This window comes from Mixophyes fleayi, chromosome 1 (genome assembly GCF_038048845.1).
Source record: "Mixophyes fleayi isolate aMixFle1 chromosome 1, aMixFle1.hap1, whole genome shotgun sequence".
In the NCBI taxonomy this organism is placed as follows: Eukaryota; Metazoa; Chordata; class Amphibia; order Anura; family Limnodynastidae; genus Mixophyes; species Mixophyes fleayi.
Window position 1 is genome coordinate 33,495,180 of NC_134402.1, and position 59,187 is coordinate 33,554,366.

Here is a 59,187-nt window from a genome sequence, read left to right on the forward strand (position 1 = left end):
GCAGATTACCAGTGACCCGCTGCATTATACAGTATGGACAACACCCCGACCCCTCCACTTTTGAAGACACTCTTGGCCATTTTTTGGGAATACTGTGATCATGCATATCGCAGTTTAATGGAAGAATCTCCTTAGTTAGGAATGTATCCAGGCCCAACGTTTACCGCCTCATACCAGGGGCTTTGTGAGATGTATTACACAGGTCTTATTTCCCTTTATTCTTATTTTATGTATATGATTTAATTATACGTAGCTTTTGTGTAATCACTTTATCTGCCGTTCGTTTAGTTTTCCAAATCCTGCAACAGATATACAAAAAACTTTTACGAAGACCTCTTCCACTATGCTGACATGTCTTGAACCCACGAGCCATTCATTCATATCTTCTACAGCTGACATTTATGCTGTAGGATATAGATGCAAATATAATGGTAGATAGGGCTATAGCACTGAACAAAGAATGTGGCTTTATATTGATAGGGTAATCGTCTTTCAAGTATCCAGGTGGTGATAATATAAAGTTTATTGCAATAATGTCTCTTAATTAAGCGCAGAGTGACGTGTACTTGGCCTATCATAGACCACAAATGTTGCATGGCATTGAAGTATAGCTAGATATGTGCATAAATTATAGTATGATGTTAATATACTAAAACCCTTACATCTAATGTAGAGAGAGAGATTGTTTTTTATACTAGTACAGAACAATACCTTCTGTGTCTCCTAACTAGCAATATAGTTTGAAGGTTAGAGAGACAATGGTAGCTATTTAAATATCACTTTTCTGGTTCCTGCTTCCTATTCTACTACTTCATGGCTCTTTACTTTTGCTATCTAAAGCAGACCGGTCACCTACAGACATTTTGTGGTGTGGTCTAAAATTCACCCCACCCTTGGTGTCAGCCATGTGATCTACCTTTGTGTCATTTGCAAAGACATATTTTACCTTCAGTACCAATAGTAACATTGGCAATAGAGATATTGAAGTGGGCAAGTCCAAGCTTAGATGCTTGGGGCGCTCCCCTGGTAACCTCTGAGTACCCTCTATCCCTCAACCAGTATTGTAACCATATCCAGCTTCCAATGTATCAGTCTGATGTGGGACAGTGTACAAGGTCCTCAGATGACCCCCATGTGAGGCTGCTTGTTCCTTACTGACAGCCGCTAGTGCACACAGTGCAGGGTATGGTTCCAGGAGACTTGCAGCATCGTTTACATTCAGCTTGTCTGTGCCAGCAGACACGGCATTGGAGCACCAGCAGGGGGGGGGGGGGGTAATTCTGTGGGGTCCTCGAGGGGAGAGAGTTATTTGTTGGAAATTAAGCACTAACTATTAAAATATGTGGAAAATTGGACGTTACAAATGTGAGCAGTGTGAGGTAGTGGGAAGCACTGTTATGTGTGATGTACACAACCTATAATGTTTATTTCTTAATCTATACCGATTTCTTGTCCACAGTGGAGGCAGTAATTTTTCCAGTTAAACTAATAATAATTGCATGGTTACCACGAGAATTAGTAAGCTGCTGAACATTGTCTGTGAGTGGGTGATATATCCACTTTATCCCTAATGAACCCTCCCCACTGGCAGCGTGCCCACTGGGACTGTCACCATGAGTAGTTACAGAACTATATTTTTGTTCAATAAATCCTTAAATTGTTAATGAAACCTTGCGCATGGTCTACGGTTTACATTATTTTGTGCAATTGCTACTGCCTTGGATTTTTAGTACTATATTCTCAGACCGAACATTTTATAAATATATAGAAGGTCCTGTGCATATTGGTGTTAATATCAGCGGTTAGTTAGCTAATACAGAACCCTGTACTTTGCCCTCACCGCTAGCAGAGCAGTCAGTGCACATTATTATATTGTACTTAAGTAGCGCTCCTATAGAATCCGTTATATTGTACTGAGCATTAACGCTCCGAAACACTGCAGGTAACGCAGACATTGACGCACAGCAAACAGTTGTTTGTACATGTCCGTTGGATTCCTAGTATAACTTAGTATTCCTAATGTCCATGTCCTGGTGATCATGAAATCAGGGTTCTCTTTTACATTGTAATCTCCGAGAAGCACACAGGGTTTATGACCTAATAAAGACGTTCATTCACAGACTATGGATTGCAGGGTATTTATAGGTTAAGCTGCCTGATGTCCCCACATTCTTCTCTGTATTTACCAGACACACAGTTGAGCCCTCAAGGACATGACTTCTGTGGTTGTCTTTTCTGCACCCTGGGCCTAGTGGTGGCTGGAAATGTGTGGAAGCCTTGATGTACTTGCAGAGTTAGTGACTGTTAAATGGAAAGATTGGATCTCAAATTTTAAAGAACGTAAATGTGTAAAATGTTACTGTTTTGGATATGCCTGGAATTGTTGGCATGCTGACCTCTTCACGGCCTTTCTGTTTATAACTATTGTGCAAAAGGATCTACAATTTTGATGCAGCTGTCAGCGGACGTACTGTGCCCACGTGTCCTCTAACTGCTGCTTACAGAGAGCTGGGGAGACCTCATTCATTAGGGAGCAGAACCAGATATAATTGTACTATTTACACAACTTGTGTCTGGATTGTAATCTTGGTTTGGGCTGCATGCTCTCAGATCAGGGCCCTCGGCATTTTGTTTCACTTGGTTATTGATTGCAGACATTACAATCTCTGCACCTTTTCTGCTGCCTTATGCTTGAGAATACATTATCCTCTTCCCAGCAGCACTTAGTAAGGATTAACTGTATTCTAGGGATCTGCAGTAAAAACACATATCCTGGCTATTGTAGTCAATAGGAGAAGGGAGAAGGATCTGAGATATCTAATTACTATCTGAAGCTGAACTGATGCTGGTCAGCTGAAATGAAATGGCTCCGATCTTCAATATAGGCATATTTTACCAGTCCGTGATCTGCACATCTTATACGTTTAGAAAAGCAGAATTTTGCTTGCTCAGCCTTCTCAATTAACCACCTCCCATAGATGTTTAACCCTAAATGGACAGGGGTTATTCCCGTTTTTAATTTCAGGGTAATGGAAGTGGAAAACGTTACAGCTGCTACCGAACAACCATGTGACAAATCTGTAACATGACGGGGCTAACACGACGCCTGTGTTTGATTGCTATATGGGCGAACTTGCGCTTATGTATAATTTTTGTGTGTGTTTTTTTTCTATTAAATACATTTACTTTTGAACTGCAAAACATTGTGTGGACTTGATGTGCTCAAAACAAATCTCCTCTTTCTTTGTACCCCCCCCCCCATACTTTTTACAGGGAGAACTGATTACGGCTTCCAAGGCCATCATTGAGAAGGAGTACCAGCCACGCGTTATTATCAGCACAGCCGGCCCCAACCCCTTCAACAAGCTGACAGACCGAGAGCTGGATGAGTATCGCAAGGAAGTGGAGCGCAAGCAGAAGGATGCTGAAGGTGGGTGACTCCGCATGGTGTCCATCTGCCAGCACCATCGTTATGTAACGCCAGGTGGTTTTTCTGCAGTAGTGTTGTGTGCATCAGTGTTTTGCTGTTCTATCCATGTTCTAAAACATTCTGCTTACACACAGCAGACAGTTTCTTGTATACAGGATCCATGAAGGTAGAATATATTGTTTCCACTGCAGTTCTGGTTATAAAACGAACACTCCATTATACCGCTACAACTCGCCCACATCTGTTCTGGTGAGATCTGATTTACGTCAGAAAGCGGAGACTGAGTTGCTGTGACATGACTGCCCCTGTGCATGAATCGACCAATCCACACACTGCATTGCTGCAGAACGAGTTTGCTCAGCTGTCTGTCAGTTAGAGAAGCGCCTCAATCCTACCATGGCAGCCTTCTGCAGAGGCGTGACGAGGCATGGTGAACATATAGTGTGTAAACTCCCCCGGTTATGTAAAACAAAGACAGTTGTCAGCACTTGTCCTTGCCACTGCAAATCTGTGTCCTGTAGCAAATGAAAACATGAGATATTGGTTCATATTTTGATCAAAACATTTAAGCCTGCATCTCAGCATCAAGGGCACCTCGTTGTATGCAAGTCTTAAGCTGACATATATGCTTCAAACACCATTAAATTGCAGTCAAATGCACTTCCAGTTTGTCCTGTTTATCATGTTGTTGTTGTTGTTCCGCTCTGTAATACCAGTTGAATATATTAATGCCAGATAGGCTCTTATAGGTTTTTAGTGTTCAATCTAGTTTGGTAAAATTCTACAGGTTTCATAATGACAAACTGTTCTTTTAGATTGAGCGGCTGTAGAGGAAGCTATAGGTATAATTACACTTCCCGCAGAACACCATCTAATTGTTGTTCTGAAGGTCATTTCTTCAGTAGAATTAGCAGCCCTCACTCTATGGGACTGATTTAATTATTCACAAAGATCAAGCGTATATGTGGGTTGTTTATGATTAAAATATTCACTGATTTTTGCTAGATCATTGATGAGCAGCAAAACTAAGCGAACATTTTTGTGCCATAATTGCCGGTGTTCACAGAAACGGCTAATTGAACCTGACCTCGTGCGATTCAAAAATTTTCTTTGTAAATATATATATATATATATATATCTCTAAACTCTATGCTGGTACTTGTGTTGTCTTCACCATGTTGTGAGACCCAAGTGGCCATATTAGGTGATTAGATGAACAGATATAACTACCAGATCTGCATATGAGGGCAGATTTTGCACCAATTTTAATATTAAGTAGGGGATTTGAGCACATTTTTCAGCATGGTTCAGTATTGTTATTTTCTGTGTATATAACAAGACGTGGGATTTGTGAAATGTAGTATTTTGCTGGTTTGACATATGACTAATATGCCCTAATGAATTTATCAATCCCATGGAGTAGTCCATACCATTGCATCATGCAGTGGGAGTTTGCATCTACCATAGTTTCTGTATAACTTGGCAAGCCCTGCATCATGCAACCAGCAGACTTGTCCCACAGTGGAGGTTTGGCTGTGGTGGTACAGACCCTGAATGGAGACTATAATAAGATCTCCACTTTATAGAGGGTGAAATTACGTTTCCGGATGTTCCAGTGACCTCTGCAAGAGCAGAAGATGCAGCAGGTGATGTACAGGTTCTCCCAGCAGAAGTCTTGGAAGAGAACACCATGGTTTGTCAGGACCTATTGGTAGACCAGTTACCAGTGATAGAGGTGTCTACTCTAGAAGTGGAAAGAGTGGACGTTTCTCTGGAAGAGCCAAATAAACCGGAGTCTCCTCACAGAGAGTTTCACACAGCCGTCGTCCGAGCCCTTAACACCAACTCCAGTGTCTTGCCTAGTAATTCAGGTATCTACCAGGAGGCCATTCTTCTCTCTCCCCCTTTATTGCTGATCACCACTGGGAATCTGGTGTGGGCAATCTGGTGGTGGTGTGGATGGGAATCTCCAAGATCTCTTCACTGAATGTGTCCCAAATTTCAGATCTGCGCCATCACAAAGCTGTGGTATAAATGTGTGTTAATTTATCAAGTGTTACCTTGCACGTGTCAGTAAGTCTTTAAATCCTGGTGATGGGTAATTATTACAAGTAACTATTTTTTAATTTTTTTTACTTTTATTCTGCTCTTCATGACACAGAATTCTCCTGGTTAAATAACTTGCATTGCATTAAAAATTACATTTCTGTGTTTTGAAAACACCTGAATCTTTATTCCATAGAGACGACATGAGCTGTTGCTGCTGACATGTATTGTGCAACTTTGTTATTTTTATCTTGGAGATTTTTGAGCTTGGAAAGCAGCTATGGTCAATCTTTAATGTACCTATTTCTTTACTGTACTAATATATAGGCGATCGTGTTTTATTTTTGATGCACACCAGGTGACCACTTTTCTTTCATCTTCAGATCAGCCAGAAGAGTTGGCAGAACAGAAGGACACTATTCCTGACCACTCTTTAGCCCGTACACCTCCCAGTACCCCCAACAGACAAGAAGGTAAGTCTGGGGATGGTGTAATCTGATTATTCATCTGACAAGTTATAGAGGCCAATATTATACTGTATTATCAATGTGTTCCGTCTATGAAAGCAAAAATAACGACCAATAAATGGGAGGGGAATGGGGGGAGTCTGTAGGATTTATAATCGTTTTAACAGTACTTTAAAAGCGGGACAATTATGATTGGGAAACAGGCCCTATGATAGACTGTTTTCCCTTTCTGTAAAATACGTCTATAATGCAGTACTATAAATATACTTAGAAATGTACCTATAACTTAGAAATTATATTTGGCAATAAATCCTAAATAGAGCCTTGAAATAAGGATGTTTGCCTGGGGTTGATGGTACAAATTCATGAGCTGTGACATCACCATTGGCACGTTACTGTGACTATACTCACAGCCGTTTGTATAAAGCCCACAGCTTGTGATCCTTCTGGCCTCTAAAGATCACAGTGACAAAAGTGCTGACGCTGCCACACAATACAGGGCTACAACCACACAATACAGGGCTACAACCACACAATACAGGGGTACAACCACACAATACATGGCTACAACCGCCGCTGCGTTTATGCATAAAGCTGGTGTTGATTTAGTATTTATGAATGTCGCATTCCACCCAAAAACACTGCGTTCAGAATCTGTGAGAAGTCGGGCTGATGAGGGGCGTGTAAGGGGTGTTTCTGGGGCTCGTGTTTTTGTTTGTGAAGATGCTTGTGTGTTTGGAACCACATTTCTCTTTTAATGGGAAATGTGGTTCCCAGACATTCTGAAATGTTTGTGTGTAACAAGGAAACAGTGGTTCCCATTAACTGTCGATATACTAGCTCATAGCAACTTCATGGTACTTTGGTAAAATGGGACGTTCACAAACGCTAAGAGACACCAGCTAAAACTGCTACCCAGGTTCCCTAACTGTTTATATTACCTGCGAGAAAGACGCCAAACAACATGACTGGCACTGAGACTTCGGAAATAATGAACAGCGATTTTTAGGTCTTTGTGTCTCCCGATATAGACTCCTGATAGTCTTGTGTGTGTGCAATTACAGCCAACCCTCTTTCATATGCAATTGTGAATATCGTCACATAAAGAAACTTGCATGTTGGGTTTAGTGCATGCTAGTTAATAAAACTATGCCGTCACTTCTAATAAGATTATACAAAAGATAAGTTTAAGAAGGCAAAAAACAATTTGTTTACTAAAAAAACAAGGGTGGAAAAAACAAGCACAAGGGTGAATGATGAATAGTAATACATGAATCGAGGGCTGTCCTGTCTAGCACATCAGCACTGTGTTGTGTCCCCCTCCTTCATATTGAGCCCATATGTCCAAGTTATCTCCATCCACCGTTATCATCTCAAGATTGTTGCCAGCTATTCATTTGACTCTAATACCGCTTCGATGAATGCATTAGACTTTTTTTTTTCTACTTGTGCTTTTTTGTTTTGTTTTTTCTTGTGGCTGCCAAACAAACAGGAGATGGATATGCTAAAGAGTACCTGTTACCATAGTAAGTATCATCTCATTCTTTCAATTCTTTCCCTTTTTACTTTTTCTTCAAATCCTTGTGTGCATTGCTTCATTCTATCGCATCTTTGTTTTTACGTTTTATTAACGACCTGCCAGTACCCTGGTGTTCAGTCCTAGAGATACAAAGCTACCAGGATGGTGGAGAAACCTTTATCTAGTTAGTTTAATACATTTGTCTTTGGGAGTAGCCGCTAAGTGGACGTTCTGGAATGGTTTTCTGGAAACGTGCTCAGGGTTTATTGCTGAATTTACGGAACATGCTCCTTATTTTAAGCACAAGAAAATCTATAAATTGACCTTTTTTTGCCGCAATATCTTGCCCATCTTGTGATATAAATGTTGGATAGTGGATCCGGTTTGTTTTAATGTAGAATTGTATGATCTGGATTTATTTAAAGCTTTTGAGAACTTGATTTAATATTAATGATTCGGCTTATTATGGTGCCCCCTCCCCCTCTTTCTCCTATGACAAGCTCATGCTTTCTTCAGTGTGAACCTAGAATGAGCAGCTCTAGTACAATTTAGAGGAAGGGGATTTTGGGGAAAGGACAAGCAGACTGCACATAACATTAACAGTATGCGTATTCTAAAACACACAATGTGACGCAGCCGCCAGTAATCTGCATCTTATCAAAATGTGGTTCATCCCCTGTACACCCACTGTTTACCAATGCGTGTGCCACACCCAGTTCCCGTGTCCCCCACCCATCTAGACTGCCGATATGGCTACTGGGTGCATTGATTAGAAGCAGTGCGGTCATAGACTGAGCTGAAAGGGCCACTCAGCCACAACATTGACCTTTTCATATAAGAACCATGTAGGTAAAATACATTGGTCACTGTTATCCTGACATTCCGCTGCAGTGTTACTTAAATGTAAAGTATTCCCACCGTCCCCTGTTCTATTACATGTAACTGCAGCTCCTCCCACATCTACAAACAAGGTTCTATTGCTTCCTGAGCTGCTGTGACATCACTGGTCCCGCCCCTTTGTATAAATCATCCAATCCACATTGTGCATTTCTGCAGTGTAAGGCAGCCAAGCTGTCAGTCACTGCTTGCTTCAGTGTTTCCACAACCTATTAAGTATAAACCCTGGAATTATTTCCTGAAGTGTATTATTCAGCTCAGCGATACACAGTATTTGATATATAATAGCGTCATATACTGTCTGTACTGGTAAATAATTAGTGGCTGTTATGGAGGTCAAGGAGGAATAGCAATCGGTAGAACAGATTATACTGCTGGTTGCGCTCAACTGTGCTCAGTACATGGCCCTACAGTCCTTGTGTGAAGCTAACCAAGTAATAATGGTTTGTGTATTATTAGAGAACACATCACATTGGTAGAAGCTTCTTACAACTCTGGAGCTATGTCGGCCTTTTCTCCTGCCAGTTTCTAGACCCGATAACGCACAGTAACCCTCTGTTCTGTTCGAATGACGACATGTCTGAGGGATTTAGGTGCTGCAAAAAAATAACTGGAACTAACATGGTGGGAATGTGGTGCTTATGTTAATACTGAAAAACACTGTCCACTATTACCAAATCTGTCTCCATGTTTAAAACCGCATTTAATTCATAGTATACGTGATCTTATATGTAAGAGGTTCAATTAGTGATTATAGAAATATAAGCTTGTGCACTTGATTAGGTGACATCTGGTGACCTCAAGGAATTTGCATTCGCTTCCGCACTATTAAGTCTTGTACCTTGCGCATATACTCAGCCACTTCAATGCAATATTGTTTCTTTTACCTAATATGCCCACGTCGCCTACAAGCAGTAAAGACAGCCACTTGGTAGCCATTCATGATGACGCAGCTTCTCAATTCAGCCCCTTCAGCTAAAAACCATGTGTGCACATATATTTGGGGAGAAATTGATATAATTCAGTATTCAATTTGCTCCGTCCACATATGAATATGGCTGCTATGGTTTTTTTTTTTTTTTGAGAAATAAGTCATTTTAATTATGTATGAAATTGAAGAGGCTTTTAGAATTTGAACATATCATGTACCAATTATTTCATTTCCTAACAATTTGCTAATATTCAAACAGTAATTCCAAGCTACATCCTTTTATTTTATTTTTTCTGTTTTTGAAAGGTTTTAACTGCTTTTTAACCAACTTTGGGGTTGTTTTGCTTTCCCCCCCCCCTTTTGATATGAATATATTACACACTTTCAAATCTTTTAAGCCACTAAAATGGGTCTATATTCAATTCATTCTTCATGCATGTTTTTTAAGTAAAGGGAATCACCCTATTGGTAAAAGGCACATTGGAAATAATTCAAATTGATATACCAGAGACGTGCAAGTGTGTAATAGTATTCAGAGACTTGTGTCCCGCAGACTCTGATGTACACGGCATTAACGACTGTCTGTCCGTTCCCCAGAATCTCAGCAGGAGCAGACTTACAAAGATGACAGTGATGCTGCAACCTTCAAGCAGACTCTTCCAGACCTGACCCCGGATGAACCATCTGAAGCCCTCTGCTTCCCAGCGTCTGCAAAACCAAATGAAGAACAACCGGCTTCTGGTGATGAAGACCTCCCAAAGGCCCATACAGAAACCTCTCATGAAGAAATTAAAGGACTTGAACCACAGAACGTTGAGTCTCTTCCTGCCACGCCGGTAGCCCAGGATGCCGTGCAGGCGGATACGACTGCGGCAGACTCGGCACAACAACAGGCGGACGCTGCGCAGGCAGAGGTGGCACCGGCAGACGCGGCACAGGCAGACGCTGGCAGCGACGAGTCTCCTGGAAAATCCCCCTCCAAAAAGAAGAAGAAATTCCGTACCCCTTCCTTCCTGAAGAAGAACAAAAAGAAGAGCGAGTCGTAAAGCCCTGCAGGAACACTGTCATATTTCTAGAAGTCAGTTCATTAACCACTAGAATGTACCCAATCGTATTGTTTTTTGTCTTTTCATTATATAAAGGAATGCAAGAAAAACACAATAACTGAACCCGCTAGATGTAGCTTGATTGTGAAAGGTTAAACCAGGAAACTAACTTCCATGTAAGGTGCTAACCTGTGTGTTCAGCAGCTAACTCCAACACAAACTGTTCACTCACCACTTGTACATGTTCCTAAACATTATGTCCACTTTTACTTGGTTTCTATTTGGCTTGTGCAGCCAGGTTGTGCTGCTTAATGCACTCCGCATACACATGATGATCTCTTCCCTTAGCATGACTCTTGTGAATAACACGCCTGTGCTTTGCTGCGTGGGGATGACGTGTGCACGTCGCACATGGCTTTCTTTTAGTTACATGATCCTTTTATAGTTGGCGTCCCGGCAGGCTTGCGGTCACCCCATCTTGTGCGTACACTGAGCCGTTGCCAGTTATCCTTCCCTAGTTGGCCTGCGCACATTAACGAGCGCTTTCATGGAGTCCCCTCGGTTCTAGCTGAATAATCTAAGCAAATAATGGCTATTTGCTGGCATAATTGTGTTTTTTTATCATTAGGAACTGCTGCTGCCTTAATGACATGGAATGAACGCCCTGACCAATCGCTTTCCTGTCCATCTATCCATGTAGCCTTCTCATTCCTTCTCTTATAACAAGGATGGTTACGAACTCAATAGAAGGTGCATTCACTGCAACAACAACAAAATAATACAAATGTGCACGTCCTGTATAACTGGATTCCATCTGCTTTTTTTTTTTTTTGGCAACTCTACTATTTCCTGTCAGTCATTTATGTCCACCTTGCTGTGACTTTGAGTTCACTTCTGAACTGTTTTCCACTGAAATTACAATCTGGCTGTATGTTTGGAATGTGAATCGCTTTAAAAATCCCCAACAGTGGCTAATTTCACTGCCTGTCCTGTGTACTACAGTACAAACCTGCTTCTGTCACACTCCTCCTGCTCCAGCCACACCAGATGGAAGTAGAAAACGTACATTCCTTTGGAAATAAATCCGCTAGCGTAGGAAGATTACTGCAAGATGTCTTAAAAACCAAAAGCTGATGCACCTTCATTGTAACCGTTCACCACACTCCTGATTGTGTTCATACTTCTAACAATTGCGATGAATTTCCTTTACATGTGCTATATAACATGTAAAGTCATCTCGGCTGTTACGGCAGCCATTTTGTGGAACGGAGAAGCCATTTTGTGGGGAACACTTTGGTCCATAGGCTCCTAATGAATTCATATTGGTTTAGCCCACAAGATGGCCGTTCTCACTTTTGAGTAGGGAACCGGTACACTTCAATATTCAATTTCAGCCAGTTTCCAAACTAATTTGAAGCCTAGTCATTGTCGCTTGTTTTCAAGTAGCCAGTTTTAACATTTTGGTTTTGAAAATCTTGGAATATCTCTGGATAATGAGGAAATCTCTCCTTCATCACACAATCGTAATATGATTTATGATTTCCAAACCTTGAGTCTTCCATACTGAAAGTGTCGTCATCTCTATTTCACACAAAGCCCGTATCGTTCTGGTCCATTCTAACCTTACGCCCCAAAAAACACTTTGCTTGAAATCAACTGTGAATTAAAAGTATTACAGATATCATTTAATGTTGTGACAGTTTAATGTAAACCTATAAAAGTGCACTCTGATTATTTAGTAATGGACCATACAACCAAGAGGTGTCTGCCATTTAGAAATTCTCACATAAAGAAATAATTTGCCGCTACAGTCGGCTGGCAGTGAACGACGCGCCATTTTATCGCACCACACACTTCCTGGAATGAAGCGTTTTACTGAATAGACCGTAACAGGCTTTATTTTCCTGCCTGATACTTGCCCATTGAGTGTAACATGAAGGATTCTGCCCATTACTAAAACAGTCACTGCTTCAGTCACAGATTTTACTTCAAAATATTATATGAGGATACGGAATATTTTTTATTTATTTAGCTTTTTTTTTTTTTTTTTACATCGCATTTGAATGATGTTTATGACCTGGCAGCATAATAAGAGGTTGTGTTTCCTGCCGCATGTACGCAATGCTTTTTTAGTAGATAACAAGTGTATCTTTCAACTCCAGTTCTCATCTTGACACAACCTATTTTTATGTCTATTTTAAAAAATAAATAAATGACTAGTTATCCCATATTAGCCACGATAGGGCCTATTACTAACCACTAAAGCCCATTACTATTTGCATTAAATTGCTACCTGCCTTATAAAGTTCTAGTGCGAGATTTCATTTTGGTTGACGGATATTCTTCCTTTTTGCAATGATTTTAATCCCAGGTCTTTGTTTAGTACGGTAATGTATTGATACACATTTCAAAAGGTCATGTGTTTTATTTCTTTTCCCACCTCTTTCCTTGTACTATTATTTTACTCACAAATAAAATTGGTTAAACTGCACAACCAACAAAGAATGTGTCGATCTGTTCCAAAAGCAGAAAAATGTATCTTCTGATAAATTATATCCAAGTATGGAAAGCTCTGATAATCTTACTGTATATATTTAGGGGTATATTCAATCAGCTCCCGGGATCACGGCTATGCGCAGGTGCTTCCTTCCTGATACCGCTACACCGCAGATTTCCCTTCACACCCCATAGGATTGCGAAGGGAAATCTGTGATGTCTGTACCTTAATTGCACTTTATGTGCGCAGTCGCGGTTCAGGAAGCTAATTGAATATGCCCCTTAGTGCCCTAAAACAACTGTGAGCTGGAATATTGTGCTCTAAAGTTAGGTTCTGGAGGTCACTCAAGTGGTTGTGTACAGACATTGTAACACTATCACATTCCATTCACATTATGGGGGGTATTCAATTGTTAGCGAGATCCCCGGAAAAACGAGCGCTTAAAATATATTAGCGGTAATATGCGCGTAAATTACGTTAATACGGTAGTTTACTCGCTGAATTTCATCTCGCAGCTCAGGGAGCTGCGAGATGAAATTCAGCGAGTAATTACCTTATTAACGGTAATATTTTTCGAGCACTCGTTTTCCGGGGATCTCGCTAACAATTGAATTCCCCCCCTAAAACTACCACATTCCATCACTTACATTCTCCATACCTTCTCTTCTACATAACCACTGGTGTCACCTACAAACAAACCATCTGTTAGATGCCCTTACTGTGCTGAAAAACTAGGGTTCATTGAACCCTTTTGGCTAACACGGTACTTGCTGTGAATGCAGGGTAGTCCTTGAATGAAAGGCAGCCAAACAAGCAGTGTTGCTTTATGTCCATGTGTACAGATTGCTCGTTTGTTAAAGGGTTCAATGAAATGTAGTGGAAATTGTATTCAAGTACAAAAAAATGGTGTTGAGGTTGCAAATTTGGCATTGCACTTTTTTTTTTTTTTTTTTTTTTTTAAATCACAATAAATCTTTAACCCCACTTTTGAGAGTATACCTTGGAGTTCTATTCCCTGTTATGCGATAACACTGTGGCTTAAAGATTGATGCATTGCAAACCAAACCCGCACTTTGTTTCCTTGACAACCACAGTTGAGGAATTACAGTAACGGGAAGCTCTCAAACCAGTTCTCTCCTTACCAACAAACTTATCACAGATATTCTTATGACTGATACAAAAAAAAAGTTGTGTACAAAATAAAGCTTTATTGGTAACAAAACCCAAGTCATAACATTTCTCTATGGTTTACAGAATAGAAGACCTAACAGCGTAAAAAGTTTACACAATAAAAAATTCATATAAAAGATTGTAATAAGAAATACAAAAACTTTCGTAACAATGCAGTCAAGGTTTGAGCCTATAATGACAGGTTAAGATTATGATGATAGTCGCTGAGTAGTTAAGTCATCCGTTGTAATGCGACCTTTCAGTATTATAATACTGCTACAATACATCAGTGCAGTTTAAGATTCATGGAACTGGTCAACTATCTTGTAAAATAATAACAAAATGACGTACATTAGAGGAAACTAAAAAGCCTAAGAGGGCTCATCCAAAATATAATCCTACAATATATATAAAATAATATTAAGCACATTAAAGCATAAAAACAGTGTTTCTCCACAGCAGCCTTGAATCATTCCCTACAACCGTCACGGGCTGAGGATGATCAGTTATAGAGCTACAGCCAATGACGACGTCCTATGGTTATAAAGGAAAATGTCTGTTCTTTCTAATCTGTTAAAATATACTGCAGTCGGTTCTTTGAATTCGGCAATAATTATTCTGCCCCTTAATCCAAATATTAATGGGTTGCTAAACTACAAAGTTACCTTATATAAAAACAGGTTTCCAATAACATTCATAAATATATATACGTAGAAGTATGCAAAACAAAATATTTTAAGCAATTGAGGCACTGGGTGATTACCAATAAGTGATAAATTGTGAATAACAAACCAAATTAACAGATAATATAACACAGTCGGCTGCTTGTTATCTTTCAGCACCTGTCTGCAAGTGCAAAAACCAAGAATCCAAAATAGAAGAGAACAGAAGTGCCACATGTAGCGTAAAAAAACATTTTACATACGTGACTAATGTAAAAGGATTCATAAAAACATACAGGCATTTGGATGATTTTTTATGAATCTTTTTATTAAAATATTTGATGATTGACAGAATGAGTCATTTAAGTATTGAGAAAAAAGTAAGATGGTGCATCTATAGCTGAGAGTCTAATGAATGAACACACTACACTATTTGGTTCTCTTGGGTTTGTGTGCGACAAAAGGATTCATCACTGTGGTATGGGAAGTTGATATAGTGAAGAAATTAATAGGAAGTCTTCATTTATCAGATAAGTCCGCATTCACTTTGCACCATCTACGTAGAAGTTACCATCTATTGAGATGTTCAACATTTGTTATGCCACTGAACGTAAGCTATTGTTATCAGACATTTCAGATAAACATGAGGCCAATACGTCAACATCCCATTAAGGTGCAAATGTGCAATGTTGGTGGATATCCCTACCTTTACGTTTGCTGAATAATACAGACAGAGAGTCGTCTGATGTGCTTCTCATCTAATGTTTAATGACGTACTTGTACTTATTACTTTGTGTCCAGCTTACGTGCTCCCTCCCCGGCCATTGCTTGTAGAGCAGGAGGACAGAGGAGGGTGCTGGCAACAGCCCTGAACGTATATTTGTGAATTTTATTAGTATCTCTTATACATGATGTCTTTAGAGAGATCAAACATTCGCTCCGAGCGCTGACAGTTTTTCATATCAGGGTAAGGCAGTCTGTGGTCCTCCAGTTGGTGTGGTACCAGAAGTCCCAGCATATCCTGGTAGCCAGAAGTTGGCAAGACCTGCTGGGACTTATAGTTCCACACCAGCTGGAGAGCCGCAGGTTTGTCCGTTGGTCATTTTTTGCTGTGTTTTCGATCAACACAACATCTAACGCCCAGTGTTTTCCCGTCAGAACCTGGCTTCTCTCAGATAACACAATGTCCCCGTTAATGGAAACATAAATATAGAATCTCTCGAACAGTTTATGTTCTTCCTACATGAAACGTGTTATGGGAGGCTGTGCACTGGCTGGAATCCAACATCCACATGGAGAGCAATCAGAATAAATAGAGAAGGGATATCTGCTAAAATACAACCAGCATTGTCATAGTTTCAGACCTCTATTTCCAGCCACGCCCCAGTGATGTCACACTCCAAACCATTGTATCGTGAGAGAATTATCACACCCAGGTTACACTGACGGCAGAACGTAGAGGGAGCTGTGGTGAATGGACAGCCTTACTAGCGCCATCGTAGAAACCAGATCTTATAACAGATGTTTATAGTCGTCTCTATACGTGGGGCTTGGCCTATAAGCATGGCGTTACTGAATGTAAGACCAGGAGGTAGACAAAATACCATAAATTTGCTCATAGCTTGTACAAGCAGATAAAACACCAATCCAGTAATAGCACAAATATGGCTTTTAAAATGTGTGTGTTACAATGGTCAGCCTCGTCTCCTTGGACCTCAGTGTGGATACAGAAAAATTTATTCGTACCAGACATGTGCAAACGTAATCCACAATGTTTTGGTTATGTACTAAAAACAGCAGCATTATCCACAACCAAACACAATAAAGATGTAATCATTAGCCCAGAATACACACAGGTCATGTGAGAAATAGTATAGCTATACAAAGAATAATGTCCTTTCTCCTTCATCCGGTCTGGGGGACACTGCTTACCATTTGTGGTGGAGGGAGTTTGGGGAGTTGGCACCGAACTAGTTAACTTTTAGTACTGCCGACAGACCCCTGCCCCCTCTTGTTCATAAAAATATCAATCCAAATTCTTATCTTTTTACAAAACAATATAACTTTTAGTAAATAAGGTTACTAGTGGTCAAATAATTACAACTGTTCTACATCAAAGAACCGGTCACAAATTATTAAATCAATAACCATAAATAATTATTTCAGGGAGGGGGGAGGGGGAGAGTGAATGAATGAATGGGTTAGTGCTGGTGTAAAGATCTTTGACCTACATCGATTTAGGTGAGGTTTATATGTAATGCCATCTAGGCGAACCAGCTACGTACCTAGGGCACAACGGAATGGGGGTTTTTTTTTTTTAGTTGTGGGGGGTTTTCTCAGTGTACTTGTTTTGCTCTTTTTTTTGTTATCCACCTATTTTCCCTGCAATGACTAATTTAGATTTTAGACCATATTCAAATACAATGTCTGGGGCCGCTTCAAATAAGCCCTGATACAGCTGCCATACTGTACAAAAAAAAAAAAGAACCCAGATTCAATTCAAGTGTTGTACAAAGGACACACCAGGTGCATCCGCAGTGCAGTAATGGTCACAGACGTCTCTCTCATTCCTCTTTTCTATCCACTTTCACCCTTCTGAGATATACCAGTGGCATCAGGAATGAGACGGCACAGATTGTGAAGCATATTTCCGCTCCGGTCAGCCAGTATACTGTAATAAAAATATAATATACTCAGGACTTACACAAACAGTTCATAAAATTGATACTGAGCATCGGTCTAGTCAGCATGTAGATGTTACCTGCTCTAACATTGTAATGATATAAGACCATACATGCCAACTCTCCCGGAATATCCGGGAGACTCCCGAATTCCGGGTAGGGTTCTCGGAATCCCGGGAGAGCTGGCAATTCTCCCGCATCAGCCGGCATGGAGGGGGTATATGGGCAGAAGGGGGTCTGACTGTCGCGATTTGTGTAATTTTGGCCCCGCCCCCAGAGACGTAATTCCTGGCTTGGGTCTTAAAAAGACCCCAAACAGGCATACATCAAGGGGGGTTGGGGGCAGGGCCAGTTCCGCTCTCCCTTCACACCCCTCTTCAGTGATCTCAAAAGACGGCGCAGAATGGTCAGACTAGAGCTAAACTCTATGATTGGGAACCGTTGCCTGTTACGGCAAAAAAGGGACATTACGGAGATTTGATCTCCACCAGCTTGTCACATTGTGCTTGTTTTCTGCTGGGCTGTATTTTTGTGCCTCTATTCTTGGGTGGTGCTTCTCTCTCTAACTACTAAATGCAGAAGGAAGGGGTTATGCTACACTGTGCCTTGCTACCAATGGGAGAATTTAGATTAAATGTAAAACAACCTTTTTTATTTTTAGATAGTGTATATTGTATTAAAATGTTATCCGAAAAAAAAAAAAAAAAACAGTACACACACATGCACATGCTCAGCAGAGAGCTTCACTAAATAGGCCCATTAGTCCTGCACAGATGTTAATGGTAAATGCTGTATTTCATACACAAGACTGCAGAGAAAGGAACAACACGTATCTGTAAATAAGTCGGATGGAGATGATCTCTGAGGGTTGTGCATGTTGTCAAGATGCACATTAAGTTATAAGTGATGATTTTCTCTTCCTGCCTACTCGGCAGAGTTTGAGCTACATTGATGTGCAGGCACTGACAGCTAGCTTCCTGGTTCCTATATTCTGGATCCTATCCAGGAATGACACACCCAGGTCACCAGTGACATGAGAAGTGCAGAAGAGGTTTCTCCCAACACCAGGACAATTCAGCCTCACAGGTCTAATCTAATCATCCTGTGCTAATTCTGGAGAGAGGACACTCACATGTCGCTGATAAGACGGGGCCCACGGCCCTGGCCAGAGCCCCCAGACTTCGAAGGATTCCCATCACCGTGCCTTTCTGGCTGGCGGAGCCTGCAGAGAGCAACCAAACAAAAAATGTCAAAGCGTCAGCAACACACTGTACTTTACGGCTTATACATGAAACGCAGACAAGTGGAGGAAATCATGTTCTCAGTGTGATCATTTTTTAACACAATAGGTAATGTTCTATAAAAAGAGGAGACATGGAAATGTTGCCTTAACTTGTCTTTAGAAAAATCTTAAATTATACTAATTACTTTTTAACGTTCTATCGCTTCTTATGCATATGAGCAAAAAAACAAGTGCCCGTGGTTTAGAGAACTCTGCAATAAAACGTCACTTGAATAGTTTGTGTTTTGTAGCAGAGCATTATCAAGAATAATGTGTGTGCTAAAGATTGTGTATTTGCAATTAATTTATTACTCATGTTAGATTTTCCATGACATTTTCTGTTACGTAGGTTGGGAAATACATATTTTCTCTGCATCCCTTAAATCCTTTCCTGACCTTCATAGATAGTGGCAGAGATGCTATTATTGTCTCATACATCCTAAGTACGAGCATCAGCGCACCCAGAAAATAGTAACAAGAGGAAATAAGACATTTATACCACAAACTATTAGGGACATTATGTTGTTTTTTTTTCACCTAACATTTTTATCCCTTTTTGCTGGTAAACACCACTACAGCTGAATATATAACACAGCCACTACTTGCTTGGAGTGCAGGGGTCATTGTGAATGACTCTTGTGTAAATACCACTACATAATTGTAAACAGGCAATGAGAGCACTGGAGCAATCCAATAAACCATTCAACAATCATGGTACAAAAGATACAAGACTTATTATAATAATACTAATGCACAATTTTCAACACAGGGAGGTTAAAAAAAAAAAAAAAAAAGATTCATACTTTTAATAGATAACTCCCATATATAATGTTAATACAAGGCTTTGCAGCACTGAGAAAGTGATCTCTACGCTCCAAAGACTTGTACTTCTAAAACCGGTTAGATGTAATAAGGTATCACTTTTATGACTATTTTTAAATAGGATGTCCATTAATTAATCCATAGCCACAGAAATCAAGGGCTGTTTTAAGACCGTAATGAGCCCAGAAATAAAGATTACATTAGTACACCGCTGTAACCCTTTGTGAAACCGAGACTATATCCAAACATAATGCCATGTGAGAGGTTATTACATTTTTATAATTTAGGGAGCCAAGGCCTACTTCTAGCACTGCAGCTGTCAAAAGCAGTGATCGGAGGTTCATACAATCCCTTAAAATAGGGACATATTCAGGGACGTCCCAAAAATATTGCAAATTTTCACCTTCTAGACCAGGGGTCGGCAACCCGCGGCTCCGGAGCCGCATTCGGCTCTTTCAGCCATCTGCTGCGGCTCCGGAGTCCGGGTGTCAGTGGCAAAGGGGATGACAGAGCGCCTCTCTGTCACCCCCTTTGCTAAACTAATTACTATTTAAAAATATAAAAAACGAATGGGAGCCGGCAGAGGAGAGAGCGCTCCTCCCCGCCGCAGCTCCCTATTGGCTGAATGACGCTGACGCGACCTTAGGGTCACGTCAGCATCATTCAGTTGACAGAGAGCGCACCGAGGAGGAGCAGAGAAGAGAGGATCCTGGGCCGGGACACCACCTGAGTGAAGGTAAGTAAATAAAAAAATATTTTCTTGGGGGCTGCATAATAAAAAAATAGGACCTATAAAAGGGGGCTAAATTATAAAAAAATGGGACCTATAAGAGGGGGCTACATAATAAGGGTTTTGTGGCTACCAAGGTTTTTTTTCTCCGGAAAACGGGTCCAGATGGCTCTTTGAGTGTTTAGGGTTGACTAACCCTGGTCTAGACCAATTATCCAATGAAGTTAGAAAGAGAATATAAAATCTCAGAGCAAATGTATGTAGTGATGTATTATTTAGCCATTATATAATGTATAAAATGCTTCCAACTCCATCATCATGTATAGTACAGACAGCAGGCAGAGTGAGATGTAGAACACAATAAATGTCGAAGGTAGAAATGCCATAAATAGCATCTATTTGATTTATTAATGAGCTGAGAGCTAATGTACAGCGAGACAGGATGTTACCACCACATGGATAAGACAGCGCCCAGATCTATACACAGGGAGGTACCGCTGTTAACCCTTCACAAACTGCACCTCTGACTGCAACGCAAAGGAAGTAACACCTGCCCCACATGGTACAGTCCCTGACACTAGGCCCAAGTGCCAACGATCGGAGCCTAATTTGGCAGCTCACGTAAGAGGCCAAACCGGACAAGATACAGACAGATCTCTCCTAGTGGCACTGGTGATAGTCTGCGCTGTCTGAAGATATGTCCAATATATTAGTCATCGGTGGTCACCTTTCATCGCATTAAACAACATGTCCCATAATAATCCAATTGATTCTGATCAGATTGTCATTACTGCAGATATTGCAGCATGTGTGGTCAACATAATGCATACTTGCCAACTCTCCCTGCATGTCAGGGAGACTCCCTGAAATAGGGGTGATCTCCCTCACTCCCTGAAGAGTCTGGCATTCTCCCTGATGCTGAGCCAGTACAAGACGTGGTTGGCTTCGCCCTCTGTGGCATGATGTCACAGTTCAGAAATTGTGTCCTATGTCCATGTATTGATGCCTATGGAGGTGGCCATTTTCATGGAGACCAAGATTTAATCAAAGACTGACAGGTAAGACAACATGACTTCAGTAATGGAGACAGAAATGTAAGAGACACTTCAATCTCTAGAGATTCATTAGCTGCTTTTCTTTAACGTATAGTTGCCTACTCTCCCGGAGAGTTACCTCACGCCTCAGCGATGACACTAGCTCTCAGTGAACATACAGGCCGCAGTCTCAGAATTCTTGGCTCAGCCCACATAATGTCTGCTTCCACTATGTATGTGGCCTAAACACTTTAACTAAGCAGTGAAATGATGAACTGACAATATTATTCTACTTACCATATGTTGACACCAATGACGATAAACATGGAACAACAATAGCTGCAGCTGGAATAGAACATAAATACAGTTAGGTTTATAGAACACGGACATCCCAGCGATACTATAACCTGTTGTGCTATAGTCTGTACAGCTGTCTAACACTTCTCCTCCTGCTACTTTTGTATTGTCCCTAATTCTTGTCACAGTTTAACTGAAACAAAATCCTCCAAAGCGGAGTAACTGTAAAAGTGATAACTTCTCTGAGTAACTCTAAGAAAAGGGTAAATAGAAAATAAGGGGCATTCTCTGTATCTAACAAGGTACATTTTAGATAAAGGCGAACATTTTAACATTAATACTTTCCCTTTATTGTGTTTGCCCCCCCCCCCCTTCCTAAAGTGACACCTGATCGCTGTATTTGACAAGTAATTTAACTAATTATTTATCTTGAAGACGGCACAAGAACCGTCCAATCACTTGCCTCGGTTTTTATTTCCTGCAGCTCAAAAGTTGTCAAACACAGAAATTGTGGATTACACCAGGTGGGGGAAAGTCCTTTTAATCATTTTGTATGGAAGTCATAAGCAAGGTAACAATACACCTATATAGCTTAGTATATTATATTGTACTGAATGAAAGACAACTTGTATGCAGTTCGCACAGAGGTGTGTTTGAGACCACAACCTTCCCACATCAGGACCCTCACTACAATATGAATGGAAGTAAATTATGAGAGAAGGCAGTACTCTATCCTCACGTGTTCTACCAGTTAGCCAAGGTTAATTACCCTACTCAATTGTCACAATATTCTACACTTCTTCTAACTGCAGTGAACGCAGCTCTGTTCTTCCTCATATTGCTTCCTGCTGATACAGTAACAGAAAGGACATAAATATACTGTATAGTTATGTACAGTGTATTTCCTGTGATGACATATAGAGATTTCATACAGGATTTCCTGCTAATAAAACTACTAAAACGCACTGAGCACCATTACAACCACAATGAAACATGATGGAGCTAAAGTATAGTCTATAATGCCCCCTACTGGCGCTGAAGGGAAGCACACCAGAGTGTTACATTGAACACATTGGGAGGGCAAGAAAATAGAATATAACTTATCTCACACTGCATTATGGTTGTTTGATACAATAATTAACGTTACTGGCACTATGGTTTTGAATGAACAGGATCAGAAATATCATCGAACCAGCAGACAGAAACAAAACAATAATTGCCAGAGCACCGCTTGGCATGTGGTTTAGATCAGCAGAGCGGGGCGTGTATACATGGCACACTTCCAAGTTACAGTCACTATGTCAGCAGAACAATTGCTACGATAATAGGGCCCCGGGATCAGGGAGGGAGACTGTAATTACAGAGGGGAACACAGTATACCTTTCTAAACAGGGTCTATGAGAAACTAAAAACACAACATGGATAATGTCAGACACCCTTGGATAAGAGCTATGACTAGCAGCTGAGACCAGTGTTAGAGTTGGGGACGTAGGTGCTATTTATTAGTTAGCTCTGATTGATAGAACCCTAATTATGTGTAAATAAGTGAATGTAGGGCGCCCGGTCTAAGAAATGCGAACAGCATTGTAATTTGTCAGTAATATATACTCCCCTCCCAGTACTGTTTTTAGACCTTGTGGAGCCCCTTCAAAAAACTGTAGAATGTCCTTCCACCATAACAACACATAGAGACATTGCTTATGTTTATCAGCAAACTAAACAAAGTGAAATAATCATACTATATTTCCAGTACAGTACAGTAACTATGATGTATTAGTTAATACATGTTAATGAACACACACGTTTTTATCTTTCCCTTAAGGGCCGCTAAATCTAAGATACACACTACTGGTGACGTTTACAATTATACATATAAAGATTTCAGGAGCCTATCAGAACTGTAGATATTGCAGATAAGTCGTGTTCATGTGGGAGGGGGGGGGGGGAGACATTTTGTTGTGGTCATGTAGGGGGAGACATTTTCCTACACTACTAGACAACCTTAATCATATAGTAGACTAAGGCTTAAAACTGTGTTTGACAGCAGGCAGGCTGTCTAACAAATTCACCAAGCAATCAAAAGAAATACCATAAGGGGAGTGACATAACTATAGGCCCATGGGCCCAGGTATCCCCCTAGGGAGTTACAGTATTTTCCAACAGGTGTCCCCTATTGCCAGTAAAAACTCCAATGTAAACTTAATATAATCTTAACTGCTCATCAGTTACTATTAGATCAAGTTTTCATGGTTCTATTATTGCTGCCTGGCAAGGGAGAGTGAATCAACTCTCAGTTACCTGTCGCGGGGCTTCCCTCTATGTTGGGTTGTCCTGATGACATCACTATGTGCAGCATGGTGGCTTAGTGGTTAGCACTTCTGCCTCACAGCACTGAGGTCATGAGTTCTCCCCGTGTTTGCGTGGGTTCCTCCGGGTGCTCTGCTTTCCTCCCACATACCAAAAACATACTAGTAGGTTAATTGGCTGCTATCAAATTGACCCTAGTCTCTCTCTCTCTGTCTGTGTCTGTGTGTGTGTATATTAGGGAATTTAGACTGTAAGCTCCAATGGGGCAGGGACTGATGTGAGTTCTCTGTACAGCGCTGCGGAATTAGTAGCGCTATATAAATAGCTGACCATGATGATGATGTGACATCATTGCAGAGCATTGAAATCTATGCGCACAGGGTTTTATAAAGGCAGGACCATCTATGTGATCCGAAGTCATGTGATATGGGATCCCCAGGCCTCCCTCATCGGCCCCTTCAGTATGCTACACCCCGACATAATGGAGCTAATCAGTCCAAGACCTCTCTGGACGATGCCAAAAGGTTTCCTTTATATACTCAGTACAGCATGAGCATTATATACATATGTGAAAGTAATTGTTTCTCACTAAAACAACATAGTGTACAACATGTAGAAAGTGAAAATCCACAGTCTAGCATAGGAATTATTCAGTGAAAGGCAGATGTAGACAGTACGTATATACGTATAGAGGAATTTAGTCCTTAATAAGAGAAACTTACCAAAAGAATAAAGAAGTAGTCCAAAGCCCAGCATGGTCAGGCTGTTTGCCCATCCAATCAGCAGGAAGGCTGGAATCAGCAGAATAATGGCCTGCAGGACACATAAGACAGCTCACATATCAACTTGGGGGTCTGTAAAAACACTTGGCCTGAGACCTAATCACAAACTTTTCTGACCCCATATATAATCATTGCATTATATTATCATCAGTTATAATTGGCGAGTTGTAACTGTTATTAGTATATACAATAATGAGGATTGTAATATTTGATATATAGATTTATTTTATTTGAACAATGTTTCATTATTATTTTTTTAAGCCATGCTTTTATAAGATCATCCATATCTTTAGGTTTACAATTATACATTTCTAGAAATCACCCTGCATGAGATTAGCTGATAATCAGCTTTAGCGGCACATTTAGACTTAAAGAACAGAGTTGAACTCTAAAAAACATTACATTTAAATATGAACTGTGCATCCAAATACTGCAGTATACACATAATACAACTAAAACTCCTTGTTACTGTATTCAGCACTAAACAATCCATGCGTTATAATGATCTCCCTTGACCTCGTCTTCTCTCATCAATGTGCTCTCTCGGACTTCTCTAACTCTCCCACACCCACCAAATCTACCCTCACTAACGAAATATTGATGCTCTAGACCCTACTACTTTCTCCTCCCCTCTCGAAACTCTCCTCTCCCCTCTTTCCACCCTGGTCTGTCTCGACCAGATCACCTCTCTCTACAAACACTCACTCTTTTCACTGTACATCACCTCCCCTTCATTACTTCCTTCGGTCTCCAGTATCACCTTTACACTGATGACATTCAACTCTACCTCTCTTCTCCTGATCTGTACCCTCCCCTACCCTCTTGTGTATCCGACTGCCTTTCCACCATCTCCTCTTGGATGTCCTCTCAAAATTAATATTGCCAAAGCCGAACTTATTGTCCTCCCTCTTCCTCAATCTTCATCCCACCTTGACCTCTCTATCACTGCTAACAATACCACTATGTCTTCTGTTCCCCAACTCCACTGCCTGGGCGTCAACCTCAACTCTTCCCTCTCCTTTACCCCCCAAATTCAGTCTCTTGCCCAATCCTGTCTCCTCCAACTACTCAGCACCGCCCGGATCCGGCCCTTCCTATCCCAGGATGCCACCAAAACAATTATCCATGCGCTTATTTCCCGTCTTGGTTCCTGTAACCTCCTCCTCACCGCCCCCCCCGCTCCCACCTCGCCCCGCTTCAGTCTGTACTTAATGTGGCTTCTAGGCTTATTTTTCTTTCACGCCGCTCTTCTTCTACTTCTCCTCTCTGTCTTACACTGGCTCCCCTTCACCTACAGAAGCCTTTTAAAACTCCTCACCCCCACCTACAAGGCCCTCTGCCACTCCACTGCTCCCTACCTCTCCATTCACATTCTCACCTGCTCCCTACGATCGGCCAATGACAGTTGTCTCTCCTCCACTCTGAGCACCACATCCCACTCCCGAATCCAAGATTTTGCCCGGGCTGCACCCCTCCACTGCAACGACCTCACTCGCTCTATCCGAATCTCCCCTAGTCTATGCACCTTCAAACAGGCACTTAAAACTCACCTGTTCCTGAAAGCCTACCCATCCTACTATCCATCCACCTAACCCTCTCTCCATGCTTGACTTTGTCACCTCTCTCTTCCCCCATCCCTTTCTCGCTCTTCTTGTGCTCGATCCCCTCCACTGACTGCCCCTTGTGCCTCCTGTCTGTTTGCCCTCCCTTTGGTTGTAAGGATGTAAGCTCTTAAGAGCAGGGGTCTCTTCCTCCCTTTGGTTGTAAGGATGTAAGCTCTTAAGAGCAGGGATCTCTTCCCTCCTGTCTCTATACCTATTCTTGTGCTCCAACTTCACTGTACTAGTTATGCTTAGAGCTATTGGAGTGTTGGTATTACTCGTTTATCGTTCTGTACTCTTTTACCCTGTATGGTCTACTGTTTGTATTTTGTACAGCGCTGAGGATATCTTGTGGCACTTTATAAATAAAGGATAATAATAGTAATATCCTACACTGTATTATAGGTTATACATTTATAAGATTAACGGGAGCATATTTGTATCTGAAGTGAAATAATCAAGCCCACAACAGAACATGCCACATTGAGGTGGTGATTTTTCTGTCAAAATATAAAATATACATATACATATATATACATATATAAAGGTAAATCCAACTTAAAATGTCTCCATTTGTCTTTGAGCTAAAATTGCCTTTCCATTCTCCTGTCTGGCTCTCTCCGCTGAGTGACAGCTGCAGCAGCGAATTGTAATACAGTAAGGGGAGGGAGTGAACAAAACACTTTGACATATTGGGTTAGCTTTATCAAACATTCTAAAAAGGAAAAGTGGAGGTGTTGCCCATGGCAACCAATCAGATTCTAGCTATCATGTTCTAGAATGTACAAGACAATTGATGACTTGTGGACTTCTCCACAGCTGCAAGTGTATAGTACACTAGCAGAGATTTATCCCTGAGCCACTGGTGGCATGGGCTCCCCCAGCATGCAGTTCTGCAGCCACGCCGCGTACACATGACGTTAGTGCATATTTACCCTCTTCACAGCTTTCACTTCATTTCCTGGCTTGATTCTTCTTGCGTATCCTCCCTGGATCAGTGCCATGGTAATTCCAATGAAGAAAAACATCTTCCCCTGCTGCATGCTGCCAAGGAAAATCAAAGAGCGCGGGTTACAGGCTTCACAGCAATGTGTTTACTCTCCATCGGCCCTGATCTCATCCAGATGTCCCCCGCTCTCTGCTGGACATCCGAACAATCTCCACCCTAAGCTTTATGTTTATACCGGCGTATAACCCTATAGTATGAATCTGAGGTCAGGAAAACATACCGGCTCTTTTCTAAAGAACACGCAGCGCTTCAAAGACAAGTGGCAGCGCATAAATCATAATATGATACGAATAAATGGTTCTATATGTCATTCAGCTTAAAGCGCACTGAAAATAAATCCACTTTCAAAGAAAAATATTACCATATTTATAGGCAGGGTTTGTTATTCTTCTTGGGGAGACATTCTGCACACAGAACAATTTTTATATAATGGAATAAAGCTGAATACTTGGCTGGTATTCAGTCATTGTTGAACAAATCAGCGATTAGACAAGGTGGTACAAAAGTTTTATCCTAACAGAAAGTCAGACAAATCTGTCCCACACTCAGGACGTGGGAGAGGTAAGCGATTGTATTATTGTGATAGAGACACAAAACTTGAATACAGGGTACAATATTTAACATACATATTCTCATTATTTTTATTGGAACCTAGCAGTGCAATCCATTTAGCCTCCATCTGCTAGAGTAATTTACACATGTATTAGGTTTATGTAATGAGGCAATGGAAAAGCTAAGTCCAAATACGTTCATCATTGCTGTTAGCAGTTAGAACAGTTCAGCGACAGGTTTCGGAGTTACATAACTTTGCTAAATATCCTCAGTTTGCAAAGAACGCCCATTTTATCTGGCCGTTGTCACTCTGGCCTGCTTTGTAATTGGCAATAAAGTCACTTGCATCACTATTTCTATCAGTCAAGGGACTTTTTCAAAAACATTAATCAATTTTAAGCCTCTTAAAGCATTTTAGCACTATTTGCAGTTCACCAACACGGTAATAATACACTCTGTATAGGGACTGTCCTTATAACATTACGCCGAGTCCTACAAAAATTTATATTGTGTTTCAACTAAGGACTGTTCGGTGATAGTGGCCCTTAAAAACGATACACTTAAAATTCGACATAAAGAAAAATCAATGGGTACTTCTTATATCTTTTTAAATATGAATCTATTAAATTGCACCACACACAGGTCGGAAGCCATTGTGTGTATTGAACCAAAATTCACAAGCATGGAGACAATCAAAACACTCAGATGTTCCTTGAATATCTTGTGAATTTTGGATCAGCTTACAAAACAAAATGGCTGCCGGCATGTTGTGTAGGCAACAGGAGCACTGCCAGAAAGCTGCAAAATAACTAGTCTGACTATAATTTTCATTTACTCTAGAATCCTCCCATCAAATACTAATTTACTGAATGCCCTCTAAAACCTTGCCAGGACTCTACAAACAGGTACCAGTCTGATATGAGATGGTCATAGTGTGGGTGATAGTAATGTGCGCTGAAAGAGTTATCGGTGTGAGTGTTGTGATTCTGTATTAAGGGCACGTCTTTTACCCATTCCGTCACCAGAGATCATTTAAAATGGAATTTAAGGAAAAAGCTGACAGCACATCTGTGTTTCTGCTAAGCCTGCACAAACAAGGCAGCCAGCTTGGCCGAAGCCAGACGTGTCCTCAGAGTTAACATTCTTGGAATATTACGGCCGTCTGCCGCGCTATACACTAAATATGGAGGGCAGAAGTGTTTATTTGTCCTCCATTACACACTTTTACATCTTACTTATATAGTCCCTGTTTCTCATAGCCACACTTAGGAAAGCTGTGGATCTCCAATTGCTGTAGAACTACAAATCCCAGTAGGCTGGGGGACATGTAAGCAGGAACTGAAGGACCTGCTAGAGCTTCATATTCAAATCACCTCCAGGGTCCCAGTGCACTGATTGCAGTGAGGGTAGTTTTACCTCTGAGCCAGATGGATGACCACTGTGTCATACAGGCACATGTCACACATATGTATTTTTGCTGTTCCTATTACGTTGGGCTCTGTTAAATTTTGTGTTGTGAGCTTCCTAGTGATGTGATTGGCTACAAGTTCTAGTCCTGTGAAAGTTCTAATTAGCTACTAAATCCCTGTGAGATTCTAATTGGCTGCCATATCCCTGCGAGATTCTAATTGGCTGCTATATCCCTGTGAGATTTTAATTGGCTGCTATATCCCTGCGAGATTCTAATTGACTGCTATATCCCTGCTAGATTCTAATTGGCTGCTATATCCCTCTGAGATTCTAATTGGCTGCTATATCCCTGCGAGATTCTAATTGGCTCATGGCTATAGGATGGTTTTAACAAGCGCTCCTCAAAAGTTGCTTATACATGGAAAAAAAAAATGCAATGGATTTGAGAGGTTGGTCTAGCCATGTGATCATTCTAATATCCTAATTGGCTACAGGTCGGTCTATGTGCACTGTCTAGTGCTCCGATTATATCCACACCCACTTCAAAGTCGCTGAGAAAATCAGTAAACACGATTGTCCTTCACACATTTGTGAAGTGGTGACTAACCTGCGGATCTCACACTCTTTACTTGAAAATGTGGGGTGCAGGGGGTGGGGTCGACAGGGGCCCCCAGCCAGCTGCCCCCAATCTGACTTATTCTCTGCTTTGGAATAATACGTTTGTCGCCGAAGACTTCCAGCATCAATTTTACAGGTGCCTGTGTGCTGTTGGGGGACCCTGCTCCTTTCACTATCTAACACTCATCATGTGGCTCCTGCTTCCCTCCATTCCTTTCCATACTCTATGACATTGCCCCATGCTATATGGTCCTGTCCTAACTTACACAATCACATAAGTACAGGTCACTGACTCCAACAAGACCAGCTCACACATCCCATATAGGACTGCCTGCATATGAAAATGAAGCACAGTAGACTCATAAGGGGGAGATTCAATTGTCGGCAATGCGGCGATTACGGTAGGAATCTCTGCTCATCTTTCTGCACACCTCTATGGGCTCAGATAAAAAATGAGCGGAGATTCCAGCCATAACGTCTGGGCGAGACATCTCCGCACAAACTTTCTGAGACGCCTCATATAAGAATCCTGGGATTCTCCTGTACCTTACCCACAGCTAAGCTCTCTGTCAGGCCTTCTACCTGCTGGGACGTGGCTCACCTGTTGAACTGGAAGCGCTGGTGGGTGAGGAAGCTGATGCTGTACTCAAGGCCAGAGAATAAGAAGAGGTACAGGAAATAGACCAGCCCCAGGGCTCGGAGGCTCTTCAGACCTTCACATAAACAAATAACGTGTTATGCTGGTATATTACAGTCAGAGATACATACAGAGTCATTAGCCACGTTCAGTGCGGACCTCAGCACCTCTGTAATAGCACAGAGCAACTGACCACAAATCACTAAACTGCATCTGGTCCAAGTGATGAAATCAGCGCGCCTCTCTGCGGTTTGTAGCTCCTTTGTGGTTGAGCAAACCTCATTATTTTTTTAATGCCCACCCTGTAATTTAGCGCAAATAGTAATTTTGTAAGTGTTAGGTACTTGTCCTTTGTAGTTCTGGGATTAAAAATTAAGTAAAAAAAACAAACTAAAAATATACATATACATACTGAAACGTACTTTCATGAGAAGGGGAGTCCTGTCTTCTGGTCACAGCTGAGAACTGGAACAGGGACACAGGACTGAGCAGGTCTGAAGCCCCCTGAAAGCCGATCATCATGGAGGAGACCTACAGAATGTTGGCACAAGGGATAAGAACATGGAACGCGGAAGAGGCCACATCCTGCATTGCAGTTAGGATACCTACCCTCACACACTGCTATACTAAAATGACTAAGGAGCGAATAACAAAACAGAAAGGTTTTATATCCACTTTGGGGTTCATGCTAGACGTACATCTGCTTAGTGTAAAATCGTGCAAATATGTCCTGCATATGCTCAATAACAAACAAAGTGTGCGTTATGTCCGTATGCAAATATGGTACTTGCGCCTCCTTGATCTCGAAGACGCGCATTGGGGGAGGGAGGGGGCGTGCATATGCAGGCCGAGTACCGTAACGGCGTGTTTGTGTGATTGGGAATGGAGGCAGAGCTGCACAGAGACAAATATATGCCTGTCTGTAGCTGTATCACTTGCAGATGCCTGAGGGCTGGTGCAAACACAGACTGATAAGGACGACGGTTACCAGCACTACGTGGCCGCTTCTGATTGGCTGATTATGTAGTCAACTCTGCAGCTTTCTTCATTGTTCGTGCCTATATTATATGATTTTGTAGGTGTATTTTAGAATGCTTTGATTCATACATGAGAAGGTAGATTATACTTGCTGTATTGTAGAGGGACTTATTTTTTTAATTTAAATCAAACCTAATTGTCAGGATGGGAGCATAAATCTGATATGATGAAATAAAATATTGAATGTCAGGGCCCAAATAAAACATTTCATTCATACCTAAATGAACCTGATTTTCAACTCAGATAAATGTTTGACCAAATGTTTTTACAAAGGAAACAATTAGCCCAGTAGGAGGTAATTAGGTTAAGGAGACCTGCTTAAGATATGCAGATCACAGATATTCATTGTTTTGATCATGTATTCCACTTCCTAATTGACTTCATTTCAATAGGTTGTGTAAACACAAAGAACCACTAAATGTAAATGACAGAGCCATATGCCTTAGGTGAGATCCTTGTAGACAAAGATAGCATTTGAAGACTGCCTATAAAGATATATAGAAATATGAGCATCAAAGGAAAATGTCTTCATAGTTCATATTTTGGAAAATCCAGGTGCTACTCCATACTGAGGAGAAATCCCATCAGGGTTGTGAATGACAGGCACGGGTGGTATCCGGGAACAACTAAAATCACATATCTTTGGAAAAGGTATGTCACATTGTCAAAATTTCATCGTTTTTGGTATCAAAAGGTTTGACAGAGTCATAGGGGATTTATCTGTGTGATGCGCCACAGAAAAGTTAGATCACATAGTAGAATTGGTTAGTAAATCAGGCAACATGCAAATGGTGATTGAAAAAAGTCTCACAGGCCACAACCCCCTGGGTGTAGAAAGAGGTGTGGAAGTGTCTTTAAAAGGCTGAGACCAGGTATAGCAAAGGGTTAGACTTTTTTAGGAAATCAATTCACATTGATAAGCTGTCCATCTTCCTAGCCAATTTCCCATGGCACAGATTATGCAACTCAAGTAAGTGATATTCTGAATGTAACCACTTTTATTTTAAACTGTTTTTCTTGTGTATGTTAATTGTTTATTCATTATTTTTTATATCTATATGCCCTGTACTTTTGCATATTAAATCTATAATTTAATATGTTGCGTCCTTGATACTCTAACTAATCCATTAGCCTGTTAAGAAGAAAATAGCTTGCCCAAGTTAACCCTTGGAATGCCGGTGTGATTGGTTGATACATTTAATTAACAAGCTGTGTGTGCTTGCATTTACATTTGTGTAACAGTCTGGAGGTGTGAAGAGTTAACCCTTTGCTTGCTGGTGTGGGTCTTGCTAGTCTGTGGATAGCTAGAAGTCTTGTGTGCCAGTGTGGGACAGTATATTGGGGTCCTATTGCCCGTATTCAATAGGTGGTGGCAAACCTGAAGTGTGTGAGCACTGTTTGGGGGCCATTTAGTAGGTCTATAACCTGTGTGATAGGTAAAGAGAGACTGCGGGCTGGAATCGTGTGAGCTCATGCAACAAACACCTCAAAGTCACGGCAGCTGGGAGCGTGTTCATTATACGAATAGTGAATGCACGTCTTATGACCTGGTTGGGTGTAAATGTAATTGGGTGTAAATACACCTGATGTAAGCATGGAGCATATGCTTCTGAATGCATCTTCAGATACTTCAACTAGGCATATGGATGTAAATACGCTATTTTTACGTGCAGCTTTTAGAACTTACTTTCTAGATGCGCCCACCAGAGTAATATGAGGAGGACATGCAGTTGATACTTTTCGTGAAGGTCACCATAAGAGTTAACCCTCCAGGAGAGGTAATGCTATTTTACAACTACACGCCCTACATTGGTGCCATGACGGACATTCCTGCAGCTAAGCGACACGTATAAATCTTACAGACCCATCAGGAGAGGAGTTTCTTTCCTGTCTGACAAAAATGTGGCAGCCCCAACACCCACATTCCCACCGCATGACCTTCACATCTCACACCGCACAGCAAGAAGATTATGGAAAGATGTTCAGTGCTGCAGTGATGTCATACAAAGCAATGGAAATAATGCATCTAGATTGTAAGCTCTGTGGAGCACACCTCAGTCTTCCAGTGACAATAGTTTATGTTTGTTCTGGACTTCCCATAGCAGTCTGGGGGTTTTTTGCTGCAGGAAATATTTAACCGAAATGCTTAAACTGCTAGGCTTTATTTATTAACGGAGGAAGCGGATTGTTTTATAAACCAGACTCAGGGGCAAACGCAGGATTTGTAGAGGGGGGTTTCCACACCACGCCACCAGTGTGCGTGACCAGCATGCATGGGGGCGTGGCTATAATCTTAGACACTACTGCACTACTATTAGGTGCACACAGTTCTCCCATTTCAAGCAGAGCTGTGGGAAGCGGGAGCAGGGTCCAGCCACCTCAATTATACAGTGCCCCAGGCTTGGAGGGGGGTTTCCAGACACTAGAAACCCCCCCCCCCTTGGTTTGCCTATGAGACTGATACATCTACAGAAGCTTTACAGCAAGGAGGGAGCTTTTAATAGGGATTTCCACTCTATGAATGTCCCCTCCTCTATATGTCACTCTTCTTGGACCTCCAGTATAATCTGCAGTCAGGAGTCGGACTACTGTTTATATGCTCAAGGTCACGGCACAGGACTAGTCATTTGTGGGCCCCATGGCAAGATTTTATACCGCCCAACAAAGAGGGAAAACGGGCCCCCTAGCTGCGGGCCTCCAGTATCTGAGGTATCCCTCTGCTACTACTACCTAGTTAAGCATTTGGGAACAGTGGTGGTTATTATGGATTCAGAAAACATAATGTTCCGTGTTCTATCATTATGTTTCCAACTAATAGGAGCCTCATGTAAGTTGCATCTGTCCAGTTCTACATAATATATACAGTACTAATGTCAATAAAACAAGTTTGATGGAAGTCTTTATTTTTTATTCCCCTCCCAATCGCAGTACATGATACATATCAGGAGACAGGGATTTATTTTAGATTGGAATAATATATATATATATATATATATATATATATATATATATATATATATATATATATCTTTAATATAAATGTCTAGTGGCGTGTGTTAGTCTGTCTGTGTGTGTGTGGAAAAAATAAAACCAAGCTGCAGCACCACCTGCTGGGCGGAGTTATACACGGACCTACTAAATTCTTAGTGTGTGTGGGGAAAAAAATTCAGAAAGGGCTGAAATTTGGTATACTAAGATGTTTTTAATTTGTTAATTTAATTTGGTAATTGTTAAAAGTGTTTATAAAGATTTAAAAAAAATATATATATATTTCTTGAAGGAGAAGTGACAGTTGGGAGTGGTTGGTGGTTGCCGGGGGTGACAGTGGGGAGTGGTTGGTGGTTGCCGGGGGTGACAGTGGGGAGTGGTTGGTGGTTGCCGGGGGTGACAGTGGGGAGTGGTTGGTGGTTGCCGGGGGTGACAGAGTGAGAGGAGTGTGATACTCAGGACCGCTGAGAGAGATCCCTGTGTCTGGATAGACATCTGGATAGATGTGGCGATGAAAATGAAGGATGAGGTGATGGAGAAGAATGATGAGGTGGTGACATGTGGACAAACCACGTTAAAAAAGGGCGCTTACGTCGGGAAGTAACGCTCTTCCCCTGAGGAGGCCTGGGCTATGGCCCAAATGCATGACAAGAACCTTTTTAATACCTTAAGTAGCTTGATTTGACTAGAATGCATGAGTATCATGCACGGGTTAACTTATATATATATATATATATATATATACATATTGCACAGATAAATGGAACAGGCACATAGATTGGAAAGATAGGGCCTGAGAATAGATTTAAATGCCACTTCCCTGAATGTATATCTATTTGCATGAAAGTGCTTTCGTACATATGATCCATTGACTCCATAAAACTTTCAGCCCAGTAACCATCCGTTCCTGTGAATGTATATTGTATATTTACAGATTATTGTTTCACATTTTCAGATCTACACTAAAGTTCTATGTTCTAAATGTTCTGTAGAGGACTTACCCTGTTCTCCTTAGGAAGGGTCTCTGGGAGGAGTAGAAGGATGAACACCAGATCGATAACAGAGAGGATAAGGGCGAGGAGGGCGGGTCGGACATAGAAGAGCTCTCCGCTGGCCGTGTTCATCGCAAAGTAAGCTCCAACCATGGGTCCTATGGTGAAGCCCAATGAGAAAGCAACACCGATCATTGCCTACGAAAAGGAAATATATTATTTCTTCATAAAGCATTGGCTGGGGATTACATAAAGTGCTCCCATTATATACAAGTACAATCTAGACCTGAGGATGAAATGATTGAGGGGAACAGATGTAGGTAGAGAATTAGGAACGCTGTAGGCTCGGAAGGTTGTACTAGCAAAGCTGGTATGTTCTTTAATAGGGATGTTAATAGGATGTATGTTGTGCACTGGAAAAATGCTTCCCCCATGCTAAAATCTTCATTTCAGCTGCTGAAACCTAGCATAGATATCGGAGTCTCTACTATATAGAGTAACCCAGTGGTTCCCAAAGTGTGCGCCGCGGCAACCGCTGTCACAGTGGTGCCGCGGCCAGGTAGAGGGAAAAAAAAAATAACAACTTACCAATCCAGCAGCGCCCGGGGCCCAGCATCCTCCCTCCTCGCTTCTCACTGAATGTCAGGCGTGACGTCATCATGCTCGACATTCGGTGACAAGAGGCAGGAGAGAGGAGGATGCTGGGTCCCGGGCGCCGCCGGATTGGTAAGTTTTTTGGATTTTTATGGTTTGTTTTTCCTCTTCCTGGCCCCCGGGATGCAGAGGGGGCACAGAGTGAGAGGAGGACGCACAGGGGGCAAAGAGTGAGAGGAGGACGCACAGCGAGCACAGAGTGAGAGGAGGACGCACAGGGGGCACAGAGTGAGAGGAGGACGCACAGGGGGCAAAGAGTGAGAGGAGGACGCACAGCGGGCACAGAGTGAGAGGAGGACGCACAGGGGGCACAGAGTGAGAGGAGGACGCACAGGGGGCACAGAGTGAGAGGAGGACGCACAGCGGGCACAGAGTGAGAGGAGGACGCACAGGGGGCACAGAGTGAGAGGAGGACGCACAGGGGGCACAGAGTGAGTGAGTGATGGATGCACAGGGGGGCACAGAGTGAGTGAGTGATGGATGCACAGGGGGCACAGAGTGAGTGAGTGATGGATGCACAGGGGGGCACAGAGTGAGTGATGCATGCACAGGGGGGCACAGAGTGAGTGAGTGATGCATGCACAGGGGGGCACAGAGTGAGTGATGGACGCAGAGGGGGCACATAGCGAGAGATGGAAGCAGAGTGGGCACAGAGTGAGAGATGGACGCACAGGGGGCACAGAGTGAGAGATGGACGCACAGGGGGCACAGAGTGAGAGATGGACGCACAGGGGGCACAGAGTGAGAGATGGACGCACAGGGGGTACAGAGTGAGAGATGGATGCACAGGGGGCACAGAGTGAGTGAGAGATGGATGCACAGGGGGGCACAGAGTGAGAGATGGACGCACAGGGGGCACAGAGTGAGTGATGGACGCACAGGGGGCACAGAGTGAGTGATGGATGCACAGGGGGCACAGAGTGAGAGATGGACGCACAGGGGGCACAGAGTGAGTGAGTGATGGATGCACAGGGGGGCACAGAGTGAGTGATGGACGCAGAGGGGGCACAGAGTGAGTGATGGACGCAGAGGGGGCACAGAGTGAGTGATGGACGCAGAGGGGGCACAGAGCGAGAGATGGACGCAGAGGGGGCACAGAGCGAGAGATGGACGCAGAGGGGGCACAGAGTGAGTGATGGAAGCAGAGTGGGCACAGAGTGAGTGATGGACGCAGAGGGGGCACAGAGCGAGAGATGGACGCAGAGGGGGCACAGAGCGAGAGATGGACGCAGAGGGGGCACAGAGCGAGAGATGGACGCAGAGGGGGCACAGAGTGAGTGATGGAAGCAGAGTGGGCACAGAGTGAGAGATGGACGCACAGGGGGCACAGAGTGAGAGATGGACGCACAGGGGGCACAGAGTGAGTGAGTGATGGATGCACAGGGGGGCACAGAGTGAGTGATGGACGCAGAGGGGGCACAGAGTGAGTGATGGACGCAGAGGGGGCACAGAGCGAGAGATGGACGCAGAGGGGGCACAGAGTGAGTGATGGACGCAGAGGGGGCACATAGCGAGAGATGGAAGCAGAGTGGGCACAGAGTGAGAGATGGACGCACAGGGGGCACAGAGTGAGAGATGGACGCACAGGGGGTACAGAGTGAGAGATGGATGCACAGGGGGCACAGAGTGAGTGAGAGATGGATGCACAGGGGGGCACAGAGTGAGAGATGGACGCACAGGGGGCACAGAGTGAGTGATGGACGCACAGGGGGCACAGAGTGAGTGATGGATGCACAGGGGGGCACAGAGTGAGCGAGAGATGGATGCACAGGGGGGCACAGAGCGAGAGATGGACGCACAGGGGGCACAGAGTGAGAGATGGACGCACAGGGGGCACAGAGTGAGAGATGGACGCACAGGGGGCACAGAGTGAGAGATGGACGCACAGGGGGCACAGAGTGAGAGATGGACGCACAGGGGGCACAGAGTGAGTGAGTGATGGATGCACAGGGGGGCACAGAGTGAGTGATGGACGCAGAGGGGGCACAGAGTGAGTGATGGACGCAGAGGGGGCACAGAGTGAGTGATGGACGCAGAGGGGGCACAGAGCGAGAGATGGACGCAGAGGGGGCACAGAGCGAGAGATGGACGCAGAGGGGGCACAGAGTGAGTGATGGAAGCAGAGTGGGCACAGAGTGAGTGATGGACGCAGAGGGGGCACAGAGCGAGAGATGGACGCAGAGGGGGCACAGAGCGAGAGATGGACGCAGAGGGGGCACAGAGCGAGAGATGGACGCAGAGGGGGCACAGAGTGAGTGATGGAAGCAGAGTGGGCACAGAGTGAGAGATGGACGCACAGGGGGCACAGAGTGAGTGAGTGATGGATGCACAGGGGGGCACAGAGTGAGTGATGGACGCAGAGGGGGCACAGAGTGAGTGATGGACGCAGAGGGGGCACAGAGCGAGAGATGGACGCAGAGGGGGCACAGAGTGAGTGATGGACGCAGAGGGGGCACATAGCGAGAGATGGAAGCAGAGTGGGCACAGAGTGAGAGATGGACGCACAGGGGGCACAGAGTGAGAGATGGACGCACAGGGGGCACAGAGTGAGAGATGGACGCACAGGGGGCACAGAGTGAGAGATGGACGCACAGGGGGCACAGAGTGAGAGATGGATGCACAGGGGGCACAGAGTGAGTGAGTGATGGATGCACAGGGGGGCACAGAGTGAGAGATGGATGCACAGGGGGCACAGAGTGAGTGATGGACGCACAGGGGGCACAGAGTGAGTGATGGATGCACAGGGGGGCACAGAGTGAGCGAGAGATGGATGCACAGGGGGGCACAGAGCGAGAGATGGACGCACAGGGGGCACAGAGTGAGAGATGGACGCACAGGGGGCACAGAGTGAGAGATGGACGCACAGGGGGCACAGAGTGAGAGATGGACGCACAGGGGGCACAGAGTGAGTGAGTGATGGATGCACAGGGGGGCACAGAGTGAGTGATGGACGCAGAGGGGGCACAGAGTGAGTGATGGACGCAGAGGGGGCACAGAGCGAGAGATGGACGCAGAGGGGGCACAGAGTGAGTGATGGAAGCAGAGTGGGCACAGAGTGAGTGATGGACGCAGAGGGGGCACAGAGCGAGAGATGGACGCAGAGGGGGCACAGAGCGAGAGATGGACGCAGAGGGGGCACAGAGCGAGAGATGGACGCAGAGGGGGCACAGAGTGAGTGATGGAAGCAGAGTGGGCACAGAGTGAGTGATGGACGCAGAGGGGGCACAGAGTGTGTGGAAATGGAGGAGGGCACAGTGAGAGTTAGCTGTAAATTATTCTTTGACAGAAATATAACTGAAAAAATAAATATAAAAATATTATTTTCCCTTGGATTTATGTGTATTATTTTTTGCATACAACTAAAGTATTTCTGTCCTGACCTCAATACTTATTACGGTTTTTTGACCCAACTACTTATAAAACAGGACTGCTCTGTAATTATTTTGAAGGGGTGCCTTGAAGAAATTATGGAGACTCTAAGGGTGCCGCGAACTGCAAAAGTTTGGGAACCACTGAAGTAACTGAATTCCCCATCACACCAAAGTCACTTGGTTATATGGGTTTCTCTAGAAAGGTGTCTACTTGGAAACAATGAAAAATGCACAATGTAGAAGCATTATCTATTATTCCTATATTTTATAGCAGGGGGTACATTGTTCTATAAAATACATGAACAGTAGTTTTCAACATTTTTAGTATATTGATTGCTATTGAATTAAATTGTGTTGTTATTTAACTATTTTTAGTTTAATTATTAATTATTTTTCATGAAAGAAAGGAAAGCTGTGTCACAAAATTGTGTCTTGTGAGAAGAGGGGCAATGGCTGCACTTGGTGCATTCTGACCAGTGTATCGTCTTGCCGAGGTAAATTTTTTAAAAGAACTGGAGAATGAAGTAGGGAAGCTGCAAGTATTGTTAAAATGTAGTTCTATGAACAAATGTGAAGCATTTTATCTTAATCACTCTCTGAAATGGATGAGTATGTCCTAACATGGCCAGCATAGCAACAGATTATCTTTGATGACTAGTCTTGTGATATGGCAGCAGATATATTAAGCAGAGATGTTCACCGACGCCTGTGTTTTGGTTTTGGATCTGGATTAACTTCGTGCTTTGGTTTTGGTTCACGATTTTTTTTTCTAAAATCCCTATTTTTTTTTCTAAAATCCTAAAAAAAAGAATTGCTAAAATAACATAATTTGCCTCTTTTTTATCCCTACATAATTATTAACCTAAATAACATTAATTTACAATAATTTCCAGTCAATTTTTGTCAAGTGACAAGAACACTGCTACCCCTCCTGTTTCTGTGTGACCAATGACACTGAGCAATGTCACTGGAGACTGGAGAGTGAAAAGAACACTGCTATCCCTCCTGTTTCTGTGTGACCAATGTCACTGGAGACTGGAGAGTGAAAAGAACACTGCTACCACTGTTTCTGTGTGAGCAATGTCACTGGAGAGTGAAAAGAACACTGCTATCCCTGTTTCTGTGTGAGTAATGTCACTGGAGACTGGAGAGTGACAAGAACACTGCTACCACCTGTTTCTGTGTGAGCAATGGCACTGAGCAATGGCACTAGAGACTGGAGAGTGACAAGAACACTGCTACCGCCTGTTTCTGTGTGAGCAATGGCGCTGGAGATCCGTCAACGCAACAATGACGTTTTGCCTCAATCCAGATTCGAGGACGTGCGAAAGTAACGAGCCGGCTCGCAAGCCTACTCGGATCCCCTAAGTTCGGGTGGGCTCGGTTTTCTGAAAACGTCTCCAATATTAAGTGGGTTGGCATGGCAACGGGCCTTGTCTGAAAATGACCTTGAAGCCGGGTAATAATCCACAATCTATCATTGGGCATGTTGGTAAATGGGAAGATGACCACAGGTGGCTGCTTCCATATTGTGTGTCGTGTCCTATTCAGACCACACAAACAGGCCGTAGCTATCTGAGAAGTGACCAGGCCACACGGCCACGGAACTGTGAGTGGATAAACTAGAAATTAGTACTGCCGGGTATCAGTATTAGCCCAGACCAGCTTATACTCAATCACCCCCAGTCCATATAATAACACACACACACAACACACTTACCATCCCCTTGCTGCGGTCTTTGAGGGAGGGCAGGTCAGCAATTATAGCTGTGCATAGACTGACATTTCCTTTGCTTAATCCTCCAATGATACGGGAGATCAGGAACACCCCGAAACTCCTTGAGACGCCCCACAAGGCATAGGATACGATTAAACCGACCTGTGGGAGAGGAGTGTGTTACAGAGAGATAGGAGGCAGCGGCTTGTCCTGACTTGTGTGACTGGATTGCAAGGACAATGTCACACAGACTATACAAATATTCTATAACCTAATGCACATATGATATGCTGAACCATCAGATACCTATCTATTCCTAAAAGAAACAACAATTATAGCCTCTTCACATAGATTTAATACTTGTTACTTAAAGGGGGTTTTCATTTCACTTTCATTTATTTTTATTTATTTATGCAACATTTTTTTTTTTATTTTTTTTTATATATAATCTGTTTTTATTGAAGTGAAACAATGTATACATATGAATGCAACAGTATTAACATATACATATAGTATTTCAAGAATTCCTTTTCACAAACAACAATTGCAAGTTCACCCAAGGTGGTGAATGTCTGCTTAACCTTTCTTCTGAGATATAATAAAAGAAAGTAAGGGGATAGGGGATAGGAAGATAGAAGGGGAAAGCAGGCAGGAAAGGTATGGGGGGGAGGGGGGGGGGGAGGGGGAGTTGGACCTCATACATTCCACTGAGCGAACAACAATTTATTTTTAAATATTTATGCAATATTTACTAAATAAATTGCCTTCTCTTCCTGCTTTCCTTCTATGGTTTTGCAACTTTTGCGTAGACACAAAAATGCATCTGTAAACATACAGGTCTGTAGCTGTATTTTCAGTCACTTTAAGTCTACCATAGAGATTTGTCCAATGCAAAAATTAATCTGTCATCATAAAATCACAAACTTTCACCAGGCCTATAGGTCACGCATAGATAAGCCTCCTAAAAGGTGTCTCTTACAGATGGGCACAAGTCACAATCGAACACATCTCTAAGGAGTGTAGTTCACTGGTATCTGCACTGCACATCCTTACTGCACTGAACGTACACATGAACACCCCTGGCCCGCCTCGCCAAGTACAACACTAAGACACTTACCTACAAAGACCTCAGTACCACTCCTTCATACATCTCAAATCTCATATCAAAATACTCTCCCTCCTGCCCTCTTAGATCTACCTCTGACCTGCGCCTCATCTCTGGTAACCACCTCTCCCTCCCGCCTACAAGACTTCTCCCGTACTGCTCCCCACTTATGGAATTCCCTACCACGCCCAATCAGACTTTCCCACAGCCTCCGAATCTTTAGACATTCGCTGAAAACTCATCTCTTTTGTAGATCTTACCCCCACTGATACGACTCACACAAATGCACCCTCATAACTGTCCCAATCTCCACTCTGAGCCACACTCCTCTTGTTACAGCTGTGCCCCCCCCCCCCCCACTTAGAATGTAAGCTCTCTGATGAGCAGGGTCCTCCATACCCTTTGTTTTCATGTCTGCGTTTATTTTGTCTACCTTGTATGTCCCTGTTTTATGTATGTCCTGTTTTCCCTACTGTACGGTGCTGCAGTGCACTATGGTGCCTTACATATCTATAATACTAATAATGTGCAACTCAAAATAGAAACGCAAGTTGCACACATACACACTGCAACACATTTTGCATTTCCACATTTTGCATTTGGACTTGTGTAAAACTCTAAATGAGGCCCATAGTATTTAGTAAAAACTGCAGTTATCCGAAGGTGGAAAATCTCTTTAACATCTTATTTGTTGTATGATGCTAAGTAAACTTCTATACAGGAAACATAAACACCACCTATCACAATGGAAAGAGAAATATTCCACTCCCCCCCCCAAAAAAAAAAAACAACACATTTGTGCTATAATACATTCTGATCTTATACATTCCAAGGTTTCTTTTAATCTTCCTATGACCCTGAAAACATGGATGGAATAAATATCTGGACATTTCTACACCACTGAGATAACTTCTAGCTGGAAGTACGCTGATATTAGTGCTGAGAGAATGTTACAAGTCCATGTAGAATGCTGTAAATTCAGCAGCCTTTCTAATAATAGCTGCAAGTATCATACATTGGTTATCTCAGGTGTGTGCACACAAAACAGTGTATCAGAAATTCATATTTATTCATCAAGTCATGTATCTGCCGTTTTTGAGCGTATTGTACGCAAAATCACTCTGGGCGTGCCCAGAACCCGGAGATAAGTCTGAAGGCAAAGGACACTTACTACAGCTTACGATTTCGAGGGAACGGGGCAGGTAAGGGGGCGTTTTGCCGTAGTCAATGTACAGTAAGGGCGTGACAAACTGAAGCGCAAGCAGCCACGTCCGAATCCAGCTCTGGTCATCTCAAAGTTACTTGTTTTTCTGCCAATCTCTTGCTCCAGCTACAGGGCTAGTCTAAGTCCTGATCAGTAGTGATGGCAGCCTCGTATGCATGCTATAACATGTGTTTGCAATCACGAGCAACTGTAAAAATGTATTTTATGCTCAGTAGACATTAACAACATTCTAATAAATGTATTTAATGGAAAGAAAAACACTTTTTTTTTTCTTTTTTATCTGTTTTAACATTAATGTCTATATTAGTAACAGGTGACATTAATTCAATATTTTTTTTCCCTGTTCTTTCTTTTGTAGTTGAGACAGCAGATCTGCCCCCGATTTCAAAAGCACACGTATCTTGAGATCCGTGTCTAGCTGAATTCTGGAGTGTGCAAAGCCAAACTTCGTGTGTATGATACTAAACGCGGGTTGCGCTCAGAATGCGAGCCTGGATGAATCTGGTCCTTACTGTTTAGTAATGCTTAGAAGTGATGTAGCATTTGCAATGATACTGTGACCCCTGGGTCATACTGTTCTCTACTGTCTATGTGAGATACTTTACTTTACATTGGCAAACAAGTCATAAGGCTGAAAATCACTGAACATGTATATAAAGTAAAGTGAAATAAATCCTAGTTATAAGTACAATTTCACTTTTCTGTCCTATATATACATATATTAACATTTCCTTGTTAAAAATGTATACTACGTTAAACTGTAAGCTCTTTGGACCAGGGTGTCTGTTATATTGTATTGTTATGTTTGTGATTAGGAAGAAAGGCAATGCATACATTTTAGGGAGCCTTATAAATAAACATATATATATATATATACCTACAGATCGCCTATATATAACATTCATATAACATGGAGTGATGTGTCTGCCCCGGTTATCTTAGTACTGAGGATGTATATCTATTAACACACAGAAATGTAATGTAAGAACATACCGCAGTCATGATCATGACCCGTCGCCTCCCTAAATAATCTGAGGCTGCTCCGGTGAGCGGAGAGCAGGTGAACTGCAGGATGGAGAATAAGGATCCAATCAGACCTGGAAAATATTGATTATTACATTACGGAAACAGTATTTATATGTTGTCGGTGGACAAAGTTTTTTCCTCATTACTGTCATTACAATACGGGAAATGTGTATATATCTGAAATCACATAAATCAGTTTTATATAGAGCTGGGGGATGTGAAATCTGCCACCCGAGACTATGGTCTGCCCCAGTGTCTCCTGTCTGCCCCCTCATACCTGCCCCAGTGTCTCCGGTCTGCCCCCTCATACCTGCCCCAGTGTCTCCTGTCTGCCCCCTCATACCTGCCCCATTGTCTCCGGTCTGCCCCCTCATACCTGCCCCCATTGTCTCCAGTCTGCCCCCTCATACCTGCCCCAGTGTCTCCTGTCTGCCCCCTCATACCTGCCCCAGTGTCTCCGGTCTGCCCCCTCATACCTGCCCACAGTGTCTCCTGTCTGCCCCCTCATACCTGCCCCATTGTCTCCAGTCTGCCCCCTCATACCTGCCCCATTGTCTCCAGTCTGCCCCCTCATACCTGCCCACAGTGTCTCCTGTCTGCCCCCTCATACCTGCCCCAGTGTCTCCTGTCTGCCCCCTCATACCTGCCCCAGTGTCTCCTGTCTGCCCCCTCATACCTGCCCCAGTGTCTCCTGTCTGCCCCCTCATACCTGCCCCCATTGTCTCCTGTCTGCCCCCTCATACCTGCCCCCATTGTCTCCTGTCTGCCCCCTCATACCTGTCCCATTGTCTCCAGTCTGCCCCCTCATACCTGCCCACAGTGTCTCCTGTCTGCCCCCTCATACCTGCCCCAGTGTCTCCTGTCTGCCCCCTCATATCTGCCCCAGTGTCTCCTGTCTGCCCCCTCATACCTGCCCCAGTGTCTCCTGTCTGCCCCCTCATACCTGCCCCCATTGTCTCCTGTCTGCCCCCTCATACCTGCCCCCATTGTCTCCTGTCTGCCCCCTCATACCTGTCCCATTGTCTCCAGTCTGCCCCCTGATACCTGCCCCAGTGTCTCCTGTCTGCCCCCTCATACCTGCCCCAGTGTCTCCTGTCTGCCCCCTCATATTTGCCCCAGTGTCTCCTGTCTGCCCCCTCGTACCTGCCCCAGTGTCTCCTGTCTGCCCCCTCATACCTGCCCCAGTGTCTCCTGTCTGCCCCCTCATACCTGCCCCATTGTCTCCTGTCTGCCCCCTCATACCTGCCCCATTGTCTCCAGTCTGCCCCCTCATACCTGCCCCATTGTCTCCACTCTGCCCCCTCATACCTGCCCCAGTGTCTCCTGTCTGCCCCCTCATACCTGCCCCAGTGTCTCCTGTCTGCCCCCTCATACCTGCCCACAGTGTCTCCTGTCTGCCCCCTCATACCTGCCCACAGTGTCTCCTGTCTGCCCCTCATACCTGCCCCATTGTCTCCAGTCTGCCCCCTCATACCTGCCCCATTGTCTCCAGTCTGCCCCCTCATACCTGCCCCATTGTCTCCAGTCGGCCCCCTCATACCTGCCCCAGTGTCTCCAGTCTGCCCCCTCATACCTGCCCCATTGTCTCCTGTCTGCCCCCTCATACCTGCCCCAGTGTCTCCTGTCTGCCCCCTCATACCTGCCCCAGTGTCTCCTGTCTGCCCCCTCATACCTGCCCCATTGTCTCCAGTCGGCCCCCTCATACCTGCCCCAGTGTCTCCTGTCTGCCCCCTCGTACCTGCCCCAGTGTCTCCTGTCTGCCCCCTCATACCTGCCCCAGTGTCTCCTGTCTGCCCCCTCATACCTGCCCCCATTGTCTCCTGTCTGCCCCATCATACCTGTCCCATTGTCTCCTGTCTGCCCCCTCATACCTGCCCACAGTGTCTCCTGTCTGCCCCCTCATACCTGCCCCATTGTCTCCAGTCTCCCCCTTCATACCTGCCCCATTGTCTCCAGTCTGCCCCCTCATACCTGCCCCATTGTCTCCAGTCTGCCCCCTCATACCTGCCCCAGTGTCTCCTGTCTGCCCCCTCATACCTGCCCCAGTGTCTCCTGTCTGCCCCCTCATACCTGCCCACAGTGTCTCCTGTCTGCCCCCTCATACCTGCCCACAGTGTCTCCTGTCTGCCCCTCATACCTGCCCCATTGTCTCCAGTCTGCCCCCTCATACCTGCCCCATTGTCTCCAGTCTACCCCCTCATACCTGCCCCATTGTCTCCTGTCTGCCCCCTCATACCTGCCTCATTGTCTCCTGTCTGCCCCCTCATACCTGCCCCATTGTCTCCTGTCTGCCCCCTCATACCTGCCTCATTGTCTCCTGTCTGCCCCCTCATACCTGCCCCATTGTCTCCTGTCTGCCCCCTCATACCTGCCTCATTGTCTCCTGTCTGCCCCCTCATACCTGCCCCATTGTCTCCTGTTTGCCCCCCTCATACCTGCCTCATTGTCTCCTGTCTGCCCCCTCATACCTGCCTCATTGTCTCCTGTCTGCCCCCTCATACCTGCCTCATTGTCTCCTGTCTGCCCCCTCATACCTGCCTCATTGTCTCCTGTCTGCCCCCTCATGCCAGTCTAGACCCTGTCACCTCAAACCTGCCCCACCCTTGTGTCTTGTCTCCCCTCTTCATGCCTGCTGTCATACCTTCATGACTACCCCACCCATGCGTCCCTCTACTCATGTTTCTTCTCTGCCTTCCTCTCTCTGTCTCCTTTATCCCTGCCACCTTCTCCACCTTGCCTTGTCTTTCCACCTTGCCCTTTTGTATTCATTTGCCTCTCCCTGCCTGACCCCCTTCCCTGCCTTCCAGAATCACTCTACTACAATATTAACTTTTTATAAGGATTTGTGTTGGTAAAACATGTAATTCAGGTCCAGCTCCGTTTCCTCCTCTCTTGTGTCTGTGGAACCACCAGCTCTGCCTTTTTTTTTTAAAAAGTATGTTTTATTAATATTAACATCTTATCTTTAACAAAGTTACCAAATTTTCCAAAAGGTACATTGACAAATACTTGTACATATTAAGATAGACACAATGTAAAACTTTTTCTCACAATGCTTTTACAGAGCAAATTTGATTGTGTGTTAATCTTGTACCATGTAGATGCTGTTTTTTATTTTGAACAAAGCAGAGAAGAATAATAAAAGGAAAAGAAGAGAAGGGGGGGATAAGTAAGGATGGTGGGCAAAAAAGGGGGAAAGAGAATTGGAGGGATAGGGGGGAAGGAATTCACGCCTTTAACAAGAATGAGAAGTCAAATCCTATAATTTCAACAGAGGACCGGCCTCTACTAGAATTGAAGCAGAGGTTGATTATAGTATGAGGCCCATGGAGACCAGACTTTATGGAAAGACACGGAGGAGCCCCTCAGCACACTAGTGATGTGCTCCATTTGGTAAGTATGTCCTGGGGAATGAACCACTTGCTACTGAAATCAATTTTCCTTTGAACTCTGCACTTTATGAGCAGTTGTCAGATAATATACAGGAGAGAACCTTGTGTTTGTCATGATAGGGATCCTAAAGTGTCCTACCTCCCATGTCTGTCCTGCTAACACACTACAACACATAACTCACCCCCAAACAGGACACTGTTATATTGTCTCTCCTGAGGAACCCCAATAGTCCCAGCAAACCAGTCCACGGTGCTCTGTAACGTCTGATAAAGGCTGTCCTGGATAGAGGGAACAAGGAAACACATATACTTCCTTATAAATTCAATAAACAGTAAAAAAAAGAAGGACTCTTCATTGTTTTTGCTATGTCATCTGTGTCATTTATTCTCCATATTTTACGTTATTATTCAAAATAGCAGTTTCCTCATTGATAGCGCTCCTCTTGTTGGGAGTATTATTGGTAGAATCAGGAGGTGCTGGACACTTGGACACCATCATAACGTATTATGTCAGAGGAATACAATACTAGTTTTGTCATATGGTCAGAGACAGGGAATATTCACAGAAGAGCCAGACGTCATGTGTGACATGATTTAAACAAATTTATATTAACACAAAAATGTACAAACACACACACACACACATATTATGACCCACCACCCCCCATTTCCCTATTTCGGAGGAACCCCGGTGGTTTGTGAGTAGCAATAAGTGGAAAAAGAAACAATGATGTCTTGTGGGACTATGGGGATAAGAGTAGAGAGAAGTATTGTATTTTCATGGCAGCCTGTTCTAACAAATGGACCCACGGCCCTTGAGTGGAAAACGTCCTCCGTTACTTTATCCGTTCATACTCTTTTACTTGGTGGCTTCTCAAAATTAGATACAGGAACACCGTATGTATTTTCATTTCACGTGAAAAAACACAATATATAAATTTTTCTTCATTTTCCATGACATTTCTTTTAATATTGTCTAAGGTGTTCCCCAAGCCGAAAAAAAGTTAAAAATAAATCAGAAGAAATAAGAAAACGAAAGTAGTAACCCATAAAAACGTAACATCCAGCCGACACTACTTAAGAACCCACAGCATGCAATGGATTTCGGACGGAACCTGTTCAGAACCCCATATTTACAATGTCAGAAAAAAACTTTTCTGTCCAATTTCAGTTTTTTACACATTTTGATGTTATATGCATAATGATTTAGTAAAATTGAAGGTGGTAATTGGTATCTAAGTGTAAACAGAAAATATGTGTGGCTTGTACAATCTTATGTACTGTGGAGAAGGTTGCTACGCTCCTAAAACCCAACTTATACAGTTCTTATGGTCTCCCCGTTGGCTATTCACAGTAGAGGCAGCCATTTTGTAGCCTCAATCTATATTCTTGCTGCCTTTGAAGCCATTTGGAACATGTGACATCACATTACCTCAGATGGCTCCAAAAATGGCTCCTGCCACTGTGTGTAGGTGACAGGTATACGGTAACATGCATCGTGTCACTACTTACATTAGATTTGCTGTAATGATCCAATATGGAAGGCAGGAGCGGTAATATGAGGGTGAACCCCAAGAGGTCGATGAGTAGAGCCAAGAAGACGACAGTGATGACTCTCCGAGACCCCTGGTCAGCACCCGGCTGGGTCTTTGCCATTCTGCCGCTCATCCTCCTGGGTAGCAATGGTCGTAGGCAGCTGCTCTCTGTAATAAGAGACAAACCACACTCCTGAGCACTATATTTCCTTGAGGTTCCCCCCTCCTACATAGGAGGAAGAATTGTGCTGACTCATGGATGTGCACATCACAGGTTAGACTAACATTCCTGGTGCTGAAGTATTGCAGTCACCCTAAGTCACGCAACAATTGCTTTATGTATATTTTGTAATGCCCAGAGGTTGCTACATTACACAAAACAGGAAGCAACGGTATTGTAAAAACGTTATCTCACCAGGAAGCTGCAGCCATTAAAGCAAGATAAACTTTAAATATACAATAATTATACAATAGAATTTCATGTCCATTGTTTTGCAATGTTTTTCTGAAATAAAAACTTTTCGATAGAGTGCACTTTTACCAAGATAGAAGCATTTCCCGCCACAAATATTTTCAGGACATATTTGCATTTCATTTTCCCTTGTTTTATGCTGAAATAAAACATTAACAAAGCTGCAAGGAGAAGACATTTTCATCACTTCAGGAAACCTCAAGTTTTTTTAAAGTGCTCAAAATGGAAATATAGAGAAAAGGATGAGAAACCCCTTATGAAAAAAAGGCCTGGAAAAAAATTCAACCATATAACTATAGTGTGGACTGACCCATATTGTACGTTGCGAGCGTCACAAATATATATGGTAGAATTGTAGCTGCCATTTAGAAACCAGGGGTGATTTTTGAGGTGAATCACGTGAAGTTTGAAACCCGGCAGCATTTTGCAAAATGCCCGTAAGTCCATTCAATTTTAAAGATCACTATCTATGACAGTGTTGGCTAACCTGTGACACTCCAGGTGTTGTGAAACTACAGGTCCAGCATACCCTTTCAGCAATAAGCTGCTATATATTGGCAAAGCATGCTGGGACTTGTAGTTTCACAACACCTGGAGTGTCACAGGTTAGACTCAATCGGAAATGTACCCATGTCTGAAACCTCTTTTAACCAAGGCCAAAGCAGCCTCATGCAGCCTGGAGAGGTGACACAAAATATAGATTTACTAAAATGGAACAATGCAAATGTTGCCCATTGCAACCAATTAGATTCTAGCGATCATTTGTACTAGAAAATTATAGCTAGAATCTGATTGGTTGCTATGGGCAACATCTCCCCTTTCCCTTTTCAGTGTTAGTAAATCTACCCTCTAGTCTTGTGAAGGATATAATGGTCTTGTGCCTCACCCTGTACTCCTTGTCCTCATATCTGCATGGGTTTGTGTTTAGAAACGAACTGCGGAAGCCTTAATCTCAGCACCTAAATTATAAGTTATTAGCAAAAATAAAAATAAGAAATAAGAAATTTATTTAGGAAATTAGGGGCTAGATTTACTAAACTGCGGGTTTGAAAAAGTGGGGATGTTGCCTATAGCAACCAGATTCTAGCTTTCATTTATTTAGTACCTTCTACAAAATGACAGCTAGAATCTGATTGGTTACTATAAGCAACATCCCCACTTTTTCATACCTGCAGCTTAGTAAATCTAGCCCTAGGTGTTTAATCCTAAATGGGATAAAGTCATGTTTAGATTTTTTTTTTCCCCCAGAGGATTTGAAAACGCATATTAAAAATAATATCTGGGTTTAGTTTATCCTTTAAAACAGAAATAGATAAAGAAAAAAAAATATATAACGCCTGAATAAATGTCAAATTTAAGTATTTATGATAAAATCACTAACATGATACATAATGGGCCTTCCAACCATCAACCTTGCACTGAGCTGTGTGTATTTGACCATCTCTAGGCTTACAAGAATGGGAGCTAATGAGGCCCCACGCTGCTTGGTGAGAGGGCTCAGGGGTACGGGGATTGTTGCCCAAGTTCCTGCCATGCTTTCTGTATATTTTCTGACAAAATTTGAAATATTAACTGTGATCACATTTATATTGAGGTGTCCTGTTTTTCTCATTTAAATAAATTGGGACCCTATTAGTGCCCACTCAGACTGGCAGCTACAGGTGTTGCTTTTTTTCTGTTCATTGATGTCCTGTTGCTGTCATTTCCATCTGACACATACAGGCTAATCCCCACTGAGATGCTATTATTCAGACACTTCATGTAAGGCCTAGGAAATACCGCCTACTAGAAATTACCATCAAGAGGGTATTTCGTAGCCAGTTTTAGTGACAAACAAGTGCCCATCATCTAGCATACACAGCTACATAAGCTATCGGTCCCTATACTTTTGTTACTTTGATTTCATTACAAAGCTTCAATAAACCAGATTATTAACAACATGAGGAAGGTTGCTGAGTGTGTCTAAAGTCATAGGGGGAAATTTACATAGGTGGAATAAAAAATAAAGTGAAGCAGTGTCAAATTATAATGCAGATCCTGTGAGCAGCAGCCCCAGGGCTATAGCATTAAGTTCACCTACTCTCTTCCAATGTGTGCTGTAAGTATGCCATTGACAACACATGAGAGTGAGCGCGGGGAGAGGGGCGTGCTGTGTATTCCAGTAAACTTTGGGAACACTGTAGTGTAAATAAAGTAAAACCGCAGATATGTACAGTCTCATTTGATACATATTTTTTATTTTCACCTCCATTTACATGCACTAAACTTGCATTAAAACAGCATCATTGTAACGCTAGTGAGTATAGAGCCTTATGCACTATCCACACACAGTGTATGAGCTGAGGTGCCAGAGAACAGTAACTTTAACATAACATAAAGAGAACTGTTACATGTAATATCTACCTATGCCCAAAATCAGTGATACCCTCATTAACACTACAGGGATAGAGCAATGGCATACAGTCAGGGTTTGCCAAACCCAGTCCTCAGGGCTCCCCAACAGTGCAGGTTTTCCGGATCACATGTGACATAATTAGGACCACCTGTGGATCTGTTACAATGTGTCAGTCAGTAATGAATACACCTGTGCTCCAGCAAGGAGATATGGAAAACCTGCACTGTTGGGGAGCCCTGAGGAATGGGTTTGGGAAACCCATACAGCTCTGTGACTGGTCCATACAGACTCTGTGTATGCATCCTCCAATACTTTCCCACAGGCACTGTGCAGGGCTTAAAAATGCAATGTAATAACACCCAGAAAAGCAAGTTTAACCCTTTGTGATGTGACTTGGATACTTCTCCCAGGATGCAGTGCAGCCCATCCCCTCCTCAGGTTACCCTGCTCCCTCCTCTACCTGTAGCTGGTATTATAGCACCAGCATCACCCTACCCCATATACCTCAGTATACAGTGCCCATGTGTGCCAGGCTGGGCAGTGATATAACCCCCTGTGTCTCTCCTTACCCTCTTCTTCCTGCAGACTCTCTCACCGGTGTGTCCTCCTTCCTCTCCCCGTCCCCTCCTGCTCTCAGCCCCGACCCTCCCTCCGTCCTCCTCCTCCTCCCCCGCCCTCTCCAGCATCACAAACTTTCCTGCTCCGTCCCTGCAGCTTCATCTCCCTGCTCCTAGTTCTACCACTGTATATTACATACTTGTACTTGTATATAATGTCATATCTTGTTTTACAGTAGAAGAGAGTTTGGAAAGAAAAGAAGGACTGTTGGTAGCTAATCAGTGGACTTAATATACAGGATATATACACATATACACACAGTGGTCACAAAAATGCATTTGGGGATGTAAATGAATGGAATTTGATAGTTTTACAATAAAGGTAGTAGGAGAATAGTATGGCAAACAATGTGTACAACCCCACTGCTACCACTGAATATATATATATATATATATATATATATATATATATATATATATATATATATATATATATATATATATTATATATAATCAACATTTATTTATATAGTGCCAGCAGCAGCAGATTCCGTAGTGCTTTACAATTAGGACAAAATAGTAATGGAACAATACTGGGTAATACATACAGAAAGGTAAAAGGACCCTGCTCGCAAACTTACAATATATATATATATATATATTTTATTTATTTATTTTAATTCAACTGATTACCATTGATGAGGCAAAATGTGTCTTAAAATACCCGTATTTATAGGGGTGTGTTGAGCCACACAAAAAGTGGATTCTCTCCCAACAGTGGCACCAGCACTAGCACTCATAGATAAGGCTGGTAGCGTCAATTTTGGGTGGGATGAACAGCCCAGTCTGTCATAGCCATTTTGCTGGGGGATCCCACACTTTTCGCCCCCTGAAATTGCTGCTACCAGCCTAATGCTATTATCACATTTTTGGGGAAGGGGGGTGACAGACATTTTTTTTTTACAATTTACTTTTTAAAAAAACCCAAAAACAAAACAAACACTTGCACGGTCTGTGTTGATGATTATCATGGACACCATGTATCTTGTCCCAGGGGTCAAGCACCCACAACAAATACGCCACCTGACACAGGCAAAATTAGGGAAGGTCCCTTTTGCCCTGGGGTCTGAAGACTCCTATGCTTGTCCTGTCCCTCCCCTATTCCCTCTCTCAAAGCAAACAGAGTACTAAGGGTAAAATGTGCCGGAGTCTGCCTAGGGACTTGTTCTTAAGTATTTTAGTGTGCATACACAGCAGGGAGATGTACAAATACAAACTAAGCCCAATTTTTATGTAGATGAGCCCCCAACAGTCCATTTTTGAAAAGTCAGATCTTTCCCCCCCCCCCATGTTCCTTTCTATCAGGTCTCTTCCATAAATCTGCATGTGTAATCTAGTTAATCAGGTCCAAGAAAAGTACGTTTGGTTCCTAAGGCCACAGAGGTTCCCATACGCAGGGAGATCCGACTGCTCAGTTTGATTGAGGCAGGCTGGATTTCAGTCACATTTGGCCATACAAATCCATGTGTGTAGCAAAATCTGAAAGATACGGCTTTATATGAAGTATAGAATCCCCCCAACATGCGTGTTCATGAACCCACCTTCCCTGAGAGCCGTTACAACCACTTCTCTAAGTTTTAGGGTGTTAGAGAGCCGCTTAGGATCTGAAAAGACTAAACTAGCCCTAACTCCAACTATTTCCTAACCCTCCACCCCAAACCCCCAGTACTAGCAAAAACACAAACTGTAAAAGTATAAAACCTAATCCACATTTCACAGAGATATCATGTCCCCCCCCTCATGCTGAATGACAGGCCCATTAAGACACAATTAGTTCAGTTGGATAATGGCAGCATACATGATCAGATTGCCATTTAGGTTTTTTTATATTAATTAGGTGCAAAATTTGCATTGAACCACAGCAACCAATCAGCAAATAGCTTTTATCTGTTTAAAGCAAATTAAACAATATAAGTGAGTGTCTGATTGGTTGCTGTCGCTAATGCAAATTTTGCACCTGAATGCGATGTTAGTAAATTATATTATATTGTCCGACAGGATTTACAGACTGTCCCGATCAACGTCTGATAGATCCCGATTAGATGTTGTTCAGACTTGGCTCATACACACTGGGATATATAGGTGACTGGGTCTAAAGCGGCCTAATTGGTTGATAAAATTGTAGCATGTTTGGGCTTCTTAATAGTATGTACCCTGCTGTTTTATTTACATTATTACCGCTGTATATATCTGTGTACAGTAAGCTGTTTTTATGATCATTTGTACGTGAATATCAGCATCAGTGTTTGTATATGTGACACCATAACATAGATATCATAGCTGCCAACTGCCCTTCATTTTCAGGGAAATTCCCTGGTTTTAAATATATGCCATAGCCATATGACGTGTTGGTAAATATGTCATAACCATAGTCAGTGCTGGTAAGTACATCAAAGTCAGTGTTGGTAAGTATACCATGGCCATATGCAATGTTGGTAAGTATACCATAGCCATATGCAATGTTGATAAGTATACCATAGCCATATGCAATGTTGGTAAGTATACCATAGCCATATGCAATGTTGATAAGTATACCATAGCCATATGCAATGTTGATAAGTATACCATAGCCATATGCAATGTTGGTAAGTATATCATAGCTATATGCAATGTTGGTAAGTATACCATAGCCATATGCAATGTTGGTAAGTATACCATAGCCATATGCAATGTTGATAAGTATATCATAGCCATATGCGATGTTAGTAAGTATACCATAGCCATATGCAATGTTGGTAAGTATGTCATAGCCATATGCAATGTTGGTAAGTATACCATAGCCATATGCAATGTTGATAAGTATACCATAGCTATCTGCAATGTTGGTAAGTATACCATAGCCATATGCAATGTTAGTAAGTATACCATAGCGATATGCAATGTTGGTAAGTATGTCATAGCCATATGCAATGTTGGTAAGTATACCATAGCCATATGCAATGTTGGTAAGTATACCATAGCTATATGCAATGTTGGTAAGTATACCATGGCCATATGCAATGTTGGTAAGTATGTCATAGCCATATGCAATGTTGGTAAGTATGTCATAGCCATATGCAATGTTTGTAAGTATATCATAGCTATATGCAATGTTGGTAAGTATACCATAGCCAAATAAAATGGTTGGTGCAAAGTGTATTTAAATAATTCCATCTTTTAATTACACTTTTAGGGGCTCATTTAGAGTAGGAGAAAACTGTGTACGAATATTTACTTATATAGGATTTTTGTACAGCGTTGACTTGTATCATCTTACGCCTAGAGAAGCGGCGCGGGTCTGGCAGGCGTAGGCTGAGTGCAGTAAGGGCGTGTTCTTGTATTTGTCACACAATTATACCTGGGTGTATCTGCTGATACGCAGGTACTGGAGCAACAATACACAATGATAATGTTAACGACTGTCGGCGGCACTATCAAGCCTCTTTTGATTGGCTGATTGTATTTTGACCTCTCCAACTGATAGTAATTAAATCATTAGCCACTGTATAACATGAAGTCGCGGCCGTCTATTCACATTGCTTATAAAAATATAGGTGAAAGACTTTTTAGCATTTACTACTAACACTGGCGTAAGTATACTCACTGACATGTTATACTTGGGGGTAAATGTATCAACTGCCGATTTTTTTCAACTGGCCGCTATTCGACGAGTTTGCAGTGAAAATTTAAAGCGGCAATGGCTTTAAAGGCATTGTTTTGCCTTTAAAGCCATTGCCGCTTTAAATTTTCAATGCAAACTCGTCGAATAGCGGCGAGTTAAAAAAAATCGGAACTTGATACATTTACCCCTTGATCTCTATATGGCTGGTGGCAATCTTGAGATTCCGTCGACTCAACATATGCAAATACACTTTTTTTTTTTTTTTAACTTGTTTTTTCCCTGTGAACGGTCTGAACACTTGTCCGTCCAAATCTGAATGAGCCTCATAGATTTAATTTCAATATGTTTCCATTGTTTTTTGCCTGGTTTACAATAGATATTGATTCTTGTTTTTCAATTTTCTTTTATGTATACAAACACCAAATCAGGTGACAAAGACATGAAGCACAATTAGCAAATGAGTGCATTAGTAAAATAATAAATTAATCATTGGGAAAGACAACCAATACCAGGGGAATAACATACTATATATGTTAATTTTGATAGATAACAATTATTGTTTTATTCGGAGTAGTAATAATACATAGTATTGATACACAGAAAAGGGTTCTTTATTCAGAAGACCTTATGCCAAATAGTTACTCTGGTGTTTCATTTCTAACTTCCTCTAAAATTGTGACTGTTCGTTATGAGCCTGATTGGCTGATTTTTACTGACTATTAAAAAGTAAACAAAAATCTGTTTTTAATTATTTTGATTTTAAATAAAACTTGTGCACCATTTATAATAAAAGATAATATTTACAGGTAATCCGGTAAATGCATCCACATTTGCAGTACATATTAAGCCCCCAGTACACACATTCCTCTCACCATCTTGTCCTTTGGGGGACAGTTTCTATTTGAGGGGACTGACGCTCGCTGCCACCTGCGAGTTGTCAAACTTGTCCCAACTCCCAGAAAGTTGGGAGGTATGTTTTTTGGGTAGAGGGGGGTAAGGGGGTTGTGGGCGACTGGGTGTTTCAGAAGCACTGGGCTCGCTCCCAGGGTTGGGAGGAAGGGGCAGTGACCATTGATTTTCACTAAATTTGCGGAAAAGCCACAGGCTGAGAGTTATATAGTAGAAACGCAAGCTTGTGGGGTCAAGTGATGTATGCTTTTCTATAGATATATATTGTTTGGTGATATGATTGTGATTTTTTTTTTCCTAGGTGAAAGAAGCAGGATAATGTTTCCTCCGTAGTCCGTGGGGTTACGTTGTACCAGGAATCAGTGCAGGACGCACGGAATGTCAGAATTCAGAACTTTGGAGGCGACTAGTGAGTCATCTTATCAGCTTTATGGTTTAACTTTAACATAATTATATAATAGCTGCTACTCATACATTGATGATCTGGACTGTGCTTCCTTATGATCCATCCATACACACTAGGACATTCTAGGGATTGTACCCCCTACCCCCTCCCAAATAGCTTAACCAACACTAGCCTCGGCTGGTACTATCAAAATCAGGGAGATAAGAAGCATAGTGTCCCCCCGATATCACTATTGCCAGCACTAGGCTTTGCCGCCCTGGGCTGGTGGCACTATAGCAGGGAAACCTGCAGCGTGGGGTCCGCCTGTCATAACGCCAAGCCAGCCCTAGGCGGGAGAGCAAAGGGTTGGATTTCCTAGGGAGATCGGGTCTAACCACCTTTGTGCTGATAGCACTAGATCTGTTCCCACAAACCTGCGGTGGTGGGTGCGGGGTAATATTAATTGACTTAATGTAAAAAAATATATATTTTTTTCATGGTACAGCATGCCCAGGCTGCCATTAAGTGTTTGGGCATGCTGGGGCTTTTAGTACTACAAACACCAGCATGCCCATGGCTGCCAGGGCATGCTAGTACTTGAGGAACCACAAGTGCCAGCAGGCTTTCCCTACTATATTGCCACCAGCCAAGGCTGGCAAAGTCTAGTGCTGTAATAGTAAAATCGGTAATCCCCCACGCATTTCATCCCCCCAGCCTGACAGCACTGCGGTCAGTTAAGCTGTTTGTATCTGTAGTTTTCTGTGATCTATTACCGTGGCTACGCTTCTCCTGGTCATTTAAAATAAGGATCTGCATATAATAATAAAATAATAAAGCCTCAATTGTTCACCATATTATACGGCCCTCCAGTTATTCAGTATATAATAAAAGCCCCAATGAAGAGCATGTACATATAGCTCCAATGAGTTTACATTATAACACAGACCCAGGGCCTGATTCATCTTCAAACATAAGTCCAGTTTTGTTCCGTAACTTACGTTAAATAGCTCTGACAACCAACAGTCTTGGTTCCAACTGGTTACAAGTGTGGAGCCAAAATCACCGCCAGTCCCCACCCACATCCGACCAGAACTGTCAGAACATCCAGTTGGCTGGTAGCCGAGATATTCTAATTAGCACAGTCACTGTCCAATCATAATAGAGCCTCACACGATACGCCCTCTCCCCATTTGTTGAAGAATTAATTACCACTATATTTAGTATATAGTGTTATCTGCATTTCAGACTTAAGTCTATGTGTATATATAATCTACCAGCTCCTTAGTTGTCGCATCCCCTGCAAATAATTCGGGAAGATCCTTACACTGTGATCAGGTA

At 42.8% G+C, this 59,187-nt stretch overlaps 2 protein-coding genes across 13 annotated transcripts in view; one reads left to right on the forward strand and one right to left on the reverse strand.

The window, feature by feature from the left end:
- ADD1 (adducin 1) overlaps positions 1–13,242 on the forward strand; it is a 57,918-nt gene extending 44,676 nt beyond the window's left edge. For 5 of the 12 annotated variants that reach the window (XM_075194262.1, XM_075194271.1, XM_075194272.1 and 2 more), the window contains 4 exons: positions 3,274–3,430; positions 5,017–5,301; positions 5,860–5,949; positions 9,888–13,242. In XM_075194262.1, coding sequence (XP_075050363.1) covers positions 3,274–3,430; positions 5,017–5,301; positions 5,860–5,949; positions 9,888–10,336 — 981 coding nt within the window. In that variant the 3' untranslated portion in view covers positions 10,337–13,242. Of the gene's footprint in view, positions 1–3,273; positions 3,431–5,016; positions 5,302–5,859; positions 5,950–7,435; positions 7,471–9,887 lie in introns of those variants that run through there. The other 7 variants (XM_075194282.1, XM_075194283.1, XM_075194274.1 and 4 more) reach the window with 5 other exon arrangements.
- Positions 13,243–16,968: 3,726 nt separating this feature from the next.
- SLC75A1 (solute carrier family 75 member 1) lies at positions 16,969–52,978 on the reverse strand. The gene is made up of 13 exons (XM_075194288.1): positions 52,907–52,978; positions 49,448–49,638; positions 48,118–48,214; positions 44,511–44,614; positions 41,191–41,349; positions 35,455–35,643; positions 30,850–30,958; positions 30,392–30,503; positions 27,137–27,245; positions 24,541–24,631; positions 21,512–21,559; positions 18,479–18,568; positions 16,969–17,336 (listed from the first exon to the last, which is right to left on the reverse strand). The coding sequence occupies exons 2-13, from the start codon at positions 49,601–49,603 to the stop codon at positions 17,230–17,232; spliced, it is 1,371 nt and encodes a 456-aa protein (XP_075050389.1). The 5' UTR covers positions 49,604–49,638; positions 52,907–52,978; the 3' UTR covers positions 16,969–17,229.
- Between the last annotated feature and the right edge of the window lie 6,209 nt (positions 52,979–59,187).

Coding starts and splice junctions, on each gene's coding strand:
- SLC75A1 (XM_075194288.1), bottom strand. CDS start 49,603: ATGAGCGGCAGAATGGCAAAGACCCAGCCGGGTGCTGACCAGGGGTCT. Junction 35,644..41,190: donor AAGACCGCAGCAAGGGGATG/GTAAGTGTGTTG, acceptor TCCTTTTCGTAG/GCAATGATCGGTGTTGCTTT. Junction 30,504..30,849: donor GGACTCCCCTTCTCATGAAA/GTACGTTTCAGT, acceptor GTTTATGTGAAG/GTCTGAAGAGCCTCCGAGCC.